Source organism: Pelophylax lessonae (genome assembly GCF_965119305.1).
Source record: "Pelophylax lessonae genome assembly, chromosome: 9".
Classification (NCBI taxonomy): Eukaryota; Metazoa; Chordata; class Amphibia; order Anura; family Ranidae; genus Pelophylax; species Pelophylax lessonae.
In genome coordinates, this window is record NC_138776.1 from 135950518 (window position 1) to 136022606 (window position 72089).

General features: G+C 44.1%; 1 protein-coding gene across 1 annotated transcript; it reads left to right on the top strand.

Annotated features, from left to right (window-relative positions):
- The first annotated feature begins 8296 nt into the window (after window positions 1–8296).
- On the top strand, window positions 8297–27798 carry KIFBP (kinesin family binding protein). Its single transcript, XM_082269313.1, has 7 exons — window positions 8297–8754; window positions 9906–10004; window positions 11640–11719; window positions 15878–16061; window positions 17245–17338; window positions 18136–18248; window positions 26890–27798. Exons 1-7 carry the CDS (start codon window positions 8383–8385, stop codon window positions 27766–27768), a joined length of 1821 nt encoding a protein of 606 aa, XP_082125439.1. The 5' UTR covers window positions 8297–8382; the 3' UTR covers window positions 27769–27798.
- The last annotated feature ends 44291 nt before the right edge of the window (window positions 27799–72089 follow it).

Sequence of the window (72089 nt, forward strand, 5' to 3'; positions counted from 1 at the left end):
GAAAATTGGGAGCCCCATCGGCACCACAAAAAGACTGGTTCAGTTGACACAGAGGTGAAAGCCAGCGTTAGCATACTGAGCAAGGAGAGGGCAGGGCTGTGTGCTCCAATGACACTCTGACCCATGCCATGCCTGTACATTGGGACCTGAGAGGACTCGGGTAGGAGCCGATGTCAGAGTGCTAGTGGCAGCTGGAAGCATTCGTGTGAGCTTGCGGATGGTGAACGGAGCTCGGCAGACCAGGATCGGGTAGGTCCTTCTCCTCCCTTGGCTCCCCATATATAGGGCTACTAGACTAGTTCCAAAACTCTGACCTGGCTGTGGCTGTAATTTAGAGAGCAGCATGGCCCACAAGACCAGTGGCACTGTGCTGACATTTTCCATACTGTGAAATGCAGCACTGCTTGATGGGCTTCTTTTAGACCTGGTTCACGTGTATGCGGGTTTGTGCAGGCACAACAGCTTATTCATTTGAATGGGCTGCCGCACCTGCATTTCCCAATAAAAAAGGTGCATGCAGAATTTTAAAAATGCTGTGGCTTTGAAATCGCATCATGCTTTTGCACCAACAAGAATTAAATAAGCAAATGAATAAGCTGTTGTGCCTGCACAAACCCACATACATGTGAACCAGGCCCAAAGCGGTAGTAAAGTAATTAAAAAAAATAAAAACACTGGTCCCCTTGCAAATTTAAGTCATAATGCACTAGTATGCACTGCACACTAGCACATTATGACAAGCGTATCTGCAAACTGAGCCCCTCATGGCTCGCCTTGGCCTTCAGCACATCCCTTTTCTCCCAGTCTTCTTTCTGGGCTCTCAACCTTTGAATGCTTGAATGGACAGGCTCCAGTGAGCATGCGCACAAGGGTCACATTGCTGCAGCACACAGAGTGGGCTCTAAATGTGATGTGATCTGCACATGCATGGCTCAGATCACATTATTGCTGACAGGCAGGGGGGACATTTATAACAGAGGATACCACTAGGGTCTCTTCTGTTATAACAACTTCAGTGCTGGACACTTTTACCCCCTTCCTGAACAGGCACATTTTCAGAGCTGTCAATGGCAATTTTTATCATTTTGGTCTAACAAATAGAACTTTCTTTTAGTTGTATTAAATCACTGCCTGTTTTTTTTTTAATGCTAAATTGACAAAAAAGACTGAATATTTAAAAAATAAATATGTGTTTCTATTTATTTCTGTTATAAAATTTTGCAAATAAATAATCTTTCTTCATAAGTTTATGCCAAAATATATTCTGCTACATTTTGTTGGAAAAAAATAACACAAATCAGTGTCTATAGGAAAGGTATAGAGTCCACAAACTTTGGGATATACATTCACCAGCCACTTTATTAGGTACACCTTGCTAGTAGCAGGTTGGACCCCCTTTTGCCTTCATTCTTCATGGCATAGATGCAATAAGGTGGTGGAAACATTCCTCAGAGATTTTGCTCCATAGTGACATAATAGAACACGCAGTTGCTGCAGATTTGTCGGCTGCACATCCATGATGTCAATCTCCCGTTCCACTACATTCCAAAGGTGCTCTTTTGGATGAGATTCGGTGAGTGTGGAGGCCGTTGGAGTACAGTGAACTCATTGTTATGGTGAAGAAACCAGTGGTGAGATGATTGGAGCTTTGTGACATGTTGCATTATCCTGCTGGAAGGGGCCATCACAAGATGGGGACACTGAGGGGATGGACAGGGTCAACAACAATACCAGCCCTCAAATCGCCTGCTCGCATTTTGCGAGTGGAAAATTATGTAGGGCGAGCTCCGGGAGCTGCTCAGGGGAAGAGAGGAGAGGAAAGTCGGTGGATAATGACAGAGCGCGGATCATCCAACTGTAACAGCTTTAATTGTAATTGCCGGGTGCTCGCCGACACACAGTCCCGCCTCCTAGCCCGGCTTCTTTGATAGACAGAACACCTGGCCAACCAGGACGTGTGACGTCTATCAAAGAAGCCGGGCTAGGAGGCGGGACTGTGTGTGTCGGCGAGCGCCCGGCAATTACAATTAAAGCTGTTACAGTGGGATGATCCACGCTCTGTCATCATCCGGCCAGCAGTGGCATACCAATGGGGGTTGTCAAGCCGGTACTCGCGCGATCATCTCCTCATGTTAAGGCAGCTGCTCCCTCGGTCTGTGCTGCGCTGCTCGCGGGGGCTGGAAGAAGGTGAGTGCCCAAGGATTGAGCAGCCTCTCCGTGTGACTGGATAGGAGGAGCGGTGGGGGGGCTGCATAAAGAGGAATTGATCTTTCCATATTCCTCCTGCAGCCGCTGGATGCCTGATTTTCCTCTCTGCAGGCATTCAGCTGTTGCAGGAGGAATATGGAAAGATCAATTCCTCTATATGCAGCCCCCCATCCCCCTCCTATACAACTTATTTTTTTCTTTTGATGGCCCCCCAGTGCTGTACAGCCCCCCCCAGTGCTCTTCAGCCCCCCCTCCAGCCCCTTAGTGCTCTTCTGCCCCCCCTCCAGCCGCCCCCAGTGCTCTTCAGCCCCCCAGTGCTCTTCAGCCCCCCCCCTCCAGCCCCTTAGTGCTCTTCAGCCCCCCCAGTGCTCTTCAGCCCCCCCCTCCAGCCCCTTAGTGCTCTTCAGCCCCCCCCTCCAGCCGCCCCCAGTGCTCTTCAGCCCCCCAGTGCTCTTCAGCCCCCCCCAGTGCTCTTCAGCCCCCCCTCCAGCCCCTTAGTGCTCTTCAGCCCCAACTCCAGCCACCCCCAGTGCTCTTCAGCCCCCCAGTGCTCTTCAGCCCCCCCCTCCAGCCCCTTAGTGCTCTTCAGCCCCTCCTCCAGCCCCTTAGTGCTCTTCAGCCCCCCCTCCAGCCTCCCCCCCAGTGCTCTTCAGCCCCCCGCCCTCATGACCCTTGATGGGCACTGATGAGGCTGCACTGATGGGCACTGAAAACATTGTTATTATTTTTGTAACTTCTGCATTAATGCAAAAACATTTAACAGTGTAATTTTATGAGATAATTTATGAGGGCGTGTTTAGGGGCGGAATTAGGGGCGGGGCAGGGTAGGAGTTGGGTGGGGCAACTGGTGGCGAGTAACCCTTAAGGCCTGGCTAGTAACTCAGGACTTTAAATTTTGAGCCCTGAACAATACTCAGGTAGGCTGTGGCGTTTAAACCATGCTTAACCACTTCAGCCCCGGAGGATTTTACCCCCTTGATGACCAGACCATTTTTTGAGATACGGCACTGCGTTAATTTAGTGCCGGTTCACACTTCTGCGAGTGCCGGGTTCGCATGTAATATCGGAGCGCACTGCTCCGACATTACATGCGATCGGCTGTGCGGTGCGAGTTTAGCCATACAGTTTGTATGGCTAAATTCGCATCGCACCCGCAGCAAACACGCACAGGAGGCATTTTTGCAGCCGCATCAGGATCGGATCGCACAGCGGTTCACACTTGTGCAATCCGATCCTGTGCGAACTGCACGATCGCACTGCGATATGCGATCAAACTGGGGGTGTCGTTAACATTACATTGACACCCCCAGCGTATCGCATATGGCAGTGTGAACTGCCGGGGGTGCGTGTGCGATGCGGGAACAGGCTGCGAATTCGCAGCCTTCCCGCATCGCATAAGTGTGAACCGGCACTTAACTGATGCGTGGTCATTCGACACTGTACCCAACAAACAGAGCTTTCTTTTGGTGGTATTTGATCACATGTGCGGTTTTTATTTTTTGTGCTATAAACAAAAATACCGACAATTTTGAAAAAACAAACAAAAAAAAACAATGTTTTCTACTTTCTGCTATAAAACATATCCAATAAAAATTTTTCTTAAAACCTAAATTCTTTATCAGTTTAGGCCAATTTGTATTCTACTACATATTTTTAGTAAAAAAAAATCCCAATAAGCTAACAGTTTTTGGGGACCAATGACACCAACGACGGTTAACATCAAGCCAGGGAGCGTTTTGCCCCGATTACCACAATACCCCTTGAGTGTGGCTCAGATGGATAGTCTCAAGATCCAAATAGACTGCTATCCACAGATAAAGGTCCTCACACCAACCAAATCGCCCTGTAACATGCCATTATTTCCAGTGGCTAAAAAGACAGCTGAAGGCCAGGAAACAACATACTGATTGGTACATGATTTAAGGGCTCTGAACAAGATCATTATTAGCGATGCTTCTCTGGTGCCTAACCCGCACACTTTGCTTGCCCCCATACCACCAAAAGCTACCTTTTTCAGAGTCATTGATCTAACTAATGCATTTTTCTCTGTACCACTGGATCCTCAGTGCCATTACCTTTTTGCTTTTGTATTTCACGGTCAACAACTAACTTGGACATGTCTCCCTCAGGGGTCAGTGACTAGTCCCTCGGAATACAGTTGCAAACTTAAGATCCTGTTAAATCCGTGGACCCCGATGGATCCAGGGGTGGTACTGCTGCAGTATTTGGATGATTTGCTGCTTTGTTGTCCCATGCGGGAGGCTTGTTATCAGCATACTGTATCATTGCTTAACCACCTGGAGTCTACGGGTTATAAGGCTAGCAAGGAAAAATGACAGTTCTGCAAGGGGAAGGTTATCTTTTTAGGACATTGCATATCTCAGGGTACCCGACGTCTAACCACCCAGAGAGTAGAGACCTTGAAAGACATCCAGAGACCTTGGAACACTCGGCAATTGAGAGCCATTCTTGGACTTGTCAATTACTGCACAGACAGGGTCCCTAATATATCATCCAAACTGGGACCCACTTTATGAATTAACATCACAAACACCTTTTCAATTGTTTGAAGACAACTGGTCAATCCTACAAGATTTGACCCAGGAACTCCCCAAAGCACTTGTTTTAGGTCTGCCTAACTATCACCTCCCCTTTTAGCTTTTTTGCCATGAAAGCAAGGGCCATGCAACTGGAGTATTGACTTATCTACACGGGTCCAGGTACCGACCCATCATGTACCTGTCAACTGTCCTAGATCCAGTCATCTGAGGCTCACCGGAATGTGTACAAGCTGTGGCCGCCAGCGCTTTATCGTTACAGAAAGTAGGTGACGTAGTTTTAGACTCCCCATTGACCCTCTATACTCCCCATTCAGTGCAGGAGATCCTAAATCAAGCCCAGACAATATGTATTACCATATATAGCTTAAGGTGCAATAAAGTGCATATGTAAATAAAAGTGAACAATAGAGTCCATATGAAGTGATAAGCTCAAATGGTGACAACTTGATCGGTTTCAAAGTGCTGCATGCATCATCAATGTGCTAAAAAAGAGTTGAATTGGCCAAGTGATTGCCATTGAGAAATATATACCACACTGGCGAGGGAGTAACATGAAGAGAAATGTCTCTTGGAGAGAAACACAATGGATTTTTAGTTTACAATGTTACCGTCCTTTTGGACTCAACGTAGAGTGGGACATTAATTTGTTTATTAATAATCAGTAAATTAGACCCTCAGTTCATACTTTTTAAATAAAATTTGTCTTTTCAGGAAATGGAGTGGAATGTAAATGATTTCCTCTCCCTCTTAGTCCCTTTTCAACTTTAAATATTTTTAAAATATGTGTATAACATATCATGTTAGGTTCTTTGTATATAAAAATGTACAATGTTATGACTATAGTACTTGCTGCAAGAGAATGTCTGTCCACAGAGGGGAATAGGCAGTTCACATAATTAATTTCAAAAAAAGTATTTTTAGCAATTCTTGTAAAAACCTTATTCATGTGACTCTACATGGTACCTGTATTATTATTTTTAAATAATATTTTTTAATTATTATTTTCAATAATTATTTCAAATATTAATTTTTTTGTATACATTTGGTAAACTTATTTTTATCTTTTATTTTTTTTCTATTTTATTATATTTTACAACTTTTTTACTTTGTTATTTTATTTACATTTTTAATTTATTTTTTGGTTATTTTTCGTTTATTTATTTTTTAATTCTTTTTTATATATTTTTACATATATGTAGACTTTTTAACCTTTGTTCTAAGTAAACCTATACTGTTAATGACAAATAGTTTTTGACAATAAAACTTCCTTTTGGATATAAACTCTTTTGAGGATAGATGAAATCTTTTGATACAATCTGTGTTCTTTGAATACTTATGCAATTCGAATATAAGTTGGCTTTATGTCATTTAAGATTGACAGGAAGTAGTTTTCTTCCTACTCTAGGGGCCACACTGTAGGTCACATAGAGTTCTGGTTTCCTGTTTTTCCGCTGTATTAATTATTGTGATGATGCTACGGCTTGAGCTCCAATCCCAGTTGACGCCTAATCAGGGGAAACGCGTTGGGTGGAGACAACCGTGACGTCAGCACGCACGGACTGGGGGGGGGGGGGGGCTCTTGACATCTGCTTATATATATTATGAGAATAATACAATTCTATGTCAGTTGAAAAGGAGGGTCGCACACCACCGGTATCATTCATAAGAAATTTTTTTGGAGACTGCATGGACAGAATACCATGGCAGAACCGGTTTCTTGTGGATGATACCAGCGGTGTGCAACCCTCTTTTTCAGACTTGCATCATCTGCTACAGGAGTGTGAGTGGGCATCATGCTGGTAAGCACCTGCCCTTCATAGCTTAAGCCTTGAGTTTTTAATAAAAATAGTAATAATTGAATAAAGAGGCAATTATTTAAAATTATATGGTCTAAATACATTTATATAGTCCTACAGATACAAACGGCCCTTTAAAGGGAAACCATAATGCTGATGTGGCCTGAGATTAAACTGAGTTTGACACCCCTTTATATATTATGAATAAATTATGTTTTTTAATAAATTGATATTGTAATAATTATTGTGAATATCTTTAACATATATATTTTCTGACTCTGCTTTAGTGACTATCCATGTTGCACATTGAGATCTAACGTCCTGATGAAGTGGGCTTTCCCACGAAATGCGTCAACCTATATGAGTGATCTCTTAGGACTCTACAGTTTAAGTTCTCTTGTTACACAAATAAGCAATAGTACTGCCATCTGTTTATATACAGTGGGGAAAATAATTATTTGATCCCCTGCAGATTTTGTAACTTTTCCCACTTACAAAGAAATGAAAGGTCTATCATTTCTATCATAGGTGTATTTTAAATGAGAAGAGGGAAGACAGCGCAGCGCCTTCTAAGTGCAGCAAGACATTTATTGAAGTATGTGCAGCAGTATTACACTCACATTTAGTCTGTGAATAAGATGCAGTTAGGAGCATCACTGGAGCGGGTCCTGGTGGTGGAGGCAGTGGATCCCGGTGAGAGCGGCAGGGGGGGTTCCTCCGTGTGTATCACCGCCAGGAGTGATGTAAGGATCCCAGGACCCACGAGTGCCAGCGTTCCACCAGCTGACGGGGAGCCCGCAGACACCAATGAGGCCGTCCCTGTACACACGGAGGAACCCCCCCTGCCGTTCTCACCGGGATCCATTGCCTCCACCACCAGGACCCGCTCCAGTGATGCTCCTGATGATCAACATTACTTGACTGACTGCATCTTATTCACAGACTAAATGTGAGTGTAATACTGCTGCACATACTTCAATAAATGTCTTGCTGCACTTAGAAGGCGTTGCGCTGTCTTCCCTCTTGTCTCCCCCCAGAGATCTCTTCTGTCTCTTACGCCGGCAGCCGCTACAGTGGACAGCTACCCCCTGAACTGTTTGGGGGTCCCCCTACCCCTGGTGTTTCCCTTCCCCCGGGTCCCCAGGACCAGACTTTTTTGAGACCTCTTCTTGTGCCAATTCACCACTAAACCATATTTTAAATGATAGAGACAAGATAGCAACCAAAAATGCAGAAAAAAAACCACATGATTCAAATGTTATAATTTGGGTTGCAGTTCAGTGAGTAAAATAAGTATTTGATCCCCAAGCAAAACAGGACTTAGTAGTTGGTGGGGAAACCCTTGTTGGCAAACACAGAGGTAAGACGTACTTGCTGCCTAATATATCCCATTGACATTCAGGTGCCATGGTATAATCAATGTTCTTCACTTTACCTGTCGGTGGTCATAATGTTATGGCTGATCGGTGTGTATATATATATATATATATACACAGAGGGCTCTTCTTCATTGACAAAACACAACCAATGACCTTTATCATCACGATCTAATACACACAGAAATTACAAAATTGATGATATTTATTGACAATAAAGGCCACGGGGAATGCAGGATACTACAGGTGGAGATGACAGGGTGAACCTCCACCCACATACAAAGTTGTCCGGCAGGTGCGGGGTTAATCCCCCTGCGCGCGCCGCTCTGATCCATCACAATCCCTAGGCGGGGCGGTGATAAAGCTGCGCATGCGCAGTGCCGGCAGGAGCTGTCTTTGCTGCTATACCGTGTTCTGCGGACGTCACTTCAATTCTGCAAGATGGCCGATCACTGGCGTCGAGTGTGTGATACGTACCAGAGGGCAATTACTGCCTCCGAGGTGGAGTCCAAAGATGATCCGGAGACTGAGCCTTACCGATCCAAGTACCGGGCCCGGGAGCTCCTGCGGGAGGTGCGAGCCCTGCTGGGGACGGAGGAGGAGAGCGGGGAGCAGCAGGAGGAAGGAGCACAGGACGAGGATACGCAGAGCATCCTGGCTGCACGCCGGGCCGTCATTGAATTCCGCCTGGGAGTGAATCACACCGAGACCGAGGAAATGTCTGCGGGGGAGGAGCACCTGGTGAAAGCGACCCGCCTCCTGGAGAGATACCGCCTGTCACATGACTGTGTCTCCACCTACGTCCAGGCTCAGGTGTGTGCACTGTGTCCCCGCCCACATCCAGGCTCAGGTGTGTGCGCTATGTCCCCGCCCACATCCAGGCTCAGGTGTGCGCGCTGTGTCCTCGCCCACATCCAGGCTCAGGTGTGTGTGCACTGTGTCCCCGCCCACATCTAGGCTCAGGTGTGCGCGCTGTGTCCCCGCCCGCATCCAGGCTCAGGTGTGTGCGCTGTGTCCCCGCCCGCATCCAGGCTCAGGTGTGTGCGCTGTGTCCCCGCCCGCATCCAGGCTCAGGTGTGTGCGCTGTGTCCCCGCCCGCATCCAGGCTCAGGTGTGCGCGCTGTGTCCCCGCCCGCATCCAGGCTCAGGTGTGCGCGCTGTGTCCCCGCCCGCATCCAGGCTCAGGTGTGCGCGCTGTGTCCCCGCCCACATCCAGGCTCAGGTGTGCGCGCTGTGTCCCCGCCCACATCCAGGCTCAGGTGTGCACGCTGTGTCCCCGCCCACATCCAGGCTCAGGTGTGCACGCTCTGTCCCCGCCCACATCCAGGCTCTAGGTGTGCGCATGCTGTGTCCTCGCCCGCATCCAGGCTCAGGTGTGCGCGCCGTGTCCCCGCCCGCATCCAGGCTCAGGTGTGCGCGCCGTGTCCCCGCCCGCATCCAGGCTCAGGTGTGCGCGCCGTGTCCCCGCCCGCATCCAGGCTCAGGTGTGCGCGCCGTGTCCCCGCCCGCATCCAGGCTCAGGTGTGCGCGCGCTGTGTCCCCGCCCGCATCCAGGCTCAGGTGTGCGCGCGCTGTGTCCCCGCCCGCATCCAGGCTCAGGTGTGCGCGCGCTGTGTCCCCGCCCACATCCAGGCTCAGATGTGTTTTTTGTTTGGGTACAGCGTCACAGTTAAAGTAGCACAGTGCTGAATAGCAAAAAAAAAAAAAATGGGCTGGTCATTAAGGGGGTAAAATATTCCGAAGGCGAAGTGGTAAACAATGTGCAAATTCTTCAGTGTCCATGGGCTTGGAAGAGGTGTACTTTGAATTAGACTGTTGAGCAATGTTTTCTTTTACTTGATTCAGCAGCTCTTTGTTGCATTCTATTCTATGCAGTAATGAAGACGAATCTATTGGATCATTTGTAGCCTTGTGTAATTCTATGGAAAGTGCTATTATTTTACAATATATTTTCTGTTTTCTAGAATAATCTTGGAATTCTCTGGGCTGAGAGAGGAGAGATCATCATTGGACAGAAATACCTGGAATCTGCTGAGTCTTTGTACTGTCAGTATATGAAAAAAGTAAGTCTCTCTCTTCTAAATTGTTTGTCTTTCTAGTGTTGTTACAGGATAAATTTACCTTTTGGGGGAAGTATTATTAAATGCACATATTGTTGCAGGAAAAAAAAAATGTGCACTTATGTTTTATAGAAGGAGCTTGCAAAGCTTTGCATGTGCAGTGGGTCAGGGGTGCAATGTCAGGCTCATGCAGACAAACTGACCGTCCATACAGAGGTATGGGCTGAAAGCCGCAGAGTTTGTGAATGAACTATGAGGGTGCTTCTCAACAGCTTCACAGTTCACTGAAAACTACAAGCGGTCTGCTGCTGTAGAAGATGGGACTTGTAGTTCTTCCATTCACAGATCGCTGCAAATGAATTTACTTGCCAGTGTGTGTGTGTGGGTGGGTGGGCTGTTGTTGACTGCTGGAGCATGTTAACACCTAGAGTTACACCGAATGGAAATTTTGATGCTGAAACTGAAAATGCAGGATGCACTTGACCGAAAATGACAGTTTAAAAAAAAAAAAATTTTATATAGAATTGCATTATGTTCAACTTTTTTAAATTATTATCATGAATTTTACTTAATATGAATTTGTCGGCACCTTTTTAGCACAAGAAAATCGCAAGAAAAAAATTATTTGTATGCAACTAACAGTGGTTAGTTGCGCATTTGTTGTGTTAAACTCCTGCTTGACGCATTTTTGCTCAGTTAAAAAACTGTACCTCCCTGTTGATAACGCATCAATAGCACACCTGTGTTAGTTTTTGATCCGGTTTTTGAGTTATATGACCTGTGAAAAATACACCATGAGGCTCTGCTCACAATATGGCATTCCGGATTACGGGAGTAATCGCCACAATTCTGATTTGCCGCAAATCGCGGGATGCCCTTGCGTTCGCTGTTATTTTTAATGGACCTCAAATCGTGGCACGATGTTGCTGTGATTGTCGCCTGACAATTCGTGCAAACACAATCGTGGGATGCCTGTGCCTCCTGCGATTCTGTTTGCACAAATTTAACGCCATTCATTGGGCAACAATCGCAGCAAGATTTGTGTGCCATTGAAAATATTTGGGATCGCAAGTGCATCCTGCGATTTACGTTGATTGTATTTTTGCCACGATCCGGAACGCCATAGTGTAAACTGAGCCTAAGCATAGTAAGATCGCGTAAAGTCGCGTGCACTTTCGGTGCCATTATTGACACCTTTTTTCTCTTATCAGCAAAATGCAGATAACGCCATTTTCAGGCCAATATGATTCTGCCCCCAACATTTCGGTGAATCTCTAGTTACACCCTAAATATAGGTGTAATGGGTAACATGATCCAAAAGGTGAAATTAGCCTTTAAGTTAACCCAAAATGTATGTACTTCTGTAACTATTCTTTGAGTTTTCTTGGTGGGGGGGGGGGGGGTTGTCAAATTTGTCCACATAAAGCATTTTCTAGCACCTGGTAAGTAAATTTTCTTATAATATTCTTTGTCCTGCTTATACTTGGTTTAAATGTTGTTTTTTTTTTTTTGTTTTTTTTTCTAAACTGCCCATTAATTGTTTTAATCATACTTTTTTTTTTTTCTTATTTTCTATGTAGAAAGACACATAGCATGAAAATGTTTGTTCATCTTTTGTTCCAACATTTTATATTTCAGATTGGCAAGCCCCCAATTGATCCTGATGAACACTTTAAACCTGAGGAGCAGAAGCTCACTGAGCAGGAAAGATCAAAGAGGTTAGTTTTTAAAGAGTTAACATTCTATGTAGTCACCTATTCCCGCTTGCCTTCATCACAGTGTAAACAAATTAGACGTCAGATACATTTTTTTTTCTTCTAATAATAATTTTTTTTTTTATTATTATTATTATTTGAACACATTTAAGCATACATGTTCCATAAACACTCACAAAAAGATGTACAAAAACTATTTTAATGCACAAAAACAAATGGTCAACTTGTAGCTTCCAACTCCATTGAGCTACCTATGTACAGAGGTCAGCTCACTGAAGAGAACCTACAACCCCACCTAGTGGCTGTACACAGAAATGATAGTACCAAATTTAGGGATGCACCGAATATTCGGCGGCCGAACATTATTCGGCCGAAAATAGAGAAAATAGCACTTTCGGCATTCGGCCGAATAAGTCAAAAGGCCGAATAATTTTGAGCCGAACAATGTCAGCTTCCGCCCTGACCGCTCACCTTCCTCATTGCGGCTCGCGGCTCCCTTCTCACACGCCGCCTGTGTCCTGTCCAGCCGCGAGTAGGGGGTGTGACGTCACGCGCGCGTCCCGCCCCCTGCTCCTGACTGCGGCTCCTTCACACTAGGTCCACGCCCCGCCCCCCTGTTCGCGGCTTTTGGCTCTGGCTGCAGTTCAGGTACAAGCATTAGTGTACAGACTGCCATATGTTGTTGCCACTTGCCATGCTCATTACATTAGAGTGCCCTATAAAGTGCCCCTTAAAAAAAAAAAAAGAAAAAAAATGTGCCCAACAGAGTGCTCCCTTGACATAAAATTTGGCCATCAGCGTGCCCCTTATTTTATGCTAAGGGACATGCTGATGAGCATATTTTATGTTAAGGGGCACTCTGATGGGCATATTTTATTTTAAGGGGCACGCTAATGGGCATATTTTATGTTAAGAGCAACGCTGATTTAAATGTTTTGTTTTGCCCATCAGCGTGCCCCCTAACATAAAATGTGCCCATCAGCGTGCCCCCTAAAAATTGGCAAAATAAATGGAAAAAATGCGAAACACCGCGTTCGGTATTCGGCCTTCGGCCAAGCATTTCATTATTATTTGGCTTCGGCCAAGAATTTCATTTCGGTGCATCCCTAGTACCAATAGAGTACCACTATATTACATTCCAAAGTCACAGATACAAGAATATTTTAGCTGCCATTTGTTTTTTTTTCTTTTGCAGTGCCCAGTCCTTGTCCAGCCTGCTACATGTTTCAGGCTTGGTCATTGGGTAATCAGTAGTTAACCCTTTCTATTTTTCTTATCCAACCACATAAGCAAATTCCAATACGACAATATACACATCAGCCATAACTTCATGACCACCAAAACAGTCCTGACCTGTTGAGGCATGGACTCCACTAGACCTCTGAAGGTATGCTGTGGTATCTGGCACCAAGCCATTAGTAGCAGGCCCTGTAAGATGTGAGGTAGGGCCTGCATTGGCTGGACTTGTTTTTCCAGCACATCCCATAGATGCTTGATTGGATTGAGATCTGGAGAATTTAGAGGCCAAGGCAACACCTCTAATTTGTGTTCCTCAAACCATTTCTGCAGTGTGGCAGGGCACTTTATCCTGCTAAATGAGGCCACTGCCATCAGGGAATACTGTGTCCATAAAGGGTTGTACTTGGTCAGCTACAATAGACAAAATAATATCCACATGAATGGCAGGACCAGTTTTTTAGCAGAACATTGCCCAAAATATCACATTGCCTTCTTCCAATACTGCATCCTGGTGCCATCTTGGTAAGCGGCACACATGCACTGGCCATCCAAATGATGTAAAAGAAAATGTGATTAATCAGACTAGGCCAACTTCTTTCATTTCTCTGAGGTCCAGTTCTGAGGCTCATGTGCACACTGTAGGCCCTATTTGGGTGTGGAGATTGGTCAGCATGGGCACCCTGATTGGCCTGCTGTTATACAGCCCCATACTTAACAAACTGCGATGCCCATTTTTTTTTTTTTTTTTTCTCACTTGCTGCCAGTGTTGATTTTTGCAGCAAATTTCAATTTAGTTTTAGTTCTAGTATTTTGACTAAAATACCATTTTACTTTTAATTGTATTTTAGTCCTCTGAATTGTTTTTGTCATATTTTAGTCGACTAAAATCTCATACATTTTAGTCAACTACAAATAAAATGGGTTTAGGTAAATTGTAATGCATTATTTAAACATTTCTCTAGGATTTCCAAATCTAATTTGGTATTATTTCTGGCATTAAGGTTTAAACATGCACTACAGACACAGATTTAGCCGTTGTGATATAACCTCTTTATGAATAAAACCAAGTTTCATAAACAAAAATATTGCTTTTTGCAAACAGAAGTGTAACTTTAAAATACAAAAAACTGTTAACTCTATTAGCTGTAATGTCATTGCACATGAATATATTACCAGCATTAAATATTAAGAAAAAAATATCAGAAAAGCTTTTTTCTTAATTTTTTCTCTTTCAGCAGTTTAGTAGATGCCCCCTACTTATTCTTATGTGGTAGTGCAATACATATTTAAACTTTATTGTGCTAGTATTAGACTCTGGATGGAATTGGGTTACTGATTTAGAAATGGCCAGCAGAGTAGTGTTTACTTTTGATGTCAATTTAGTTTTAGTCATAGTCTTTTGACTAAAATGTCATTTTATTTTTAGTCGTATTTTAGTCATCTGAATTTGGTTTTTGTCATATTTTCATAGACTAAAATAGTGTTAATTTAGTCTAGGAAAATATTTTAGTAGAGAAAATTAACACCGTTTGCTGCCTAGTAATATAACCCACCCACTTTCAGTTGTCACGTAAGAGGATAACAAAGGCCAAGACACACTTTGGTGCCTGAAATGATGGACCTGTTCCTGGGTATATTTGACTGGCTGATTCAAAAAATGGCACCATTTTTTCCCTGTCAGCTCTAGTTATTGAGATACAGCATAAATGCCATAAAACCACTCTTCACGCTGGTTGCCCATCAAAAATCAAGATATAAATATAGCAAAATACATCAGAATGATTCAGGCAGCAGCGGTTGTGAAGTAGTTATAACCGCTACAGTGCTCGATCTTCAAAAATGAAAGCCTAGGAGTGCCAGTGCCCACACCTCCTATAGGATTAGAACTATAATACAGTTAATAACTTGTATTGTAGAATCCAATGTTTCTGCTGTAAAATTACATTTGGAAGTCCAGGAACAAGTAAAAGAAGCTGCAGCGTCTATCTGATCTTTTACACAGAGCTTAGGGCATTTTACCTCCCAAAATATGGCTGTGGTTGGGCATTGTAATTGGCTGCTTAGTTACCCAGCATTGCATTGGGAGTAGAAGGGGAGAGAGTTGCATGATCCTCCTATTCAGAATGAGAGAGTCGCATGATCCTCCAATTCAGAGTGAGAGAGTCACATGATCCTCCAATTCAGAATGAGAGAGTCACATGATCCTCCTATTCAGAGTGAGAGAGTCGCATGATCCTCCTATTCAGAGTGAGAGAGTCGCATGATCCTCCTATTCAGAGTGAGAGAGTCGCATGATCCTCCTATTCAGAGTGAGAGAGTCGCATGATCCTCCAATTCAGAATGAGAGTGTCGCATGATCCTCCTATTCAGAATGAGAGAGTCGCATGATCCTCCTATTCAGAGTGAGAGAGTCGCATGATCCTCCTATTCAGAGTGAGAGAGTCGCATGATCCTCCTATTCAGAGTGAGAGAGTCGCATGATCCTCCTATTCAGAGTGAGAGAGTCGCATGATCCTCCTATTCAGAGTGAGAGAGTCGCATGATCCTCCTATTCAGAGTGAGAGAGTCGCATGATCCTCCTATTCAGAGTGAGAGAGTCGCATGATCCTCCTATTCAGAGTGAGAGAGTCGCATGATCCTCCTATTCAGAGTGAGAGAGTCGCATGATCCTCCTATTCAGAATGAGAGAGTCGCATGATCCTCCTATTCAGAATGAGAGAGTCACATGATCCTCCTATTCAGAATTAACGGTTATTTCTGTTCACTACAGGCAGCAGACTGAGATGCTGGGAGAGTGGAGGAGAAGATAATATGTGCATGTTTGGGGGCATTTAGGCGTATCTGTTGCTTTGACTTGCATTAACAAGGTCAAGTTTCACTTTAGCTGTGTCGTCCAATAACCTTTGGTGGATGTTTTTTCAGATTTGAGCGTGTATACACCCATACAATGTACTATCTAGCGCAAGTCTACAAACATTTGAAGCAGGATGAGAAGTCCGCTCAGTACTGTCATACAACCCTTCAGAGGCAGCTGGAATATGATGGCTACAACCCAGTGGAGTGGGCAATTAATGCAGCCACATTATCCCAGTACTATCTGGGAAAGGTAAGGTATTTTTTTGAGAAGTATTATTTATTTTAACTTTTTTTGCAAGTGGTTGCAATGTAGTGGTGTGGCATTTACAGGGTTAAAACAGACAAAAGGGAGGCAACATTTCACCTACTCACTGTCGAACATCTCTGAAAAATGATCCAAAGAGTTAGAAAAAGTTCTACATTAAAATTCAACAAAATAGTCAAAGTTTCTGCTGCCCACCTTTCATTCATTGATCGACTTTCCTGTATTGTGAAAGTAAGGGGAGGCTGTAAGATGTAAACAGTAATACTGTTGACATCCATTATTGGCCCTCACAAAGCACAGAGCTACTCTGATTGGCGCGGTCTACGAAATACCACGGCCTCCACTTTACCATTTTAAAATGTGTAGCAAGTGGTTAATGGGTCCAGTGTTTACTGTGCTCAGGGTTCTTTTACTGGGCTGGTTGCTAAAGGAAGAACTGTTTGCCAGCGAGCAGAGGTTCACGTAGGTAAAAGTGCTTTTCCCGTCCTAGCTAATTCTTTGAGGTCCAGTATTTTATAAAATTCAGCTGTAAAGCACTGTATTAGCTGTAAAAGAGAGGGCACTGGTTAATTGACTCCTCTCATCTGTCTACTAAAAGAGGATATATAATAGAGCAGGGAATCTCCAAACTTTCTAAACAATAGAACAACTTTCTAATACTGTTCTTCAAACTTTATGGGGGCTGGACTGTGGCCAGTGGGAGTAGAAAATGCCCCGGCATCAGTTGGAGTAAACCATGCCCCATCATTGGTTTTAGTGCTCCCTTTTTGGTATCAGTGGGAATAATAGTGCCACATTGTTTTCAGAGGGAGGAAAAGCACCCCATCATAGGTGAATGTAGGAGGAATAGTATCTCATGATTGGTGTCAGTGGGAGGAATGGTGCCCCATCATTGGTATCAGTTGTTTATGAAATAGTGCCCCAAGGGCCAGATAGAGGCAAGGAAAGAGAAACCATCTAACCCCAGGGCTGCATTTTGACGACCACTGTATTGGAGAGACAGATCTAGGGAGATGCATATCCTTTTTTTTTTTTTTCCCCTTATATGTGCTCTTGCTAGTTGCCTTCTAGTAGACGTTCTATATTAGCTGTCCCAACCTCTTTAAATACTGTAACCCATCTGACACAATTGTACCATTTCTGAACCAATATTCTATTCTAAACACAGCAATGTTACATGGAATCCAGGCACTGTCTTGCTGCGGCCAATGTCATCTTCAGCAAAGCCGGACAGACTCCTTCCCCTGAAGCTGCTCGAGAAGGTATGTTCTTAGTTTGGTAATGTACTCTTGTATAAACTGTGTATAACATCACCATTCAGCAACCATCTGGGAAGAGTTTAATGTTTGCATTGATGTTTCAGGTCACCCATCCGCTTCTTATTCTTCCAACCTGCCCCCCCTCTCCACTAGGGGAAGATGGCACATGTACCGGATTGTATGATGGATCCAGATTCAAACCTCTTTAGCGTGATTAATGTAACCGTATTCCCTGATTGCTTGCCGGAAACTAGATTTGAAGTGCTGACTGTTGAATTCTAATTTAACTGGTGTACCCTTTGTCTTATTATTCTTAAAGTGATATTAAACCATATTTATTTTTTTTAAATTAAAATAACAAACATGTTATATTTACCTCCTATGTGCAATGGCTTTGCTCAGAGCAGCCCCAATCCCCCTCTTTTTAGGGTCCCCTGCTGAGTGCCCCCATAGCAAGCTGCTTGCTATGGGGGCACTCATGCATGCTCGCTCTCGAGCCCTGCTCTGTGTGTCCATAAGACACACAGAATACGGCCTAGCCCCGTCCCCCCCTCTCTGGCTGTGACTGACAGCAGCTGTGTCTGAGCCAAGAGGAGGGAGAGCCAAGGGAGCAGCTGTTCTCATGCACATCACTAGATTGGGCTCAGGTAAGTATTTGGGGGGGCGAGCGCGCACACGGTTTTTTACCTTCATGAAGGTAAAAAACACCTTTTGCCTTTACAACCACTTTAATATATCTAGCTAAGGTTGAAAGCCATACTAACTTTCACAATATGTTGTTTCATTTTATTTCTATACAGATGAAGCTGAACAGGAGCGCCTTGATCAACTAAGACAAAAAAGAGCTGAAATAGCCAGATGCTGGGTGAAATATTGTATCAATTTATTGCATGATGCACGTAAGAAACTTGAGGTAACTGATTTATTTTTTGTATTCACAAATCATTTACTAAATACATTTTACACTAATGTATTTCATTTCCAAATGCTTGGGAGCTGTTCACACCAGTTGTGGTGCGGTAAACATGCGTTTTAATGCGAGTTTCCCACATCGCATGGGAATGCTTTGCAGTCTGCAAATGTATGCAGGTGTTATTAACTGCTTCAGTATAAGGCACTTTCTCCCCCTTCCTGCCCAGGCCAATTTTCAGCTCACTCCCAGTTTGTATCACATTTGCACGGTCATGCAACACTGTACCCATATGACGTTTTTATCATTTTTTGAGAGGAGTAGAGCTTTGGTGGCATTCAATCAACACTGGGTTTTTATTTTTTGCTAAAATTGTGGGGGGAACTTCTTCACTGATGTGCGCTGATGAGACTGCACTGTTCACAGGACGTGCTGGATGCGCACCCCCAGGGGGCATGGTTCTGGGAGGACGTCCATTGATGCCCTCCGAGAATTGGGCGAATGCTGTAGCTGTCTTTTGGCTATAGCGTGGTTGGGAAGTAATTAATTGTTAATGGCACCACAATACGTCTAGCAAACATGCGCCCATTTGCAGCTGCCAAAATGCAGTACCCTGTGGTTTGGTGTGGAGCGATTTTTTAAAAGATGTACCTGCCCTACTTTTTGTGCCTATTTGGCAGCCCATTGAAATAACTGGGGCTGTCAAAAATGCACGTTGTGGTGTGAACCAGCCCTAAGGCTCCGTTCACATGTCGGGGTATGGATCGCGGGCAGAACCGTCGCGTTTCCGCCCGCGATCCGGAGATTATTGCAAATCGCGGGACGCCTGTGCGTTGCCCGTTGATTTGCAATAGCCCCCCAAACGCTGAGCGATGTTGCCGCGATTTCCGCCTGCCGAATCGCGGTAACATCGCCACTAAAAAAAATCGCGGGTCGCATTCCGCCCAAAAAAGTACAAGAGCTTCTTTGGAGCGTATTGCGTCCCGCGATTTTTTTTGCGCGATGCTACCGCGATTCGGCAGGCGGAAATCGCGGCAACATCGCTCAGCGTTTGGGGGGCTATTGCAAATCAACGGGCAACGCACAGGCGTCCCGCGATTTGCAATAATCTCCGGATCGCGGGCGGAACCGCGGCGGTTCTGCCCGCGATCCATACGCTGACATGTGAACGGAGCCTAAAGGCTGCCTAGAAAAACATTTTTTATATGAAGGCTTCTTTTTTATTCCTCTAAAGAAATTAATTTATTCCTTTTGGGATGCAGGAGTCATGAAGTAGAATAAAATGAGGACATAAATCAGGTCTCTGAGAAAGTTAAAATTAAATGATATAGGTAATATGTTTTATATGTACAAAAGGCAAATAGCTGCAGTAGTTTGGACACAGCGCCTTGCTAAAAACAGACAAGCATCTAGATTTGAGTGGAGGATAATATGTTAAATCTGCTTCTTTTTATGTCTTTGGGAGTCATTTGGATGATCTGATTCCAACACTGATTGTTGGCTGTTCCTGTTAATGACAAATGGTTTTCCATTGCCCTGGAAGGCTAACGTAACAAGAAGAGTGAGGAGAGAGTATTGTGGGGCATGCTCATTAGTGGTACAGCTATAGGTACAAGGTTCCCAAAACTCTCTTAAAAAAACAAACAAAAAAAAAAGCACTGCTCAAAAAAATTAATGGAACACTTTTTAATCAGAGTATAGCATCAAGTTAACTCCTGGGATATTTATCTGGTCAGTTAAGTAGCAGAGGGGGTTGTTAATCAGTTTCAGCTGCTTTGGTGTTAATGAAATTAACAGGTGCACTAGAAGGGCATCAATGAGACAACCTCCAAAACAGGAACGGTTTTACAGTTGAGATCACTGACATTTTTTCCCCCTACGCCTCTTTTCTGACTGTTTTTTCACTAGTTTTGCATTTGGCTGGGGTCAGTGTCACTACTGGTAGCATGAGGCGACACCTGGACCCTATAGAGGTTGCACAGGCAGTCCAACCCCTCCAGGATGGCACATCAATACTTGCCATTGCCAGAAGGTTTGCTGTGTCTCCCAGCACAGTCTCAAGAGCATGGAGGAGACAGACCGTTACTCTAGAAGAGCTGGACAAGGTCGTAGAAGGTCCTTAACCCATCAGCAGGACCGGTATCTGCTCCTTTGTGCAAGGAGGAACAGGATGAGCACTGCCAGGGCCCTACAAAATAATCTCCAGCAGGCCACTGGTTTGAATGTCTCTGACCAAATAATCAAAAACAGACTTCATGAGGGTGGCCTGAGGGCCCGACATCCACTAGTGGGCCCTGTGCTCACTGCCTGGCACCGTGCAGCACGATTGGCATTTGCCATTGAACACCAGAATAGGCAAGTCTGCCACTGGCACCCTGTGCTTTTTTTACAGATGAGAGCAGGTTCACCCTGAGCACAAGTGACCAACGTGAAAGGGTCTGGAGAAGCCATGGAGAACCTTATGCTGCCTGTAACATCATTCAGCATGATCGGTTTGTTGGTGGGTCAAGTAATGGTCTGGGGAAGATCCATGGAGGGACACACATACCTCTACAGGCTAGACAGTGGCACCCTGACTGCCATTAAGTATCGGGATGAAATCCTTTGACTCATTGTCAGACCCTACGCTGGTGCAGTGGGTCCTGGGTTCCCCCTGGTGCACGACGATGCCTGGCCTCATGTGGCGAGCGTATGCAGCCAGTTCCTGGAGGATGAAGGGATTGATATCATTGAATGGCCCCCACGCTCGCTTGACCTAAATCCAATAGAACACCTCTGGGACATAATGTTTTGGTCCATCCGATGCCGCCAGGTTGCACCTCAGTCTGTTCTGAAGCTCAGTGATGCCCTGGTCCAGATCTGGGAGGTAATACCCCAGGACACCATCCTTTGTCTCATTAGGAGAATGCACTGATGTTGTCAGGCATGCATACAAGCACGTGGGGGGCCATACAAACTACTGAGTACCATTTTGAGTTGCTGCAATTAAATTTCTCAAGTCGTCTTCCAGGACAGCCCATGAGACCTATGGCTCCTCCTACCAAGACAGGAAACACGTTAACCCCACCAAATAAAAGGCGGTCCTCTAAGCCTCCCCCTTCAGTATTAGTATTTTTCTGGACAGGGGGTTAACATGTTCCTGGAACCTGGTTCTTTGGGTCTCATGGTCTGTCCTATGGAGACTTGGTAGAGAATCCTATGCAGCCTTCTTCTGCCCAGTGCAATAATTCATACCTGCAGTGTTTGTGATGGCTGCTTATCTCCTGTCCTCAGTGCCCGGGGAGGGCCAAGACCACTGGTGATGTCAAGGGAGCAGGATGGATGGCCTCTGTCAGGCTTACATGGGTGGGCACATCCCTGAATGGCAGCGTCCTTGCCGGCAGTGTGACTGGCCGAGGAGGGGGGAGGAGAGTGGATTTGCCGATTCCCTGCGTGTATGACAGAAGGGGCGGAGCGCCTGCATTCCAAGCTGGCTCAGAGGAAGTGGCATAATGTCACTTCCAGTCGCGATGACGTCATCAGCGGGCGCCGGTGACACTGGTTCCAGTCTCCTTAAAGGCGCGAACAGGGGATTGCTGTGCGGTTGGTGTAGATTGTGACACCCAGCAGAGGCTGTGGAACACAAAGAAGAGCAGGATGGACTCCTTTGCAGCTACTGCTCAGGCAGCGGAGGAAGGTTCTGGCACTATCACCTCTCAGGTATGCATGGGGACTCTTCCCTCTTGCATATCCTGTGGGGCTTGTTCTCCATCATAAGCTTTGTGGGGCTTGGTGGAGGGGCACGTTTCCTCTCTCCTGCACTGGGGTGTGTTTGGAGAACTGGGTGGCCTGATTCTCAAACTGGGTCTTTTTTTGTGTTTTTTGATTGCAGGCCAAGGCTCAGGATAAGGTCCAGGCGCAACCACCCAAGAGGAAATGTGCAGTTTGCTGGGCAAAGCTAAGCTCATGGAGTAAAGTGGTTGCCGCATGTGCATAGACAGCTTAATGAAAGATGACCCAGCTGTATCCTTTCAAAAGATGCTCACTTCGGTTAGAGATGAGCTTTCCTTTACCTTTTAGTTCTTTCAAGACCCTGATTGACAAGATGCAGACTCCCACTCAGTCAGGCCTGAGATAGGACTGCCGTTTTGGCTGGAGGATGCGGAAAGTGAGGATCCAGAAGAGGAGACTAGGTCTCCCTATTCCTCAAAGAAGAATCGGGATCGGGGGAAAAGCCAAAGGACAGGGAATCAGTCAGGGGCTCTAGGTACAAGGTCTCACTAGAAGATGTTGGTGATTTGGTAAAAGCTATCTATGTCAAGCTTGAAATTGAGGAGAAGGTGCAATTGTCAAAACACGATCTTATGTATGAAAGAAAGCATAAGAAGAAGGCCAAGGTTTTTCCTGTACACAGCTCCTTCTAGATACATTTAAATTAGAATGGAAGAATCCTGAGAAGAAACCGTTTTTTTCCAGCAACCTGAAAAGGAGGATAAGAGGGGGGATATCCTTTTGCGCAGGGTCTGGGAGGCATCCGTTTTCGGTCTTAAACCCATCTTCGCATCTACTGGTGTAGCCAGAAACCTTGAGATATGGCTTTTACAGATACAGACTCGCCTGTCTGCCGGGACAGCAAGGGATCAGATCATTAAATCTTTTCCACTTCTTTTCCGGGCGGTAGGTTTTCTGGCCGATTCCTCTGTGGTTAGGATAGCAGCTAGGACCTTGGCTTTGATCAATTCTGCCAGAAGAAGCCTCTGGCTTAAGACATGGTCAGGAGGCACCCCTTTTAAGTTGCGCCTGTGTGGTCTTCCCCTAACAGGCGACCCATCTCTTTGGCCCCGGGTTACAAGAAGCTTTGGAGCGTACATATGAAAGAAAGAAAGAAGTCGTTCCCAGGAAAGAAAGAATCCGACTTCGCGAAAAAAGATTTAGAGGGCAGGGGGGCAGACAGCAGAGTCCGCAGGAGGAGGCGGCCAGACCCAAGAACCATTGGACAGGCCACAAAGGCAGAGGTGGGGGGGGGGGGTAGTCTTGTTTAAACTCCCTCAATAGCCTGCCAAACAACAATGACTCCTGTCACAGAGTGGGAGGAAGATCAAGGGCCTTCCTCCCACAGTGGACAGGGATCACTTTAAGCCATTTTGGATCCAGTGATCAGGGGGCACAGACTGGAATTCAATTCCCAGCTGTCAGAGAGATTGTTAGTCACCAGCCTGCTCAGAGATGGAGTAAAAGCGATGCTTTGGGTCTCCAGATAGGAGACTTGGTAGATCAGAATGTTCTTGTCCCACTTCCGAGGGCAGAGCAGGGCAGGGGTTTTTACTCCTATATCTTTGTGATAAAAAGCCCTCGGGGAAATACCGCCTAATATTGAACCTTCGTTCTCTAGATCACTCGATCAAATACAAACACTTTCACATGGAGTCAATATTTTCCATAAGGAATCTGCTTTACCTGGGGTGCTTTATGGTAACGCTGGACAGAGCATGCTTACTTGCACATTCCTATTCACCCAGCATACCAAAGGTTTTTACGACTAGCCGTAAAATTGGGATCGGTGATTCGTCATTTTCAGTTTAAAGCGCTGCCCTTCGGGTTTTCATCGGCCCCACACATCTTTACAAAGTCCTGGGGGAATGGTTGGCCCCGTTAATACAAAAATGTATTATGATCATCCCCTACCTAGACAACCACCTAGTAGTGGCAGAGTCGTGTCAGAAACTAGAGAGGGATCTCTAATCGGTTCAGGAGTTTCTCCAGTGGTTAGGCTGGATAATTAAGAGGAGTCTTTTCCGAATCCTTCTCAAAGAGTGACATATCTCTGGTATGAGATTTCCTCACTGGATCAAAATGTCCAGGGAAAAGGTTTCAAAAACCACTCAAAAACTAACCAGTGGGTCTCACTCAGATGTCTCAAGAGCCGTGGGCCTTATGACCTCTTGCTTTGGGCGAGATTCCGCCAACTTCCTCTTCAGTTGTTCCTTCTAAGGAACTGGGACGGGTCTACAAGTTCTTTAGACTTAAAAGTACGAATACCCTCCACGGTAAAGAGAACCATGTGATAGTGGTGTAGGTCGCCACTTCACCTGACCAGAGGGCTGGAATGGGTTATTCCAATATCTCAGAGAATAACGACGGATGCAAGCGCTTATCTACACAAGGAGATAGCGCAGGGAAAATGGTCCCCGGTGGAGGCTGGTCCCCGGTGGAAGCAAGCGCATCCTCCAAAAAAAAAAGGGGAGCTTCTGGCAGTGCAGAGAGCCTTAGAGGTTTTTCATGCAGAGGTCTGCAGATTCGATTCGACAACATTGTAACAGTGGCATACCTTAACAAACAGGAGGAAGTCGGACTTTCACAGCCCAAAAGATTCTATCTTGGGCCGAGGTGAATCTAGCCTCCATTTCAGCACTTCACCTGAAAGGGACTCAGAATTGTTTGGCAGTTTACCTTAGCAGCTACCAGGTGTGTCGGGACCATTGGTCCCTCAACCCGGAAATTTTTCCGGAGATTGCCAGCAGATGGGGTTTGTTTGGGTTGCAAAAAGAGGCAGACCTTTTTGCAAAACAGAGATTCTTTTCCCTGAATCCAAGGGACCAGTCTCTGGGGATCTACGTTTTTGCGAATCCCTGGTCATTCAGCCTCTGCTATGCCTTCCCTCCTATCAGACTAACCCTGCAAGTCCTCCGGACGTTTCTTCTGGAAAGAACCAATTTGATCCTGATATCCCCCTTTTGGTCCAAAAGGCCATGTTTTTTACTCCTGCAGGCCCTAGCCTCGAAACCTTCAATGACTCTCCCTATGAGACAGGACCTTTTGTCTCAGGGTCCGGTATCTCATCCTCAGGTGGCATCAATAAACTTAACAGCTTGGTATCTGAAGAGCAGATACTAGGCTCCAAGAGGTTCTCAGACAAGGTTGTCAAGATCCTAGTTAATTCCCGGAAAGCCTGTCACAAGACCTAATATACTTCAAGATTTGTAAGAAATGTAACTCTTGGTTGTCTGAAAACCAAAGATTTTCTCCCGATGTTCTATCTATTCTGGAATTTTTTCAAGAATGTGCGGACAAGGTCTATCCCATAGTACTTTAAAGGTTCAGGCTGCGGCCATTAGTGTTTTCCTCCTGTACTCCCTTTTGGCCTGTTATAGCGAGGGTTTTCAAGGCAGTCGCCAGGTCAAAACCACTGGTGGTCAGAGCATGTCCTACTTGGGACCGGTCTCTAGTCCTTCAAGCTTTAGTGACTGTTCCCTTTGAGCCCCTGAGGGATTTGTCAGTGAAATTGCTTACACTAAAAACAACATTCCTGGTTGCAGTTACGTCAGCTTGCATGGTCAGCGAATTGCAGGCTCTCTGTTAGGAAGCCTTTCCTCACAATTTTTCACAATAGAGTGATGTTAAAAATCGACCCATGGTTTTTGCCAAAGGTAACCACTTCCTTTCATAGATCACAGGACATTGTGCTACCAACCTTTTGTAATTTTCCTAAAAAATGAGAATGAGAGGGATTTTAGTTTTTTTGGATGTCAGAAGGGTTCTTCTCTCATACCTAGAGGTTACCAAAACCTTTAGGAAATCTGAGGCCTTATTTGTACTTTTTTTCAGGGACACACAAGGGTAATAAGGCCTCTAAGGCCACTATAGCCAGGTGGATAAAGCAGACAATTGCTGAAGCCTATAGTTATGAATGATTCTCCGCCATTTGTCAATGTGCATTCAACAAGAGCCTTGTCCGCATCCTGGGCTGAAAGGGCTGGAGTCTCAACAGAACAAATATGTAAGGTGGCCACCTGGTCTAATTTTTCAACCTTTGTTAAATGTTATCGCCTGGCCCTCCTCTCTTCCCAGGAGCAGGCATTTGGTCGAAAAGGTCCTCTAGGCAGTGGTCCCTCCCCAGGCTGGTAAATTCTGGCTCATTGTCTCATCGGCTGTCCTGGAAGATGACTTGAGAAAAGCTGAGTTGGACATACCAGTAACTTTTCTGAGAGTCTTCCAGGACAGCCAGATTCCCACCGGGTGATGTCTTGTATTTATGTGTTATGCAAATGTTTTTCAGGGATTCCTGCGGTTCTCGGGCAATACTGAATGGGCAGGCCTAGAGGACCGCCATTTTAATTAGTGGGGTTAACGCGTTTCCTGTCCTGGTAATGGGAGCCCTAGGTCTCATGGGCTATCCTGAAAGACTCTCTGAAAAGGAGTTACCGGTAGGTCTAACTCAGCTTTTCAGCTAAATGGATTAGCCTGCTGCATCGTTTTTTTTACTTTGATTTTTGGGGTGTCTTTGAATTCAGCCCTTTGTAGGTTGATCATTTTCACTTCCATCAAACAATGTGGCATCCTTTCATGCCTAACACATTACCAAGTCCATATGAGTATAGATATCCAGCTTGATATTTTTCCCCATTGAGATCTGATGTGTTTTCAAAGTGTTTCTTTAATTTTTGAGCAGTGTTAATTGATTACTATTAGATATTTGTTATGATTTGAGTGTCTATGTAGCATTTGAGAAATGTAAAAAAACTCATATTGAAATGCTAGGTAACAACTTTTAGATGAGTTGATATTTTTCCACTGGTATATCTGTTTAAAGCTGGTGTTTTTTACTGTAGATTTCTTTACATTCTAAAATTCATGATACACCTTTTTTTTTTCTTCTTCTAAATAGGACAACATAGGTGAACTTGATGTTGAGCTTCAAGAAGAACTTAAGGCTAAACGTAGAAAAGAAGAAGATGAAAAGGAGAAGGGAAGGAAAAAGGCTGTGCTCTTTGGTTCAAGTGACATATATGACTCAATTTTAGCTGTTGAAGAAAAAGTTGAATGCTCACCTCCTCTAGACTTTAAAGAAGCCAGGGAGGTTTTTCTAGTAGGGCAAAATTATATAAATGAAGCCAAAGAGCACTTTCAGCTGGATGGACATGTTACAGACCACATTGAAGTTATCCAGGACCACAGTGCTCTGTTTAAGGTTCTGGCTTTCTTTGAGGAAGACTATGAACGGCGCTGTAAGATGCATAAACGTAGGATAGATATGATGGAACCGCTATGTAAGGAGCTAAATCCACAGTTCTATCTTCTAGTTTGTAGACAGCTTCAGTTTGAGTTGGCTGACACATATTACGAGATGATGGATTTAAAGGTAGCCATTGGCAATAAGCTAGATGAGATGGACTCTCACACAATCAAAAAAATCAACAGCCTGGCACAATCTGCAATTAAATTTTACGAGATGTTTTTGGATTCCCTAAGAAGCCCAGATAAGAAGTTCCCTGAGAAGCTGCAAGAGGATGTTGTCCGTCCTGCTTTGGTAGCCAAGTTCCACATTGCACGCCTCTATGGAAAGCTAATTTCTGGTGATCCTAAGAAACAACTGGATAACATGCAGACATCTCTAAATTACTATGCATTTGTAGCAGATTACTGTGAAAATAATGAGGAAGCTGTGAAATCGGTGGAAACCGAGTTGGAACTTACCAAGGAAATGGTGGCTCTTCTTCCTGCAAGGATGGAAAAGTTAAGAGCACAGTTGACCTCCTTCACTTAAGACATACCATGGGATGTCCATATTTAAAAATATATTTATTTATTATATAGTGCATCTAAAGTTTAATCCTCTCCTACTCTATTCCAAATTAAAGAAGTTTTAAGCCCCACTTCAGGATAAAATCATCCCCTGCTCACCAGCTTTCAACTAATTGCTGTACTAAAAAAAATTAACAAATTAAAAGCTCTTTTTACTTGCTTATAGCAGCAGTCACATGATCCTCTGGCCTGAATCTTCTCCCCTTCTGCTTTTATTTATGTATGGGCCCCTTTTGTGGGTGCCCATGTCATTGCCTGCATGATGTGGACAGTTCTATTGGATGGCCAGCGACTAAGTTCTCACAGGATCAAGAAGGCTGACAACAGTAGGGGGAAATAGGAAGAGGGGGGCACTGGGTGACAGTCTCAGGGGGCCATTGCAGTGCTGGATTAGCAGTCTGCCTGCCCAGAAACTGCGGAAGCCTGGACTGGCTTCAGTTTGAGCAACCCACTAATCCTGGCAGGATGGGTTAGAGGAGGATGAGAAGGAAGGATGGTGGGAGTACATTTTGTCGAGAGTAGGACTTTCAAACCCCTGTCAGATTTTTATTTTCCTGCATGCCACTGTGCTGCTTCCAGTCCAGATACACAAGAGAAAAATGAGGTGAATTCTCCAAAATGTGTGGGATAAATTACCTCTTAGTTAGTAGTTGTCCCCTGTCCTCCATATGACTAGAAGTTAAAGAAAAACTTTCCAGTGGGAGCAAAGATTTCCCGTAGGACATCAGTCTAAGTAGCTATACATTTGCTGCACGAATGTCAGAAGCATTTGTGCAAGTTGAATGAAATTGTTCCATATTTTTGTTCTTAGAGATCAGTTCTTGTATCGCCAGCTCCATCTATGCCAAGATTAGGTATTGTTTTCTTTATTGAGGTATTTCAGAAATCTATACTGCATTTTGCCCACTAGATGAAGCTAACAATACAGGCTTTAAACTCTTCGAAAAAAATGTGGGACATTTTTGTTCAATTTGCACAAATGCTTCTGACATTCATGCAACAGATGTTTTCGAAACAGTTTTGACAAGTGTCCTCCTAAGATTTCCCCTATATTAGAACAAATAGTGGATCTTCCGAAAGAGGGCACAGACCGCAAGAAAGCCTGAAGTTTTCTTACTGATTCCTACAACATCCAAAAAAAAAAAAAAAAATTTGGGTATAGACACAATTTAAGTGTGTAAAAGTCTGACACGTATTGTATCGTCCTACTCCGGAGGAGTAACAGAATGTGTTTTGGGATGTAAGATTTGCTATGTACATGTTGTGTGTTTAGAAATATCTTATAAATGAACAACTTTGTATACAAAAATGCGTTTTCATTTTCTTTAATAATGCTCCAAAAACTTGTGGAAAGAAATGACATGTTCAAAGGACTCCTTATGCCTCATAGAATATACGTAGGGGTATTTGCTTTCAAAAATGGGATTATTTTCTGGGCGTTTACATTGTCCTGGTGCTCCAGGGCCTTCAAAAGTGTAGTAGGTAGTCAAGAAATTAGATGTCATTGTTGTCCCTAGAACACCTGACGGTGCTACTTGGATGTTGGGCCTCTTTATGTGGCCATGCTGTGAAAAAGTCTCACACGTGTGGTATTGCCATACTCAGGAGTAGCAGAATGTATTTTGGGGTGTAGTTGCAAGTATGCCAAGTGAGAGAAAAAACCTGTTCATATAAGAATTTTGTAAAAAAAAAAAAATAAATAAATAAATAATTTTGCAAAGAATTGTGGGAAAAAAATTACAACTTCAAAAAACTCACCATGCCTCTTACTACATACCTTGGACTGTCTACTTTCCAAAAAGGGGTCATTTGTGAAGGGGGGGTATTTGTACTTTCCTGGCTTGTAAGGGTCCTTTCACACGAACGATCCAATCAGATCCGCCTGTCAGTTTTTTAGGCAGATCTGATCGGATGCTCCATGCATCCCTATGGGGCAGCGGATGTCAGCGGAGATATTCCCACTGACACCCGCTGCTATCTGATTCCGATCCTGTCAGTGAAATCCGGACGGATGGAAACCCTATTTTCCATTCGTCCAGTGGATGGGATCGAATGAGAACGGACAGACGGTCATTCGCTATTGTCACACAACTCGGTGGGCTCACTGCGCCCGAGCCCACCCTTTTTTTTTTTTTTTTTTTTTTTAGCCTATTGGAGCCTCTGGCTCTAATCACTTGGCTAAAAAAAAAAAAAAAAAAATGCCCCATTGAACGCCATGTGTCCAGCGCCCCTGCATGCAGATTAGGGGGCCGGACGCATGGATAGGGGGGCGGTGCCCCTGCGCCCCCAATGTTCCAGCCTTTACAAGATTCCTCTATTGGGTCTATACTATATCAAGCATATGTATCCAAGTCTTACGTAAAGGTAGTAAGAACTGGCAGACAATTAAACTCAGGATGTATCAATCACTTTAGCCAATGACACAGACAGGAGTCGTACTTACCATACCTCCCAATCATCTAAATTTTGTGAAGGCTTACCTTAACATTAAAAGGACTCTTGACTGTAACCTAACAGTGGTTAGTCACATCTGCACTACAATTGGAAAATATATATTTGCATTTATTAGACTACTTTTCTAATTACTACAATTACAAATCTAGCTCATTACAAGGAGCTATGGAGTATTTGGCATAAAATGACCTTGTATACATCCTAAATGAAAGCCTTAAACTATTTGAACTAAAATAAATTTTTTTTTTTTTTTTTGTTTTTTTTTTTACTAGGTAGAAAATTGATTTATAGTTTGTTTGTACTTTCACTTCTTCATACAATTTTTAAACTGTCCTTATTTTCACTGGTACTCCTAGCAAATCCAGTGCTATGTCTCTTTCTACACTTTCAGGATTTGCTTTACACCTAAATCAAGCTAAACTGTAACAAATAACCTATGTGAAGAAAAAAAAAAAAAAAATATATATATATATATATATATATACAGTATATCACAAAAGTGCATACACCCCTCACATTTTGTAAATATTTTATTATATCCTTTCATGTGCCAACACTGGAGAAATGACACTTTGCTACAATGTAAAATAGTGTGTGTACAGCTTGTATAACAGTGTAAATTTGCTGTCCCCTCAAAATAACTCAACACAGCCATTAATGTCTAAACCGCTGGCAACAAAAGTGAGTACACCCCTAAGTGACAATGTCCAAATTGGACCCAATTAGCCATTTTCCCTCCCCAGTGTCATGTGATTCGTTAGTGTTACAAGGTATAAATAGGGGGCAGGTGTGTTAAATTTGGTGTTATCGCTCTCACTCTCTTATACTGGTCACTGGAAGTTCAACATGGCACCTCATGGCAAAGAACTCTGAGAATCTGAACAAAATAATTGTTGATCTACATAAAGATGGCCTATGATATAAGATTTCCAAGACCCTGAAACTGAGCTGCAGCACAGTGGCCAAGACAGCAGTTTAACAGGATAGGTTCCACTTAGAACAGGCCTCGCCATGGTCGACCCAAAGAAGTTATGTGCACGTTCTCAGCGTCAAATCCAGAGGTTGTCTTTGGGAAATAGACGTATGAGTGCTGCCAGCATTGCTGCAGAAGTTGAAGGGGTGGGGGGTCAGCCTGTCAGTGCTCAGACCATCTGCCGCACACTGCATCAAATTGGTCTGCATGGCTGTCGTCCCAGAAGGAAGCCTCTTCTAAAGATGATGCACAAGAAATCCCACAAACAGAATGTCCTGTGGTCTGATGAGACCAAGATAAACGTATTTGGTTCAGATGGTGTCAAGCGTGAGTGGCGGCAACCAGGTGAAGAGTACAAAGACAAGTGTGTCTTGCCTACAGTCAAGCATAGTGGTGGGAGTGTCATGGTCTGGGGCTGCATGAGTGCTGCCGGCACTGGGGAGCTACAGTTTATTGAGGGAACTATGAATGCCAACATGTACTGTCACATACTGAAACAGAGCATGATCACCTCCTTTCGGAGACTGGGCCGCAGGGCAGTATTCCAACATAACGACCCCAAACACACTTCCAAGATGACCACTGCCTTGCTAAAGAAGCTGAGGATAAAGGTAATGGACTGGCCAGGCATGTCTTCAGACCTAAACCCTATTGAGCATCTGTGGGGCATCCTCAAACGGAAGGTGGAGGAGTGCAAGGTCTCTAACATCCACCAATTCTGTTATGTCGTCAGTGGCCATTCCAGTGGCAACCTGTAAAGCGCTGGTAAACTGCATGTCCAAGAGGATTAAGGCAGTGCTGGAAAATAATGGTGGTCACACAAAATATTGACACTTTTTGGGCCCAATTTGGACATTTCACTTAGGGATGTACTCACCTTTGTTGTCAATGGTTTAGATATTTATGACTGTGTGTTGAGTTATTTTGAGGGGACAGCAAATTTACACTGTTATACAAGCTGTACACTCACTACATTTTAGCAAAGTGTCATTTCTTCAGTGTTGTCACATGAAAAGATAAATAAAATATTTACAAAAATGTGAGTGGTGTATTCACTTTTGTGAGATGGGAGAGTCGGACCACTGCGCAAAGCCTTCTCCAGCACATCCCAAAGATTATCAGTGGGGTTAAGTTCTGGACTCTGTGGTGGCCAATCCATGTGTGAAAATGTCTCATGCTCCCTGAACCACTCTTTTCACAATTTGAACCCGATGAATCCTGGCATTGTTATCTTGGAATATGCCCGTGCCATCAGGGAAGAAGAAGCCCATTGATGGAATAACCTGGTCATCCAGTATATTCAGGGAGTCAGCTGACCTCATTCTTTGGGCACATGCAGTAACTATCCAATACGATTCTTAATGCATGCTTAGTTTAGTTAGTTGCTTAGTTAATTTCGGTTGGTGACTTTTTTTTTGGGCCAGGCAGTGTGTGTGTATATTTTTATATATAATATATAGAAGGCAACATTAAATGATTAAAGTGTAATTTTTGAGGAAAAATAACATTCCCCTCTGGGTGATTAATGTACATTACAAGGATTTTGGCAAACTTTGTTGCAGATTCCTACCTTTTGAAGTTCTGAAGAAATCCCTGTGTGTTTTTCTGTGCCCATGTGCAAAAGTGAGTCTAATTGGAGCAGTTTCCTTATTATCAACCAGCTGCTGTACCTGCAAAATTGCTGGGCCTGCATCCCTTAACCGCTTGCCGACTGCTCACAGTATATTTACTGCGGCAGTCAGCCCCTCACAGGCAGAGTGACGTAGGTCTACGTCGCTTGCCTGTGAGGCTCTGGGGAGCGAGCGCGCGCCCGCGGAGGCGCGCTCCCGCGGAGGCGCGCTCCCGCTCCCGCGCGGTCACGGACCCCCCCCGCGCGTGTGACCAGCGGACCCGATGTCCGCCGGTCACTCGGCGATCTGCGGGGGAGAGGGAGAATGTCAGGCAGCTTGTGTAAACAAGCCACCTGTCATTCTCCTCGCTGTAAAAACACTGATCACATGGATCTACTATGTAGATCCGTTGATCAGTGTCCTTACAGCTCAAGCCACAGCCAATCACAGTAGAAAGCATGCCCCTAGGGACACACACAGCCCCTCCCTCCCAAATAAAGTTAACCCCTTCACTACCAGTGTATTTTTACAGTAACAGTGCATATATATAGCACTGATTACTGTAGAAATGTCACTGGTAACCCCAAAAGTGTCAAAAATGTCAGTCAAGGGTCCGATCTGTCCGCCCCAATGTCGCAGTACCGCAAAAAAAATCGCAGATCGCCGCCATTACACGTTAAAAAATAAAACACCAAAAATGACAGAAATCTTTCCCTTTGTTAGTAAACGCGATAACTTTTGCGCAAACCAATCAAAATACGCTTTTTGCGATTTTTTTTTACCAAACATAGGTAGCATAAAACAAATTGGCCGAAAATTTTAAAAAATTTTGATTTTTACATTTTTTTTTGGGGGAATTTCATATAAAAAAATGTGAAAAATATTGTTATTTTTGCAAAATGTACGCTCTTTTTTTGTTTATAGCGCAAAAAGTAAAAATCGCACGGGTGATCAAATACCACCAAAAGAAAGCTCTGTTTGTGGGAAAAAAAGGATGCCAAATTCGTTTAGATACAGCGTCGCACGACCGCGCAATTGTCTGTTAAAGTCACGCAGTGCCAAATCGCAAAATACCCCCTGGTCGTTTAGCAGGAAAATCCTCCGGGGCTTAAGTGGTTAAGATATGATTTCTTATTGGGAGAATCTTACCAAAAATGACATTTTTGTTGCAAGGGATGCCTGAAATCTGACTTGTATCTTAGTGCAGACTTCTGGGAAAATCAGTGAGCCAATCACATAAGCAGGAAATGACATATCTGGGGGGGCATTCTGTACACATTCTGTGTACAGAACACCTTCAAGTAGCCATATTGCATTGCAGTTCACAGAAATGTAAAGAGCTGCAGATTAAAAAGAAAAGGTAATTTTTAATAACAGTCAATTACAATATGACTTGTGTCGCTATTGTATATGCTATATTTTTTTTATTTGCTTTTCTTTTTTCCATGAAAGTGGAGTTACTCTTTAACTACTTAATGCCCGCCCACCGTCAAATGACGGCGGAGTGGTGCGGCTCTCGTTCTGGGACGACTTCATATGATGGCGCAACAGAACAGCCTCTCTGTGCGGCGATGGTGGCGGCGATGGTCCTAGCAACACGGCGCAACCCCGATCTTGGTAAAGAGCCAATGACTTGGCTCTTTACCCATGTGATCGGCTTGGTCACATGTAAATGAGGAAGTGCGGTTTATCAGCTCTCCTCGCCTCATAGTGTCAGAGTGTGTGGCGAGGAGAGCTGATCAGCAGCTCCTCCTCAAAGGTGCTCTAGGACAGGTATCAGGGCACTGATCATCAGTGCCCTGATTACAGAATGTTAGGCCGCTTTCACACGGGCAGACCGTTCAGATCTGCCTGTCCGTTTTTTTGGCAGATCTGAACAGATGCTCTATGTATCTCTATGGGGCATCGATGTCAGCAGGGACATGTCCGCTGACATCACGTGACATCACTGGCTGCTAGACGCCAAGTGGCATACTAGCAACCAGTGTGGCCGCAGCGGGCCCCCGGGCAGGCTAGGCAGTAGAGCCAGGCTGAGGCCCGGCCGGGCCAGCACACGTTAGATACTAATTATCTATTACCAGCAGGAGACCCGGGGCTTTCTGGGGGACTACTCGGGGCTATAGCCCGGGTCAGCCCCCCCCCCTCCTGACGCCACTGTCCAGTGCCCGTCAGTGCCGCCTTTCAGTGCCCATCAGTGCGGCATATTAGTACCTCCCCATCAGTGCCACATCATCAGTGCCGCCTCATCAGCACACGTCAGTGAAGGAGAAAAAAAAAACTACTGACAGAAAATAAGAAAAACCTTTTTTTTTCTGTCTTTTTTCTTTTTATTAGAAAGAAATAAAAAAACCAGCGGTGATTAAATACCTCCAAAAGAAAACTCTATTTGTGTGAAAAAAGTTATAAAAATGTCATATGGGTACAGTGTAGCATGACCGCGCAATTGTCATTCAAACTGTGACAGCACTGAAAGCTGAAAATTGGCCTGGGCAGGAAGGGGATGAAAGTGCACTTGAAGTGGCTAAATAATGTGTATTGTGTCAAATTCCACAATATTATGCTCATCAGTACAGAAATGTGTGAAGGTATATGTGTTCAGGTGTGTGTAAACATATTGAAAACCAATTATTGAAAGAACTGTTAAACTAAACACGTTTATTGAACAGCAGGAAATTTAGCATTTGCTGTGGTATGTACCTGATTTAAAATACAGATGTGATGCTACAAGTTCGTGTAAATTTGGTTTGTTATTTGAAAACCCCTCTCTGAAACAATACAGTATACATACAAAGCAATGTCAGTATAGTAATATATTATATATTACTGTGCAAACATTTTAGGCAAGTGTGAAACAATGCTGAAAGAATGCTTTTAAAAATATATATATTTAATTATTTTAAAATCAGAACTTTTATCAAAATGTATTATTTTACAAAATGCAAAGTAGGTTAACAGAAGAAAAATCTAAATCAAATAAATATTTAGTGTGACTACCCTTTGGCTTCAACCCAGCATACATTCTTACATCTGCACACTTTGTACATTTGCATAAAGTCAGGGATTTAGTAGGATTAGAGTCAGGTGTATGATTAACCAATTATACCAAGCAGGTGCTAATGATCATCAATGTCTTATGTAGTTTAAAACAGTCAATAACAGAAACAGCTGTGTAGGAGGCTTAAAACTGGATGAGGAATGGCCAAACTCTGCTACTAAGATGAGGTTGTGGAAGACCGGTTCATGTCACGGGTCATGCACCGTGGCAAGACTGAACACAGCAACAAGTCGCAAGGTAGTGATACTGCATCGGTCTATATCCCAGTCAAAGATTTCAAAGCAGGCTGGGGTTTCAAGATGGACTGTTAAAACTCTTTTGAAGAAGCAAAAAAAAGAAACAGGCAATGTTGAGGGCTCAAGATGCAGCGGTTGGTCAAGGAAACCAAATGCATCAGATAAAAGACACATCATGCTTACTTCCCTTTGACACTGGAAGATGTCCAGCTGTGCCATCAGCACAGAACAGGCAGAGACCAGTAAGACCAGTGGCCAGAAGTGGGCCTCATGGAAGAATTGTGGCCAAAAAGCCATACCTCCAACATAGAAACAAGATTATGCAACTCAGCTATGCAAGAAAACATAGGAATTGGAGTGCAGAAAAAATGGCAACAGGTGCTCTGAACTGATGAGTCCAAATTTTAAATATTTGGCTGTAGCAGAATTCAGTTTGTTCACCAAAGAGGCAGGAGAGCGGTACAATAATGAATCTCTGCAGGCAAACAGTGAAGCATGATGGAGGTTCCTTGCAAGTTTAGGGCTGCATTTCTGCTAATGGGGCTGGAGATTTGGTCAGGATCAGTGATGTCTTCAATGCTGACAAATACAAGCAGATATTTTTTCATCATACCATACCATCAGAGAAGCATGTGATTGGCCCCAAATGTATTCTGCAGCAGGACAGTGACCCCAAACATACAGCAAATGCCGTAAGGAATATCTTCAACGTAAAGAAGAACAAGGAGTCCTGGAAGTGATGGTCTTGCCCCCACAGAGCCCTGATCTCAACATCATCAAGACTGTCTGGGATTACATGAAAGACAGCCTACATCCACAGAAGATTTGTGGTAAGTTCTCCAAGACGTTTAAAACAACCTACCTGCTGAATTCCTTCAAAAGCTGTGTATAAAAACACTTAGAAGTATTGATGCTGTTATAAAGGCAAAGGATGGCGATATCAAATATTGATTTGATTTGGATTTCTATGCTCGTTATTTTTTCACACCTGCTAAAACGTTTGCACATTAAGGCCCCTTTCACACAGGCGGACCGTTCAGATCCATCTGTCCCTTTTTTTGGCAGATCTGAACGGTCCCCCCATGCATGTCTATGGGGCATCGGATGTCAGTGGAGACATGTCCGCTGACATCCGGTCTGCCAAATCTGGACAGATGGAAACCCTATTTTCCATCCGTCCAGCGGATTAGATTGGATGGGAACGGACCCATAGTGATGTATGGGGACCTGACAGCTGTGTCTCCGCACACAGCGCGGAGAACAGCTGTCATCCTCCTGCTCAGCGGGCGATCGGCGGATCGATCCCCCGCTGAGATAAACGACATTTGACGGATGGACTGTGTGAAAGAGCCCTTAGTGTGTGTGTGTGTGTTTCAAAATTAGATTATAGTTGCAGATGACATTTATAAAGTTTTGATACTGAAAGTAGTCATTTTCTACATACAACTTCCTGTAGGTAGGTGCTTCACTGCATGAATAAACAAATTAACTATTAAAACAAGAGTAATGGAATGTATAACTCTATGATGGTCCAGTAACTACTGCACAGGTTCTCTAATAAAATAACCTAAAAATGGAGCAGGAGGATCCATTGTAAAGATGAGAGGGTGTCTCTATCCCAAACTAAAACTTTCACAAGTTTGCAAAGAATGACCTGGTCATTAAGTCCCGTTTTAAACATCAGTGCGATGACAGACATCGCATGTTTCGGAGTGCACTGCTCTGAATATCACATGTGAGATCTGTGGAATGCAAATTCAGCCATACAGATTATATGGCTGAATTCACTTTGCATTCGGACACAACTCGCACAGGACCCTTTTTTGGGTCCGCAGCAGAATCGGATTGTACGGTGGTTCACACCTATGCGATCCGGTTCATTTCTGAACTGACAGTCCACACTGTGATATGCAAACTGATCTGGGGTTGTCGTTACCTTTGTATTGACACCCCCAGCGATTTGCATATAGCAGTGTGAACTGACTGCAATTTGAATCCGATGTGGGAACCCGCAGTGGATTCGCAGGGTTCCCACATCGCATATGTGTGAACTGAGACGCGTAGGGGATAAAACCTTCCTATGGGAAAATGGCCCCCTGTGAAATCATCCGGCTATACAAACATGGCCGCCAACCGGAGACCAGCCAGACTAAGGAAAAATGGCCCACCATCAGCTACAAACACTGAAGCATGCTGCCAGGATCTTTCCTGCACCCTCTGCAACGCTGCTTCCTCTGCAAGGGGACCCCCTTTAAGTTAGGACACATGTTTAGGGGAGACTCTGCTGTGCACTCTGCACCGGTCTCTGCACTGGGACCCCCCTGCACTATACCCACACTGCAAACAGCAGGACATGCACCTAGGGGTCTCCTACAGTGGGCCCCCTCCAGACTACCAGGGCGGAACACACACTATCCCAGGAGGCAATGTCGCGGCCGACCTACCGCGTAGCTGTGATCTGCACGCGCTCGCTGGCTTGGCTGGGGGGGGGGGGGCACTGGATCTAGATTATTCAGCCTGTCACCCAGCCCGGCAGTTGGTTGTAGATCTTCTGAGAGAAAACCAAAAAAATATAAGGAAGGAGAAAATTGCTAGGACCAGAGATTCCAGCTGGGAGCCTAGGTCCTTACTCCTGACTAGATAGAATTAAACTGATTACCTAGAGCAGAGAGGGGGTTATATACCAGCTGAGGACAGCCCATGGGCATAGCCAGGTGTTTTTTGTTCTGCCGAGTCCTACTCCTGGGGGAGGCAATATAACCCACTAGTCATGATCTATGGAGTGCTGTGTCCATCGATGAACAAAAGAGAAAAGTAATTATCAATAGATGTGTAATAGACAAATTACTTAAGGCACTGTAAACTTAAGCAGAGCACTGAACTTTACTCCAGTATTTAGACATAACAGGTTAATGCATAACAATCATTACACACATAGCAGCCCTTAACATATAGCAGCTTCAATGTTTAGCAGCCAAAAGCAGGCATTAAACGCATAGCAGTCATTAATACTGAAGTATTACTATATCACAGGGCTTTTTTTTCTCAGAAAATAGGTACAGGAACTCAACCACCACCCCCCCCCCCCCCAAAACTCCCCTCTTCCCCCCTCCCCCACTCACACTTCAAATGCAGTCAAATAGTGGGCGTGGTCATTTTTCACTACCAGTGGTAGGGTTAAAGAGGCATGAAATACCAGGAGTACATTACATACAGAGTGCAGCATACATCCCGGACTGGCTCTAAGGTGATGGGAGAGGCTCTATTCCTAAACAGGTGGCCACCAATACACCCCCAGGTAGCCGCCTGGGGCTCCCGGTTGCTACTACCATGAGCCGGAAGTTATTGCAACGCCATCTTGCTGCTCCCCGTTGACCGCAAGTCTGCAGGGCACCATCCCCATCGACACATCCATCTGAAAAGGGCAGCCTGCAGTACAGCCACAAGAAGTAGACAAGGAGCCATCTTGGAAGGGGGCAGCCGCCCTAACAACAATGTCAGCGTTTTGCAAGGGAAACAAAACATACACAGAGTGCCAGACTAACCAAATAGTGTGTGGGGCCATAACTCACCAGGGAGGAGAGACTGGATCAGTCCCAACAAACAACAAGGCAGAACTGTTTTACCTGCATCCAGAGACCAGTATCCTTCACCCCAGTACCTGGACCTGGGGGAGGCTTACCTCGTATAGGTGGTTTATGCCCGAACGAAGGGAGCTTTGTCACAGGAGAGGCTGAACCTGTGCAGTTGGCCAGATGAATCCGGCAAGCTGAGGGCAAAAATAAAAATCTTCTTTCCATAGTTATAACCGGTTAAACATTTGAGAAACAAAAAGAGAATGCCGACTTGGGGGAGGCAACTCATTTATGTAGTATAACCTGTCCTGATTGGGTGAAGGGCGGAGCCTATACCCATACGTGTATGCTGTCATGCTTATGTCATGAAAAGAACGTTTTGACCGCCAGCCACGGGAAAACACAAAAAGCAGCAAAAATGCGGTTTGCGTTTTTGCCACATTTTGCATTTTCCCATGGACGCGATCAGGGTAGGCTAGTGTAAATGCCTTAGACCGTTTGCTGAGTTTTTTTGCTGCTTACTAACTGCCTGGTCTCTGATGGGGAGATTCACCCTCTCCATTGACCAAGACAGAAGACCTACATTTTACAGTTGTCATATGTGCAGGAGGTGATGGGAAATCTTCCAATAGAGACAAATGTTCCAGTAAAAACTAAGATTTGTGTCCAGGATAGGAAGAAAAAGGAATATCTCCTCATCAGGACACCAAACCAAAAAATAAATAAATAAATAAATACCTGAAAAGTGTTTTAACCCTCCTCTGTTCTATCCAAAAAAAAAAAAGGTTTGGCTATACATGAACTTTAATTTTTGAATCTGTGTTCATGCACGTATCCCTGCGTACCTGTCAATTCAGCTGTGCAGGCTGTCCATGCAGCTGATGCGCTACCGTTCATTTTATATGGACTGCCTGCATACAGTTCAGTGCTAATCCAAAAAGTTAATTGGCTCTTCCCACTGTATAAGGCTGAGCACCTGTGTGCCCATTTCATATTATTAATAATGCTACCAAAATTAGTGTGTACTGTAAAATGCCTCCAGTATTGCTCATGTTTCTTCTCGGTGGAGGCTGCCATTTTGCTAAAGCCCAAAGCCCCCGAGCAGCAGTAAATCATAAAGAACAACTACACCCATCAATTTAACAGTTTCAAAAAAGTAAAATTCCTGGAATGCCAGGATTGCTAACTGTCACATTGCGTGTTTTCTCAACCAAACTGTCAAAGCATCAAATGGCTTTAGTCATGGCTGATCACATGTTCAGCACCATGGCAGTTGCAGATCAAACAGAAGCAGCTTCATTGGCTGTTAAGGATAGGAGGGTTTAATTCCTCTGTAAGGGTTTCAGCAGATCGACCTCTACAATTTTGTCAATGCCTAAAATGGAGAGCAACTGAGCATGCGCAGAGCAGGGTGAGACAGTGTTTTACTGGATCTTAAACAGTATAGGTACTTATTTTTTATATTATACATAGCTATACCTGCAAAAGGAGCCATGAAGTGATCTAGCAGGACTTCATTTTCTTACTAAAGTTCTTTAGCACTGCCCATTTGAAAAGACTACACTTTGGCCTGATGGAACTTTTTGTACAAATTGACAAATCACTTCTGCTAAATATTTCCCAGCTATGTGGGAACATAAGAGTCACACTCACACAAACTGTTTGTGGAAGGAACATTTTAGTGACTTTTTTTTTTTTAAAGGGCAATATATTATTTTCCTTCTGTTACAAACCTTGCATTTACTGTAGGTGGCAGTGTCATCAGTGTTTTGATGAACATTACTAACAAGCACTGGTATTTAGATCTCTTTGAGTACAATGATATCATAAATGCAGCAGTCTAACTTTAAAAAGTTACTGCATCTTAATTTTACCTATGAAATAATTGTGTTTTTGCTATAGGATTACTCCCTTGTGTGTTTCCATTTCAGCCTTCCATTATCTCCCCTTTCTATATTTTTAAAACACATCTAAGAGACTGTAGCTTATTATGTTATATCTCTATGTTATAATAAGAGACAAGTAAACCTCTGAAACTGGATTCAAACTTTATCAATTTATTATTTTATTTATGCTGATAATGTGCACCATCCCATTTTAATGAGTGCGCTGCAATTGATGAGAAAATGTAACCCCTTTCAAACAATGCAGTACAGCACAATGCACAGTATGGTGTTGATTTACTAAAAATGGAGAGCACAAAATCTGATGCAACTCTGCAAAGAAACCAATCAGCTTCCAGGATTTTTTGTCAAAGTTTAATTGAACAAGCTCAATCTAGAAGCTGATTGGCTACCATGCACAACTGCGCCAGATTTAGCACTCTCCAGTTTTATTAAATCAGCCTTTATGTGTGTTGTGGTGTGCTGCTGTAGTGCCTTGTTTGTTGTGCTTTACTGTCATACTGCCATTCACAATGAACACATGGCTCACTTAAATGGTGCATTCCGGTAACTAAGTTGTTATATGACAATGTACAAATGTAAGTGGGCCTTGAAAGTTTGTCCAATCAGCTCCTTTAGGCCTGGTTCACACCTATTCATTTTTTAGTGCATTTTGCAGAAAACGCACTACAGTTCATTTAACATGGTTTCCTATAGGACACATTCACATCCAGGGCTTTTTTTTAGCTGGAACTTGGTGGAACTCAGTTCTACCACCTTTGGCTCAGGCCCTCACCTCCCTGTTTACCACTATCACTTGTAAACACAAAAGTCTAGCTTCTGTGTTTACAAATTACATCTTATCTCTCAACGGCTCCCATCATTCGATCTCCCCATAGAGAGCAGCGGGGCTCTGACACCTCCCTCTCCGCACACAGAGCGGAGAGGGAGCTGTCACCTTCCTGCTCAACACAGAGTCCGCCTACGGAGGTGCAAGAAAGGAGAGAGCGGCGCCAGCTTAGTATAGTACAAGTTTATTTAACACTGTTAAAATTGGTGACTCACTGTCCGAGTTTGGGTGAGACCGGTACACAAAGACTGTTAGGGTCATCCATCTTCCTCTTCCAGGATAGTGGTCATAGGAGAAGGTGGTGAGGTTCCAGAGGTATAGCCGAGCCGCTGTGGGGCGTTGACGAAGGAGGCAATGGGCGTCTGACGAAGGAGCACGGATGCTCCGAACGCGTGCAACCCCTTTTTTTCTCCTGCCAGGAAGTGATGTCATCAGGGATCAGAAGTCGGCAGCCGGAGCCCTGTTGTGCATGCTCCGCTGCGGCCAGTGACAACTAGCAGCCCCACAGCGGCTCGGCTATACCTCTGGAACCACCTTCTCCTATGACCACTATCCTGGAAGAGGAAGATGGATGACCCTAACAGTCTTTGTGTACCGGTCTCACCCAACCTCGGACAGTGAGTCACCAATTTTAACAGTGTTAAATAAACTTGTACTATACTAAGCTGGCGCCGCTCTCTCCTTTCTTGCATCTCTCAGGGCTTCTCCACGCTTCAGCCGGCTGCCGCGGACTATAGCTTCCCTACAGTACCAAACTTTGTTCCCCCCCCACGCAGCCCCATAACCCCCCCCCCCTCTCCCATCCACCCACATTCCTTGTACCATCTTGGGATATTAGAAGAGCGCCATGACACCCCCCACTTTCACGCCTACGGAGGTGGACCATGTGAAAGGAGCCTTATTTTCACAAAGACCAAAAAATATTTTATATTCTTATTTGGGTTATTTTTACTAAAGATATGTAGCAGTATAGATTTTGGCCAAAATTTATCAAGAAAAATTACTAAATTTGCAAAATGTTAAAACTGAAACTAAGAAAAATGCATTTTTTTTACAAAGGTTATGGTCTTTTTTCATTTAAAGCGCAAAAAAAAAAAAAAAAACAATTATGATTAAATACCACCAAAAGAAAGCTCTGTTTGTGTGAAAAAAAAGACGAAAATTTCACATGGGTACAGTGTTGTATGACTGAGTAACTGTCATTCAAAATGTGAGAGAACTGAAAGCTGAAAATTGGTCTGGTTAGGAAGGGGGTTTAAGTGCCCTGTGGGTAAGTGGTTAATGCCTCTATAACCCTCCCACTGTTAGTGAAATATGACCATGCCCACTATTTGATTGCATTTGAAATGTGTGGGGGAAAGAGGGGGGTTTTGGGGGGTGGTGGTTGAGTTCCTGTACCTATTTTCTGAGAAAAAAAGCCCTGTTCACATCTATATGTTTTTCAGCCGTTGTGTTTTTGGAAAGGATCAGGGACCTTTTTTTAATGCAACACAATGTGTTATTTGTTCAATAGACTTAAATGGACATGCTGCAGAAATGCATTTAGTGTGTTTTTTATGCATTTTGCAGTTTTTAATCTGCCTAGCAACAAAAACATCTCCTTTAAAGAAAAAAAATAAAAATAGAAAAACGCATCAAAAACGTGTGTGTGCCAACACGCAAAAAGCACTGCAGATAGGGATCAAAAGGAAACTGCACAGGAGTGAACCAGGCCTAAGACTAGGTTCACACCTATGTGTGTGGCTGCAAGTGCGATAATCACAGCGATTCCCACACCCGCAACCTTCTGCCGTGAAAACATGCTGCTGTGAGAAAACAAACGAGGGTGCCATTCATTCTGAATGGCACCCCTACGCATGTAAAAACAGCATGGGTGTGGGAACCCGCAGGGAAAATGCATGTCAAAATGACCATGTGATTTCCCTGTGGTCAACGTTTTGAAAAAGGCGCAAGTGAATGGACCGTTGTGCCCGCGCAAACACGGGCAACAAAAACGCAGACTTTGGACCTAGGGTTAATCTTGCGCACAAGTTTAGATCTAGTGTTATTTATTTTTTTTCCACTAAAAAGTATATTTTCATCCACCTCTCAAAATAGAATAGAGGTGTTTTAGGGACTTGGTCTAGTCTACATGTCTGGCATCCTGGGAGGAAGCGCAGAAATGTGTGTTTGTGGGGGAGGGGGTTTTGCTTTGTAAAACGTATCTGCCCTCTGTCAGGGCAAATTTAAATGGGGGAGTAGGCCAAAGGCCAAGAGGACACTGGTCTTAAAGGGAAGGGGGGGTTCTGCCAGCATCCCGGTAAATATTGTAAAGGAAAATGGTACCCCAAATGGGACTTTAGAGGCAGACTAAAAGAGTGATAGCGTAGCAAAACAAAATGTAGTAAAAGGTACAAACATACTTTATTATTGAATAATCATAAAACATGACCATATGGTCAGGTGGTAACCGAAGAGATAAAACAAAACATGTGATGACACACGATACTTTACACAAGGCACCCTATAGCTCAAAGATGCTGGAGCACAACATTGGCCAAATTCTTGGAGTGTTCACAAGGCCACCCAATGCGCTTCTTCAGGGGGAGAAAGGGGTGCAGAAATTCTACAATATAATAATCTACTGGTAAGAAACATATGCTCATAACATCAATCGGGTGAAACATATTAGGGCACATAAGTAATACATACTTGCATACAGTCATCATAACAAAATGCATATGGCAGATGTATACTCCAATGCAATACATAGATACAGAATGTCCACCAGACTAGCCCACAGGAAAAGGGAAAACCCAAATAAAGAAAGATGTAGCCACTCCGCAGCCATCTGCACATGCAGAGACCATATTTAAATTTTACCCAACCATGGAAAATCTGGAAATGCATAAAGAAGTAGTGATACTATGTGGTAGGAGAGGAAGCAGGAAATATATATATATATATATATATGTATATGTTACATAGAAGTAATGCTACTTTAAAATGTATTAAGCACTTCCTGACTCAGTGGATCCGCAATCATGTATGTACTGGTCGATAGAGGTCCGCCATATGTCTGCACTACACTGTTTAGCCCTCTTAAATGTGAGCTCACTCCTACCCGCTCTTTTGAAGATACTATTGGGAGGGTGACAAAAATGCAAATAGCAAGTATTTTCTGCTCTAGGGTGATGGCCCAGTAATCGGCCATAGTGGGAACATGGAGGGTTACCCCGGCTTGTTGCCTCAGTGGTGCAGCCACACCAAGCATAGCGCTCTGACATCATCACCAGGGTAACAAAGCCACCCACACAACAATGATGACCGCGTCAGCCAACGTATGGGGGCAGGATCAACAGCTCACCCGACCTCAGAGGAGTCAGGGCAAATAAGCTAGGGTGCCCCATGCCTGGATGAATAGGTACACCAGTTAAAAAATGGGGGAAGGGAAATATTGGGACTTTGCAAGTCCTTTCTTTTTTTTATATATTATTCATATCTTTTTATCCACTACTAGGGATCACCACACATTTCTATTGTCCACCCAGTGTAGCCAGTATCGAGTAGCTCCCACGGACTCTAATGCCACAGCTCCCGGAAAGACGATCCCCACATCGTCTATTTTTCCATGTCTTTACATATTATACATATGACAGCCTTGGTAGCTCTGTAAGTATTATTAGGGGAATTCCTCTGTTTTCTTTTTCTTTCCTTCCCCCTTTTCTCTGGCCCACTGGTATACTAACCCAGTCTATTTGTATCTTATTGTAGATATGTACATTTTCACATTTCGCATCTGCTCCTGATGAGTGAACATATTCACGAAACGCGTAGAGCTATTTTAGATGCCATGCTTTACCATCATATGTCTATTACCGGCCTGATGAAATTAAATATAATTTTAAGCATTATTTATTTATGATGTTGCTTGTTTAGAGCAGTGTTTCTCAACTCCGGTCCTCAGGGCCCACTAACAGGCCAGATTTTAAGTATTACCTTGGGGAGATGCAGACTAGAGTACTGCAATCACTGAGCAGCAAATTATATCACCTGTGATGTATTTCAGTTTCCTTGCAAACCTGGCCTGTTAGTGTGCCCTGAGGACCGGAGTTGAGAAACACTGGTTTAGAGAGACAATTAAGTCCTTATTGACATTAATATGTGCAATCATGTTATGCTATGTACCAATATGCTGATCATTATGTATTATATGTAATATTTTGCTACTTTATTATTGCTATTACTATACTGTATGTCATGTTTTTTACATTAATTAAATGCAATATTTTTTATACATATGTTTATTGTGCTATGACTCTACATATAGACATATCAATAATACATACGATATTACCCATTTATTCAACTCCCTTGGATTGCACCCGCGGTTTAATTTAAAGTCCCAACTTTCCCTTGCTTTTATTCGAAGAGGTACACCAGTTACTTAACATGACATGCAAATGTCTTTATTTTTCTTTATCAAAGTCTCCACTAATAGAAATAAGAAGACTGAAGAGAATCTAACCTCAGTTAGATGTGGGATTCTAGGAGATTCTCAAGCACTGTTTCCTTGGTTTATTAATTTATTAAAGTCATTTAGAAAACCATCTTTAATTACTGGCTCCTAAAATGAAGATAAATATCTTTTACCAATGTAAAACAATTTTAGTGCTGCTACTTACAACTTAAAATCTTCTGATTTCTGTTATACTGACAAGGATCTGAACAACTGATTTTTCCATTGCACAGTTCTCCCTCATTAAAGGCATAGTCCACCTTATGAAAAAATGTAATAAATGCACTAATGGTGATAAAAATTTGCATTTATTACATTCTGAACTCAGGCCTGCAGATTAATGCACAGGTTCTGTCTTTGTTTACCCCTGGCCCCAGGTTCATATGAAGGTATGAACCTTCTGTTATGGGGCCGGAGGAAGTTGTGAATGGAGATTGTGGTGATGTCACTGCCCTGCTGCGGCACACTCTGCTGAGTCCATCTGCTGTGGTGGAAGATGGGACTTGTAGTATGTTCATTAGTCCCCATAAATGGATGAAGCAGCTGTGCAGGCAGGACCAAATGCAGCCGTGCTGAAATTAAACCAGTACCAAAAAGAAGAAAGCTGCGATTCAGGTAAGGAGGAGAATGATTTGAAGGTGAGGGGTTGGGGAATGCGATCATAGTTTATGTTGCATTTATGTTACAATGGTGTAAACATGAAACATGGGCTAAAGTGGACTATGCCTTTAAAGTGTATCTAAACATAAGACCAAAAACGAATATATTACAGCTTTCTAGTCCATTGATGTAGTGGCTGCTTTTGTTTTTTTTTTTTCCAACTTTATTTCCACCTGGTAATCTGGACCCTTGGACAGCAGCATTGTCAATCTTTGGACAGGGTTAGATAGATTGATAGATTTAAATTTACATAAGTGACTAAGAAATTAAAGCCTAACTCCACCTAGCACTTTTAAGCAGTTACTGGATTTTTTTTCCTTTTGGGATAAGGGTTTTACATCCAAAATTGCAATTACCACTTTTTTTTGCCAGGGTTTATGCTTTCAGAAATTATATATTTATTTGGGTGGGGGGTTAAAGTAATTGCTCGAAAAAAATGCAGATTTTACAATGTGTAAAAATAAATAAATAATTGCCCTGGTAGATGAGTGGTGAGTTTAGGCTGCCTGTCCCAATAGTAGCTCCAGAAGAAGTCCCAATAGCCTGTTCTTGCCTCCAACTCCATCTTCATCTTCATCTCTAAATCCTTCTTTGGCCAGCAGCTTGTCTCTCCCAGCTGACCTTGTCCTTGGCCAGAAATCTTTTCCACATCACTGAAACCCTCCTCAGCTAGCAGTCATTGCCCATTCCATGATCAAGGTCGACTCCTCAGGCCAATAGGCTGTCTGTCAACACTGACCGTCCTAGGCAAGCAGTTGACACTGTTGCCACTGTTGATCCCTTCCTCACCAACAGGGTTGCCAACAGTTTGTAAATTCACAGGCAGTTTGTAAAAATCTGTGATTTTTACAGCTATCCGTGAATGTCCATAATAATACTGCACACATTGTGGGAAACCAATAGTGCTGCCTAGCTGAGGAGAGAAGAACTAATCTATCAAATACACTGCACTGCTGCAGCTACAGTTGCTCCACCTCCCACCGCTTACTTAGCCAATCAGCACAGCACTAATCTGCCCCTTCCCCAGTCCACCACATCTGGCTAAAATCAGAAGATGCCGGCAGTTGGAGTGGGGCGGGACTCAAGAGCAGACACAAATTACCTGAGGTACAGACTCGTACCTACTAGAAAAAAAGTAAGAAAATGTTTACTTTTTTAATAGGAAGTGCTGCTGCTGCTGCCTTTCATCTTCCCACCCTGCTGAGCTCCTCCTCACATCCCCACACTGCACACAATGTGGGCACAGGGCATTCAGCAGAACTCCTCCTCCCCACACAGCACATAGCTAAGATCAGATTCTCTTACAGACAGCCTCTATCTGCACATTGTGTACCTCCCTGCTATGTTGCAGTTGTGGCCTTAGAGATTCCCCAGGTCAGAACAGCATTGCAGCTGCAGTAGCCAGCTACACACTGTGCAGATGAAGGCTGTCAGTCTCAGTTATATGCTGTGTGGGGCGAAGGAGCTTTGCAGTGACCGTGTCCACTGCCCTGTTGCCCCCTGTCAACTGCACTGCTGCCCCCTGTCCACTGCACTGCTGCCCTACACTCTCCATTGACTGCCCTGCTGACCCCTTTTCACTGCACTGCTGACCCCCTGTCCTTTGCCCTTCTGCCCCCTGTCCTCTGCTCTGCTGCCCCTTGTACATTGCCCTACAAACTGCTGAACGTATCCTCTTTCCTGTTGACCCCCTGTACACTGCCCTCCTGACCACCTGTCCTCTGCCCTCCTGATATTTTTTACTGAACCTCCATATCAGATCAAGCCCTGTAAATGTACCACACTTTTACACTTGGTTCAGTCTTAACCTGCAGGCCAAAGGCTACATGCGACGTTTTCATAATTATTGTGCAGTCTTTGGGCATCAACAGCTAGTGGGCTATGTTTTGCCTGCCTTTCTCAGACCAGTGAAGGAAAGCCTTTAAGAGATTAGTCAAACTGTTTAGTTCTTTATCTTTAACACATTATTTTTTGTCTTGCTGTCCTTTCTCAAAGGTCTTTTCATGTATTTTTTCTCTGATCGCTTATATTTGATCTTGCTGCTGGGAATACTGTCGCAGTATGACAAAAAGTGTGGGGTATCCTGCACTACCTTATAGGTAATATAATATGGCTTGTCTTGTGATGGGTGGCTGCATAAAACCTAGTTGTGTTCCTGCAATGTGAATCAAATAATAGAAGTGTTTGTTTTTGCACCTGGTGCCTTTATCAGTACCAGTAAGCCCCCGTTCACATGCAAGCGACGCTACCTCGGAGGTCGCGGTGCGAGCAGCGCGCCGCGACCTCGGAGCGGCCGCCACGGACTTCATAACATTGAAGTCTATGGCGGTCACCTCCTGGTCGCCCCAAAGAAGCTCCGGACCCTTTTTCTAAGTCGGAGCGACTTGTGTCGCTCCTATTAGAACGGGTCCGCAGCTTCCCTATGGGAGGCGACCTACGGCGACCTGTGAGGCGACCAGGTCGCCTCACAGGTCGCCTTAGTGTGAACGGGGGCTAAAAGAATTGTGTTTAATTATAAAGTGCAAACAAAGTCTAAAATCTTCTCCCTTAGTGTCCTTGGTAAATAGTATTGGTGAATAAACAAATATAAGTGGATCATGTATAAAAAAATCGATTGAATAAGGAAATTAGTTGCGCGAACCTAGTGGCAAGATGAAAAAGGTGAAAGCAGCACTGCAAAAGGAATTAAATGTGAAAGGGTAGTAATATATGAAACATAGATTACAAAAGTGCGCTAAACAAAATAATGAGAACAAAAATGTTCATAAATGGTGTCTGCTATGTCAGCAGTAAATGCAAAACCTTTGTATCCAAAGAATGTAAGACTGTAAAAAAGTCGTTCAGTCCAAAAATAGTGAAGGTTAGGGAGTGATGGGAGGTGGGTGTGGCCTCTTCCCAGACTGTGATCCAAAGTGAATGAAAGTAAACTTGAATACACTGTGAACACCCAGTGATAGGAGTGGACTCTTACCACAATATGGAGAGATGTGAGCATATACTGTATTATATCCAGAGGTCCAAACTGATCGACTAGATGATATAATTCTCAGGTGGAATGGATCAACCAGCTGCTTCCAAATTGAGGGGATCTGTAGGCTTCCAAACAGAGGGATATCGCCAAAAGATCGTGCCCAAAGAAGAAGAAGGGACTACAGTGCATTACCTTTAGTTAATTTAAGAAATATGTGAAATGACACTTACAAATTCCAGATGAATAGACAGCATGTACAGGGTGGTCCCGGACGTCTGCAGTACGACCCGAGACTTGTGACAACACGGCTAGCTCCCCCCGATGCGTTTCCACTGAAGAGTCGGCTTCAGTCCCAGCTCTCCCATCATCAATACAAGATCTTGGTGAAAAATTAATGCAGCACTGGACAGAAATAAATCTTGTGACATTGCAGAAGATTATCAAAACAATGGCACAGCGAATGCATGCCGTAATCAAAGCCAGCGAAATAGTGTGTGGCTTTTTTTTTTTTTTTTTGTTGCAACTTTTTTTTTGGCCAGACAGTGTATATTGATATCATAAATTCAAACACTGGTTCTGGACTCTGTGGTGGCAAATCCATGTGTGAAAATTATGTCTCATGCTCCCTGAACCACTCTTTTACACTTGAGCCCGATGAATCATGGCATTGTCATCTTGGAATATTCCCATGCTATCAGGGGAAAAAAAATCCATTGATGGAATAACCTGGTCATTGAGTATATTCAGGTAGTCAGCTGACCTCATTCTTTGGGCACTTGCAGTAACTATCCAATTGGATAGTTACTGTATGCTTAGTTAAATTAAAGTTAACTAAGTTAAACTAGTTGCTTAGTTAATTCCAGGTGGTGACTTTTTTTTGGCCGAGCAGTGTGTTTTTTTCCCCAGCCATATGGGAATTTTGCATTGAAGTACCATACTTGGTCCCAATTGTTTGGCTTGTTGCTGCCCGTGGTGCAGTCCTATTGCCTTTAATGGTCAAGTTTGACATGTGTTGTCAAATTAAAATTGCTGCACCACGAAACTAAGCATCAAGGTCAGGGATATGTGTACTCCCCAGGCAACTGCCATGTTCATTTTGAGGGCAGTGGTCACGGGGCGGTTCTATTGAATCATCCTCTTTTAATCCACTCCAACTGTTAGAAGAAATCTGGGGATGGGCATTGCTGTCCGTAACATTCATAGCAGATCTTGTGCTTCAACTGTATCCTAGTGTTTACATAAGGTGTTTATACTGTTTAAAGATCAATTGTCTTTCTAAAAGGAGTGCTGTTATTTTTCAGGTTGTCAGTAAATGGTTTATGTTTTGTCAGTAAAAAAAAAATTGTGGGGGGTTCAACCCTACTTAACAGGCATCCTATCAGGGCCGGCCTTAGGTGTTCAGGCGCCCTGTGCGAGCTAATCCTGTGGCGCCCCCACCGCGCACGTGACCCCCACCCCCCCCCGCACATTTTCTTGCACTTTTTTGCACTTTATTTGACTTTTCTTTTTTATGATCACTAATAGCTTAGTCCCCCTTACATTAGAGATCCCCACAGAGCCCCCCTTACATCAAAGACCCCCTTACATTAGAGACCCCCACAGAGCCCCCCCTTACATCAGAGACTCCCCACACAGAGCTCCCCTTACATCAGAGACCACCCAACGCAGAGCCCCCCACACTGAACCTCCAGGCCGCGGTCGCCGCTTACCTCCCGCTGTGCGGCCTGATCATCTGCGAGCTGTGATGGCCGCACGGCGCCCCTGTTGCCCATGGCGCCCTGTGCGGCCGCACAGCTCGCACACCCCAAAGGCCGGCCCTGCATCCTATCCTTTCCCTCTCTGCCAACTCTGTCCTCAGGCAGTATCCCATCTCTAAATGCAGACTCCTTAGCCAAAATTCTATCCTTTGCCTCCTACTCTTTCCTTGGCCATCAGATTTTTAATTGCTGGCACCTTCTTCCTTGGCCAACAGCTTGTCCCTCACCTCTGGCTCCTTAAGTGACTAGCAGGCTTTCCCTCGTAACAACTCAGAAGAAGTTCTGTTTGGCCTCCAACCTCTGCCAGCATGTCTACAAGTACCTGTGTTAATCCCCATGTCCTGATGGGGCCCCGTACTACTTAACAGAGGATCTTGACTTCTCTTCAAGGTGCCTTCAGGTACCACAAGATGCCCGAGCTCCAGCACTGTTGTTACCCTAGGCCAGTGATGACAGACCTTGGCATCCCTGAACTACATTTCCCATGATGCTTAACTACACTGCAGAGTGCATGAGCATCATGGAAAAAATGGATTTTTGTAAAATCTTACCGTAAAATCCTTTTCTCTTAGCTCATTGACAGACGTAGTCCTCGGTGATACAGCACCTTCGGGTTATGTTGCCTCCACAGGAGCAGGACTAGACAGGAAATTAAAATGCTCTGGCCACACCCTAGGGGCAGTCCCAGAGGGTATATCCTCTCTCTCTCTGCCTCAGTAAATCAGTTATGTCAAAAAGCAGTCTTTAGAGATTTTAACCCAACCCAACTCCAAAACAGAGGGGCGGGGACTACGTCTGTCAATGAGCTAAGAGAAAAGGATTTTACGGTAAGATTTTACAAAAATCCATTTTTCTCTATCGCTCATTGACAGACGTAGTCCTCGGTGATACAGCACCTTCGGGACGTCCCAGAGCAGTATCACAAATGAGGGGTGGGAAAATGGAAATCAAATCCCAATCTAGAAGGCCCAACCGGTGCCAACTAGAAGTTTACAATGCTCATCCTTAATGATGAGACTCAACAAAAAAGAAATTTTTCAAACAGAAAAAAACTCTCGAGGTAGACCACCGGTCTCCTCAAATTGCGGCCTGCAAAACCTTGCGGCCAAATGAGGCATCCGCCGATGCCGTCACATCAATTTTATAGAATTTTGTAAAGGTATGTACCGACGACCAGGTGGCCGCCTTACATACCTGGACCACTGACGCCTGATGGCGAAAGGCCCAGGAAGTACTGAGCGCTCGAGTGGAGTGCGCCCTAACAGGGAACGGAGGACTCTGACCCTTAATAGAATAAGCCTGTACCACCGTCTGTCTAATCCATTTGGCAATGGTCGCGGCAGATGCAGGCAAACCCTTTCTGGGGCCATCCGTGATCACAAAAAGTGAATCCGTCTTACGGAATGATTCCGTAGCTTTCAGGTATACTCTGATTGCCCGAACCACATCCAAGGAATGCAACGCATGTTCCCGATGATGCTTGGGCTGAGGACACAAGGAAGGTAGTACAATATCTTCATTCAGATGAAAATCTGAAACCACCTTAGGAAGAAAGGATGGCTTAGGATGAAGTACTACCTTATCCCTATGAATCACTAGGTATGGGGACTGGCATGATAATGCAGCCAGTTCTGACACCCTGCGAGCAGAAGTGATAGCCACCAAGAAGGCCACCTTCTGGGATAAAGTAAACAAGGGAATCTCCCTGATGTTTTCAAAGGGAGGTTTCTGTAGAACCGACAAAACTAAATTAAGATCCCAGGGCGGTAAGGGCGCGCGGACTGGTGGAGCCAGGTGCCGCACCCCCTGGATGAAATTCCGCACCAAGGACTTGGTAGCTAAAGGTTTCTGAAAGAAGATTGCTAATGCTGAAACTTGACCCTTGATGGTGCTCAAGGCTAGCTTCTGCTCAACCCCTTGTTGCAAAAAAGCCAATATTCGAGTCACCGAATAGGTACGTGGAGGAAATCCTAAAGATTCGCACCACGCAATATAAGTCTTCCATGTGTGATAATAGACCTTGCTGGAAGTCGCTTTCCTTGCTTTAATAAGGGTAGGAATGACTGAAGCTGACAAACCTCTGTCCTTCAGTACTTGGGTCTCAATGGCCAGGCCATTAAAACCAGCGACTGTAAAGCACGATGGTAAATTGGTCCTTGAGACCACAGACACTCCCTGAGACAAAGTTCCTACGGAACGTCTGCGACTAGCCTGTCCAAGTCGGCCAGGCCGGCTTGACGAGGCCAGCCTAGAATTTCTAGGACCACTGGTGCTGACTGGATCTGAACCAGGCGTCCCTAGAGCTATCTGGCCCCGACCATCCGAGAAAGTCTGGTCGTTTTCTGTTCCCACACATTTATCAGATACCTGATTGCTATCAGGAAGGGTGATCTTTTCTGGTTGAACCTCAGGGACCGAAGTCACCCGGCTAGAGGCTTCTTGGCCTGTCTGGTCAACCAGATCCGATTCCTGTGGGGAATAGAGACTAATCTTAGGAAAAGGTAAAGGAAAAGATCTATTCAGGGAACGGTGACTACCGCTCCTGAATACCGGTGAAAACGTCCCCCCACCCTCAAACCGGGTGGGGGCGCACCTTCAGGCTGTGTACTCCTTTGCTTCGGGTTTGGCTGAGTTGGTCCTCTGTTTGTCCGACCAGCCTTTCTTGAACCCTCCTGGAGGAGTCTTGCCTTTCCCGCTTGTTCCAGCCGGGCGTGCGAACCCTTTATGGGCGGTAAAGAAAGGTCCTCGCTTGTTGCGAGGTCCCTTAGCTTTAGCAGCCTGTGGCAAAAAAGTGCTCTTGCCCCCAGTGGCATCCTTAATGATTTCATCTAGGGTGGCCCCAAATAGACGATTCCCCTGAAAGGGGAGATTCGTCAAGGTCTTTTTGGAACCTAGGTCAGCTGACCAGCATTTTAACCACAGCACACGTCTGAGGATTACCGCTGACATAGATGCATGCCCTAATAGGGGAGTAGTGTCCAAGGCTGCGTCACAGATAAACTGTAGCCCCTGTATAATCTGTTCCATCAAATCAGATGTTTCCTGGGGAATATCTTTTCCCCTAAGGTCTTGGCGTACCAATCTCGCCCATTCCGTAAGTGTCTGGGAAACTAGACCAATAACAATTACTGGTCTAAATGCTGACCCTATCAGAGAGAAGATGGTGCGGGACTCTGCTTCCATCTTTCGATCCACCGGATCCTTAAAGGACGAAGTGTCCTCCACTGGAATAACCGTGGCTTTATTCAGCCTGGAAATAGGTGGATCCACCACTGGTGGTACCGTCCATTTCTTAATGATGGATTCCTCAAACGGATAGCGTCTAGCAATATGCTTGGAAATAGTAAAGGTACGTTTAGAATGCTCCCATTCTCCTTTAATCTTATTACCAAAACACTTGGGTACAGAAAAACCTTCACCGTTTTGATGGGCTTGTTAGTACCAAAAGGAATCTCTGTATCAGTTGCTTATGCTGGTAAAACCTCAAGTTTTAAGGTTTCCTGCACTGCCACAACTAGTGCGTCCACCAATGCTTCTTCCTGAATTATAGCGGGAGAAGAAACGTCCTCCTCACTGTCTGAGGGAGCTTTACCTGAGGTAACAGCCCTTGCAGAGGGACCTGCAACTGCAGTGACCATCTCTGAATCTGAGTCAGAGGTGTCAGATAATATAGGGGTAGGCGGGGGTCGCTTCCTTGACCCTCGTCCCTGACAGGCCGCCTCCACCCGAGCCACCATAGACTCCAAAATTGCTGTAAATGCCTCTACACTCCGCGGGTCCCGTGGCCCCCTCGAGGGAAACAGGTGGGGGAATTTGTGTGGCAGGGTCCATGATTATTCCAGTAACTCCCCGGATAATATAATTCAAAAATAAAAAACTTTTTTTTTTTTTTCACAGACCCCCAGCGCCACAAAAGCCCCTTAGTGTTACCTGCTAGGGATCCCTATCGATCGAGAGAGAGAGAGAGAGATAGACCCCCAGGCTCACCACTTGATGCTCAGAGTTTAACTGCAACAGGTTACAGCGCTGTCTTGACAAACAGGAAGTCTTTTGGCTGGCTGCCCAGGAAGAAAGGAGGCGGCTCCGCCCCTCTGCACGCCTTCCGGCGCCTCCCCTAGCTCCACGAGGTGTTTGGATCACCTCAAACATGGCTGCCCCCATGCTGGAGACACGAGGCTACGCCAAAATGGCGGCTCGTGCAATCCAGCAAAAAAAAATGGCGGCGGCCTGTACCGAATAGCGGTGTGCTGCAGGGCACACAACACTATCTCTGCATGGGGATTTTTGGCGTGGTTGGCGGTACCGGCCCTGGCGGACCTCATGGCCGTTCGGAAGGCCTGCTATAGCTGGAGATTTGACTAGGAAGGCAGTCTACATGTCCGTGGCTTCTGACTGGTAGGTACCTTATTCTTATCACAGTAAGATTCCCAGACTGCCACTGATTACAATCTTTTAAACATGTATACAATTAGATTGTTAGCTCCCAAACCAAGCCTCCTGGCTTTTTGCACATAAAATCACACTCAAAGTAGGGGGATCTGTGCCATGTTATAGGATAGAGGGGGACTCTATCTTACCATACAGAGAGGGGCCCGCGTTCACCACAAGACCCGTCAGGGGGAAAAGGGGGAACATACTACTCACCATACCGGAACCAGGCGGGCACCAACTCCTGACAGTACCCCTCTCCACCGGGGCGGGAGGGCTGTCGACCAATACGGACGCCGTGACTCATGGTCTTTGGCGTTTCAGCGAGACGTTTAACTCGCGGGGTCAGTCCCTTAATGGGACTTTGTCGCGGCCGACCCAGCGCGGAGCTATGGCCTGCACACGCTCGTAGGCTGAACTGGGGTGACCACCGGATCTCAACATCCAGCCCGTCGCCCAGTTCAGCTTTCTTGCTTGAAGATCTCACAGGAACACTGGAGAAAAAAGCTGTCTAAAAAATCTTTTTAAGAAAAAAATCTTGCCAGGACTGAAGATCCCAGCAAGGTATCTAGGTCCTTACTCCTAACTAGACAGAAAATAACTGATTTACTGAGGCAGAGAGAGATATATCTGGGATTGCCCCTAGGGTGTGGCCAGAGCATTTTAATTTCCTGTCTAGTCCTGCTCCTGTGGAGGCAACATAACCCGAAGGTGCTGTATCACCGAGGACTACGTCTGTCAATGAGCGATAGAGAAATGTAGTTTCAAAACATTTGGGGTGCCAAGGTTCGCCATCACTGCCCTAGGCCATGACCAGTGGAATTCTAGTAATAGGGCAAGATCAGGTACAGATCGTATCTACTAATTACGATAGCATTATACCAGGTGGTCTATTTTTCAGCCAATCATTTTTCACTAAATGCACTTCTTTAAAATGAAATAAATACATATTTTATTTTTTGTTGGGGCTTTTCAAATGTTTTATATTTTAGAGCCAGGTTTGAAATAGATGTTAAATATTTTTGCAGAAGTATTGTTGGCATATTTTTTAAAAGTTATGTAAAGCAACCCTCATTTTAAACAAAACCGGCAATGTTACAACATCACATAGCATGTTTTTAATTAGGTAACAAACCATAATACATCTTCCTTTTTTTTGTTTCTTTCTCACCATTAGTGTGGTTACCTCTTACAAAAACAAATTTAAAGGGCCAGTAGAACAGAGGAATACCGGTCTGCTGTCGCCATGTATGTGGTATTCCCAGAGAAATAAATAGATATGTGACGTGCATGTGCAGTACAAAGAAGGCATTTTTTTTAAAGAAGGATGAAGATCACTGAAACGAGGCTGAGGGCAAATATAAGACCAGGTCAGCAACGATCGGGGGGAAGGCAACTAAGTAAAAAAACGTGCAATTGTACTTTAAGTTCTGTGTGATCCCTTGCAGGCAGTCAGAAAAAAAAAGCATCTCAGAAGATTACTAAAAGTGTACAGCTGCACATAGATAGATCGAATTTTGATCTATCCATGAAAGTTCCCACTCAACAGAAGTCAACAAAAGTCAACAGAAGTCAATCTAAGGATCGACTCCTGTCTGGGACTGTTGAAAAATGTTTGCAATGTAGCAGAGGAGTCCGGCTGTCAGAATACAATGACCAAGTGGGAAGGATTCCTCCATCCACCTTTCTTGTGTGGATGGGGGAATCTGTCCATTTTCTTCGATCAGCCTGTAAAAAAAAAATCTCCAGTCTAAAGCCATTGTGAGTACCAACAACTCAGTTACTGAACAGGTAGTTGTGCTTCCTGTATGCATCCTAAAGTTTTCCGCTCATATTCTGTCCTAGTGACAACCGGTATGTCGGGTGAGATTGGGTGTTACAAGGCAGGAAATGAACTCCCCAGTGTGAATACAAACCACATTAAAAAAAAAAAAGTGTGTATGGAGGCATGGAGGATATTAAAGCAGCATTACATCATTATTCATAATATTGGCAGGCAAAATTTCTTGGGACGATTGTACATTGGTGATCTGATAGACATGTGCAATTTGTTTCGGTCTGAATGTAAATGCTGACAAATTTTTGGTTATACATCTAAATCTCCGAATGAAATAGTAACGAATTTAGTAGAAATTAGTTTAATTTTGTTTTGTTTATTCCTTTTCTAACTAATTCCAAATTTTCGGATTGATTCGAACTTGGATTGGTCAAAAAAGGATCGACCGATTAGTTGGTTGTTAAGGAGCGGGCCGGGAAACCGGCTGCCGCATCTTAATGACCGATGACTTATCAGATGTCAGTGAGCTTCCCCCCTGAGAATTGAAATGTAAATTAAAAAATACCGCCAATAGAAAATTCTGATAGAAAACAGCGTGCCCCCCCCAATGCATACCAGGCCCTTCGGGTTTGGGATGGATTTTAAGGGTAACTCCATGTCAAATTTTTTTAAAATGGCGTGGTTTTCCCCCCAAAATCCATACCAGACCCTTATTTGAGCATGCAGCCTGGCAGGCCAGGACAGTGTAAATAGTGAAGAAAGACAAGTGAATAAAGATACACCATGAGTTTTTGACAATTTCTTCGTTAAAAAAGAATGACATTAACAGGTGACACTGCCCCTTGTGACGTCATCAACCCAGCATACGTCACAAGGGGTGGGGTCACCTGCTAATGTCATTGGGGGACTCTGCCCTTAGTTATTTAGGAAATGTCAGATGGAGAAGCTGGTAGTCGGCAGGGAGCCTTCTTTTTATGCGTCCACCGGTGTGGCAGGCGGCGTGATTGACAATGGTCTACATCAAGGGATATTGTTTTTTATTTTTTAATAAAGGAATTGACAAAAACTCATGTAGTGCCTTTATTCACTTTTTACACTTTTTTGGTGAATGGGTAAGGGTACTCTGTACCCCATACTGAGTCACATGGGGGGGCAGGATCTGGGGGCCCCCTTGTTAAAGGGGGCTTCCAGATTCTAATAAGCACTCTGCCCGCAGACTTCCACAACCACAGTCCAGGGTTGTGGGAAGGTTGCCCTTGTCTCATCAACATGGGCACAAGGTGCTTTGGGGTGGGGGTGCAGAGCCCCCCTTGCACCAAAGCACCCCCATGTTAAGTTCACGTGGCCTGGTATGGTTCACGAGGGGGCGCTCGCTCCTCCTCCCACTTTTCTGGGCTGCAGGGCTGCATGCTCTGATAAGGATCTGGATTTTGGCGGGGACCCCATGCCATTTTTTTTTCAAAATTTTGGTTTGGGGTTCCCCTTAAAATCTATACCCCCATGTTAAGTTCACGTGGCCTGGTATGGTTCAAGAGGGGGCGCTCGCTCCTCCTCCCACTTTTCTGGGCTGCAGGGCTGCATGCTCTGATTAGGGTCTGGATTTTGGCAGGGGCCCCATGCCATTTTTTTTCAAAATTTTGGTTTGGGGTTCCCCTTAAAATCTATACCAGACCCAAAGGGCCTGGTATGCATTGGGGGGAGCACATTGTTTTCTTTCTGAATTTTCTATTGCCGCCATTCTTTTGTTAACATTTCAGCTTGCACTCTTTTCTTTGAAGCAGGTTGCATGTTCAGGCACGCTTTTCTTTGGAGCAGGTTTCATGTTCAGTGCACTCTTTTCCTTGGAGCAGATTCCATGTTCAAGCACTATTTTCATTTAAGCAGGTTCCAAGTTCAGGCACTCTTCTTTGGAGCAAGTTCCATTTCAAACACTCTTTTCTTTGGAGCAGGTTCCATGTTCAGACTTTCTTTTCCTTGGAACAGGTTCCATGTTCAGGCACTCTTTTCTTTGGAGCAGGTACCATGTTCGGGTCCTCTTTTCTTTGGAGCAGGTTCCATGTTAAAACATTCTTTTCTTTGGAGCAGGTTCCATGTTAAAACATTATTTTCTTTGGAGCAGGTTCCATGTTAAAACATTATTTGCTTTGGAGCAGGTTCCATGTTAAATCACTCTTTTCTTTGGAGCAGGTTCCATGTTAAAACACTCTTTTCTTTGGAGCAGGTTCCATGTTCAGGCACTCTTTTCTTTGGAGCAGGTTCTATGTACAGGCACTCTTTTCTTTGGAGTAGGTTGCATGTCCAGGCACTTTTATTTTTGAAGCAGGTTCAGGTTTAGGCACTGATTTCTTTGGAGCGGGTTCCATGTTCAGACACTCTTTTCTTTGGAGCAGGTTCCATGTTAAAACACTCTTTTCTTTGGAGCAGGTTCGCAGTGCTGTATCTTGGCCTAGGCCATCAAGGCCCAGGCCTAGGGCAGCAAAAAAGCTGCACCTGGAAAGAAAATAAAAACAGCCTTCTCTCGACTCCTGCACGAAAAAGGACCCCACTGGCTTGCGCTACACTATTAGTATACTGCCAGTCTTATAGGGCGAATTGGGCTGGAGGGCAGGGTCCAAGAGGCAAAATCAGTCTGGCAGGACCATAAAGCAGTCACACTGCTACCTGTGGATATGATAATACCGACCGGTGAGGACATTCGTACAGACCGCAGGCCCCCGACCACACTTAATACAACTGGCCCGAAAGCCGCCAATGCTGATGAGTGTGGTACTACAGCCTAATGCTCCGCCTACCCTCCTCCGCCCCCAGGTATGGCAGGAATCATGTTAATAATATAATTTCATTACTTTAAACATCCTTGTCACTGAGTGAGCATATTGAATTGCATCATATACAATTAAGACTTTTAATTGTAAATGATGGCAAAAATATTTTGGACCTGCTCACCTCATATGTGCTATCGCAATATGTCACTGGGCTAGTAAGATTACTCCAATCTTATAAGATATTTGGACTTGTGTTTGCTGCCACTGATTATTTCACCTATTTCTTTAATGAATATGGACTTCCTAGTCATTATACAAATAAGTGAAATAATCCTATGATTACAATCAGTGGCAGCAAACATACGTCTAAATATCTTAAAAGAAAGGAGTAATCTTACTATCCAGTGACATAAGGCTGTACTAATGGGCACTGATAAGGCTGCACTGATGGCCACTGATGAGGTGGCACTGATAAGCTGCACTGATGGGGCTGCACTGATAAGGCAACACTGATATGCTGCACTGATGGGCACTGATATGCTGCACTGATGGGCACTGATATACTGCACTGATGAGGGCTAATATGCTGCACTGATGGGCACTAGTATGTTTCTCTGATGGCCACTGATAAGGCAACAGTTGTGGGTATTGATAAATGGCACTGATGGGCACTAATGATGCTGCACTGATATGCTGCACTTATGAGGCTGCACTGGTGGGCACGAGGTGGCACTGATTAGCTTCACTCATGGGGTAGCACTGATTTGCTGCCCTGATGGGCACTGATATTTTGCACTGATGGGAACTAATAGGCTGCACTGATGGCCACTAATGAGGCTGCGCTGATGGCCACGGATGAGGCGGCCCTAATAAGCTGCACTGATGGGGCTGCACTGATGGGCACAGATATGATGCACTGATAGGCTGCACTAATGGGCACTGATAGGCTGCACCATGTTGCACTTATGAGGCTGCACTGATGGGCAGTAATGAGGCTGCACTGATGGGCACTGATAAGGTTGAACTTATGGGAACTGATGAGGCTGCACTGATAGTCTGTGGTTGTGGTTTACAGATGACAGGGCGGGTCATAAACAGGAAGGGGTGTGGCCTTTACAAGAAGGGGTGGGTCATATTTAAATTAGGGGTGCCCAAGTTTAGTCAGGCCAGGTCAGCACAAAACCTAAATACACCACTGGTTCCATGTTAAACACTCTTTTCTTTGGAGCAGGTTCCATGTTCAGGCACTCTTTTCTTTGGAGAAGGTTCCAGGTTTAGGTACTCATTTCTTTGGGGCAGGTTACATGTTCATGCTCTCTTTTCTTTGGAGCAGGTTCCAAAAGCAAAATATACAATAAATTGTAACTTGCATTGCCAGATTATAGATTACCCAATTAAATAAATAAAAAGAAAATATGCACCAAACCATGATATCTTTAGGGTTCCATTCATACTATGTGCTGCAGTAAAACACACATTTTGCTATTACAACACACTGCTTAAAGTACTGTACATTAATGTGCAGTGTAGTAATGCACTGTAAAAACATTTTGTAGAGCACCCCAGTGCACAAGTAGAGTTGCTGGCAATGCAATTATGCTGCAGCACACCATGGAGCAACTGGTGTGCATTGTGGTGCATTGTGCTTTGTGCAAATGGTGCTGGTATTTTTTTTCCATCTGTTGCCTTGTATTGGCAACACATTCTAAATTAATTAAGTCAGGGTCATATGATGGGTAAATTGATATACACATATAGTCAAAAGCAGATCTACCAACTCAGTAAAAGGACTAACATATTCAATACAATATATACTGTATACCATGGCTAAATTACATCACTGAAAGCTGTGGCTACAGTCTTGGGACGAAAACAGAAGAGATGAAGAAGAGACTGAGAAAGAACTGAGAATGAGGAAGATGAGGGGAGGAAGGGCATATAGGTGGTAAAGGGTGGGGGAAGGGGCGCTCAGAAGGAAGCACCTAACTGCTGCTAATTAGGTTACTGAGTTCTGCAATTGAGTTCATCAGGTTAACATCTTTCAGAACTGAGTTGTGGTACAATAATATATATATTTATTTAAGGTACTTATATTTGCACCATCAATTTACACAGCACTTTACATATGATTTATACATTCACATCTGTCCCTGCCCTCCAGGAGCTTATAATCTAAGGTCCCTAACTCATATTTATACACACACATACTAGACCAAATTATATATAACAATCTGTCATAGTTTTGCCATTGTTTCCTTGGCATGCTTCAGATATTGCATCTTGTGCACACCTTCCCATATGGAGAGAGGAGTAGTAGTAGATTTTCAGGAGCTGGGAATGACTGCCCTGGCTGTCAGAAAAAGAGGCTTATCCTGACGGATGCTAAGTAGAGAGAAGTGTTATTGTAGTAGTGGTCAAGCAGTAATAAATATCAAATATGGCAGAGCAGAATGAAGGTGTGGACATGTCCATCAGATATGCAACATTGTTCTTGAATGGGTATTGCATCTCCAACATGTATTAGAAACTCGTGGGAAAATTGAGTGAGGGCAATGAAACTACTTGTTAGGATTTTAAAATTATTTTCTTGTATATAGCATGGGGGAGCTCATATCCATAATGGGGATGGTATTGACACAGCCCCCAATGACCGACTATGACTCAAAAGTGATATGGTCCAGAAATATTTAGACAGAATGAAGGGAAATAAAGCATCTGGACCAGATGGCATCCACCTACAGATCCTAAAATAATTGAGCTCTGTCATTTCAAAGCTATTGTTTCTAATGTGTAGGGAATCTAATGACTGGAATAGTACTACTGGATTGGCATAAGGCCAATGTGGTGCCTATGTTTAAAAAGGGAATAAAGTCTTTACCAAGTAACTATAGACCTGTTGGTTTAACTTCTATAGTTTGTAAGATACTGGAGAGTCTAATAAAATACCACATAGATGAGTTCTTTCTGGAAAAAAATATATTAAGTAACAGACAGCATAGATTCATGAAAGACAGAAGTTGCCAGACAAATCGGATTTGGTTTTTTGAACAAGTAAGTAAAATCTTAGACAGAGGGGTGGCTGTGGACGGGGTATACTTGGATTTTGCAAAAGCTTTTGACACAGTTCCCCACACACGGCTAATGTGTAAGGTAAAATCTTGTCAGGATTATTGGGGAGATTAAATAAAAGAAAAATGGAATTATATAAGGCCATATATATTCAGTTCTATATAGAGATTCTGAACAGTACAGCATCCATCTTGTAGGAGGTCACTGAAAGTTCATGTTCTTTTGCAAGATGTCTTTAGAAAGTCTTGAAATTTCAACAGAAGATTTTTCTTAAAAATAAAAAATGCCAATACACAGCACAAAAAGGTATGTGATATAACAATACAATACTGACAAATAATCACACCAAGTACTCCCCGCAGTTACCACTATTTGTGGAAGAGAGTTCCACAATCTTACCGCCCCTTGCGTAGCCTGAGGTTAAATTGCTTTCCCTTTAAACGCATTGTGTGGCTACGTGTCCTCTTTCCTTCCTTGCAACTGAATATTTTTTTTTCTATGCTGAGATCACCATTGAGGTATTTGTAAATCTCTATCATGTCCGCTCTCAGGCCATATAATAATGGCAAATTGGGAGGATTCTTGAAAAAAGGACCAGGAATGCGATTCTTGGATTGGATTTGTATCACAGAGTGAAAATTATGTTATTATATGGGCCATACTTGAACTACTGATCGACCAGGAAGACCCCTTAGATAAATAAGTGATTGCATATCACTATAATAAATGGGCTGTCTTAGCAGAATGTACCCAGGGCAATGGAGCAGAAAGGGGCCCCAAATTAGATTTTGCATTGCTTTTTCTTTCTTTCCCTATGAAAACATCCTTTTACCTTGGCATTAAAAAGAAGTTAAATCTCCCCAAATTGGGAACAGAGAATATTAATGCAGCTGAACGGGGTTTCTAACCCTTCATTCTCTATCCAAAACAAAAGAAAACATTATAGATAAGGTTAATATTTTAGAATTCACATTTAACCACTTCCCGCCCGCCCTATTACAAATTGACGGCGGGAATGTGGTTGAGTTATCCTGACTGGACGTCATATGACGGCGGCCAGGATAACAAGCTGCTGCGCGCTCCTGAGAGCGCGCACCGCAGCGATCGGGCATGTAATGTGTCCCTCGGACACAGCGCATACCCGATCAGGGTAAACAGCCAATAAAATTGGCTGTTTACCACGTGATCGGCTGTGTCCAATCACAGCCGGTCACAACAATAACAATGGAAAGCTGATACTACTGACCTAAGCTGTTCTCCTCACACACACCGATCGTGTGAGGAGAATAGCAGAGATCAGTGATCAGTGAGTACATTTACTGTCTAATTGTAGTAAAAAGTGCACTACACAGCCCCCCCCCCCAATAAAGAGGACCTGTCACCAGTGTCACTCACAGCCCATCTGGATCTGTCAGAACATCTGGATCTGTGGATCTGTCATCACATCTGGAACATCTAACAACCCGCCAGTACCCATCAGTACCACCAGTACCCACCAGTACCCACCAGTACCGCCAATACCGCCAATACCCACCAGTACCCACCAGTACCGCCAATACCGCCAATACCCACCAGTACCGCCAATACCCACCAGTACCGCCAATACCCACCAATACTGTCAGTACCGCCAGGACCCATCAGTACCAATCAGTACCGCCAGTACCAATCAGTACCGCCAGTATGGCCAAAAGGTTTTTCACAGCACAGGAGGCATTTGAAATGATAGCCAAGTCAGGTGATGAGAGCGCCGGGGAGCTCGCATCATCCGATACTGGTTCGGAATATGAGCCAGTGGAGGATAGTGGATCGGACCTTGAATCCGAGGAGGAAACAGTCCATCCTCCTAAAAGGATAAGGAGAGTAAGCCCAGAACACTTTCCGTCAACTAGCAGCACCAACACCGCCGCAGCTAGACCCCAAGAAGAGGAGCCCAGTACCAGCACTGGAATAACTAGTGCAACCCGAAGAAGCCGGGCCCAAACCCACCTTCCCGATGCCCTGGCAAACCCCGTATGGTTGCCTGCCAGCTCAGGAACAGCGATAATCCCCCCTTTCACCGCACAGCCAGGTGTGCAGCCCAACACTTCAAATTTTTCGCTATTGGATTATTTTTATTTGTTTTTTCCCCAAGACTTGCTGGAGTACATTGTGGACCAAACCAACCTTTACGCAGGTCAATTTATTGCCTCCAACCCCGATTCTTCCTATTCCCGCCCGTTCAATTGGCGCCGTCTTACAGTGGACGAATTCAAAATATTTTTGGGACTTACACTCAACATGGGGCTTTCTACGAAAAATTAAGTCCATGCCTACTGGTCCAGCCACCCCATCCACCACATGCCTCTTTTTTCCGCTGTCATGTCCAGATCAAGGTATGACATGATCATGCGCTTCCTCCATTTTAGTGACAATTCACAGTGCCCTCCCCGAGATCATCCCAACCACGACAAATTATATAAATTGCGCCCCCTAATAAATTATTTTTTACAAAAAATTGCTGAAGTGTATGTCCCAGACAAAAACATCTGTGTGGATGAATCCCTGATCCATTATACTGGCCGGCTGCACTTCAAGCAATATATCCCAAATAAGAGAGCCAGGTATGGGGTGAAAACGAACAAATTATGCGAGAGAGCCACTGGGTATGTCTATGCCTTTCGTGTCTATGAAGGCAAAGACTCCCAGCTCCAGCCCCCCGAATGCCCAACATACATCGGAACCAGTGGGAAAATTGTCTGGGACCTGGCATACCCCCTGTTCAAAAAAGGATACAATCTTTATGTGGATAATTATTATACCAGTCTTCCCCTTTTTCGTCACCTATACCCGGAAAAAAACCCTGGCCTGTGGTACCAGCAGAAAAAATAGGAAGGGATTCCCACAACCTTTGGTCCAAAAAAACCTTCAACCGGGGGAAACCGCATTTATGAGGAATGAGGAAGTGTTGGCCATGAAGTGGAGGGACAAGAAAGATGTCTACATCTTGTCCACCATCCACAATGACACCGTGGTGGAGATTCCCCGAAGACGTGGCCCCATTACAAAGCCTGAATGTGTCCACGAATACAATTTGTTCATGGGGGGGGGGGGGGGGTGGATTTAAATGACCAGATGCTGCAGCCCTATTTATCAACCAGAAGGTCCCGTTACTGGTACAAAAAAGTTGCATTTTACCTATTTCATATGGCCATGTACAATTCCTTTGTCTGCCATCAAAAAACACCCGGAAACCCACATCTCCACTACCTCAAGTACATTGAAGAAATCATCACTGCCCTAATATACCAACAAGGACCGGCCCCAGCAAGCATTCGCTCGGATAGTGTGAGTAGACTTCACAAGCTACATTTTCCCTATAGTGTTCCCCCCACAGAATCAGGAAGAAGGCGCCAAAAGAGATGTCGTGTGTGCAGCAGTAATGGAATTAGAAGAGACACAAGTTATCATTGTCCCGATTGTCCCTCCCAACCTAGCCTATGCATTGGAGATTGCTTCAAAATCTACCATACAGCCATAAGATTTTAGATCCCCTTAATTAGATTCCCTTTTTGAAATACCCGTCCAGATCACCATGCTACCATGTTTCTACGTTACCAGACCCTGGCCTGTTTACCGACGATGCATTTGCCTGCCGCTTTGAAAACCAAGTTTCTGAAATGCATGTGTACCGACCTCAGCCTGTTTACCGACGATGCCTTTGCCTGCCGATTTAAACCAAGTTTCTGACTTCCAAGTGTACCGACCCGGCCTGCTAATCAACCACGCTTTTTGCCTGCCACTTGGACTGATCTTTTGCCCTTCTACTTCAGTAGACAGGGGTCTCACATATATGTGAGGGGCTTCAGAAGAGAGTTAGGAGTATGGAAAAACCGTTTTTGGTTTTCTGTGTTCCCATAACAGGGTCTGGAGTCCGGAGGCTTCAAAGCGATTTGGGTGGGAGAAGCCTCTACCCCTGTCCCCATTCTTTCCTGACAGAGGCCTAAGCGTGATGGTCCTTCCTGCTGCCTGGATCAATATTTTGTGGGGTTGAACATATCGCTGCATATAATGACCCAGGACTTTATAGACCACATCTCTGCCTGCTACCTAGACCAATGCTTGGCTGTGCTGACACTATCCCTGCTTGCTGCCTGTAATGACTATGGACAGTATCCCTACTTGCTGCCTGTAATGACTATGCACAGTACTCCTGCCTGCTGCCTGTAATGACTATGGACAGTATTTCTGCCTGCTGCCTGTCCGATTGCTTTTGCTGTCAAGGACCACATTCCTGCCTTCTACCTGGATGCTCTCCTCTGTGGACCACTACTAAAACCACAGGTAATCTTTTATTTACCCTTTGCTCAGCAGAATATATTTTGAGGTGTAATTGGTATGTACATGCTATGTGTTAGAAATATGAAGGGCCTTCAAAAATGTAATAGGTTGTCAGGAAATTAGATGTAAAATGCATGCTCCTAGAACGTCTGAAGGTGTCTACTTGGATGTTGGGTCTAGGTTTATGGCCAGGCGGTGTAAAAGTCCCACACATATGGTATCGCCATACTCAGGAAGAGTGGCAGAATGAATTTTGGGGTGTCATTTTTGCTATGTACATGCTATGTGTTAGAAATATCCTATAAATTGACAACTTTGTGTAAAAAAAATAGGTTTTCATTTTTTTCCCACATTTTCCAAAAACTTGTGGAAAAAAATGACATGTTCAAAAGACTCACAATGCCTCATAGAATATACGTTGGAGTGTTTTCTTTCCAAAATGGGGTCATTTTGTGGGCAATTTCATTGTCTTTGTGCTCCAGGGCCTTCAAAAGTGTGATAGGTAGTCAGAACATTATGTGTGTAATTTATGCTCCTAGAATGCCTGGCGGTGCTACTTGGATGTTGAGTTTCGTTATGTGGCCAGGCTGTGTAAAAGTCTCACATATGTGGTATCGCCATACTCAGGAGGAGTGGCAGAATGTATTTTGAGGTGTCATTTTTGCTATGTACATGCTATGTGTTGGAAATATCTTATAAATGGACAACTTTGTGTAAAAAAAATGCGTTTTCATTTTTTTTCCACATTTTCCGAAAGATTCTGGAAAAAAATGACATGTTCAAAAGACTCATTATGCCTCATAGATTATACGTTGGGGTGTTTGCTTTCCAAAATGGGGTCATTTAGTGGGCTTTTTCAATGTGCTGGTGCTCCAGGGCCTTCAAAAGTGTAATAGGTGGTTGAGAAATGAAAAGTGTATTTTATGCTCCGAGAACGCCTGGAGGTGCTACTTCAATGTTGGACCTCTGTATGTGGCCTGGCTGTAAAAAAGTCTCACACATGTGGTATCGCCATACTCAGGAGGAGTGTCAGAATGTATTTTGAGGTGTCATTTTTGCTATGTACATGCTATGTGTTGGAAATATCTTATAAATGGACAACTTTGTGTAAAAAAAAATGCGTTTTCATTTTTTTCCCACATTTTCCGAAAGATTCTGGAAAAAAATGACATGTTCAAAAGACTCATTATGCCTCATAGATTATACGTTGGGGTGTTTGCTTTCCAAAATGGGGTCATTTAGTGGGCTTTTTCAATGTGCTGGTGCTCCAGGGCCTTCAAAAGTGTAATAGGTGGTTGAGAAATGAAAAGTGTATTTTATGCTCCGAGAACGCCTGGAGGTGCTACTTCAATGTTGGACTTCTGTATGTGGCCTGGCTGTAAAAAAGTCTCACATGTGGTATCGCCATACTCAGGAGGAGTGGCAGAATGTATTTTGAGGTGTCATTTTTGCTATGTACATGCTATGTGTTAAAAAATATCCTATAAATTGACAACTTTGTGTAAAAAAAATAGGTTTTCATTTTTTCCCCACATTTTCCAAAAACTGGTGGAAAAAAATGACATGTTCAAAAGACTCACAATGCCTCATAGAATATACGTTGGAGTGTTTTCTTTCCAAAATGGGGTCATTTTGTGGGCAATTCCATTGTCCTGGCCAGTCAGGGCCTTCAAAAGTGTGATATGTAGTCAGAAAGTTATAAGTGTATTTATGCTCCTAGAACGCTTGAAGGAGCTCCCTGGACGTTGGGTCTCTGTATATGGCCAGGCTGTGTAAAAGTCTCACACATGTGGTATTGCCATACTCAGGAGGAGTGGCAGAATGTATTTTGGGGTGTCATTTTTGCTGTGTACACATGCTAGGTATTAGAAATAGTTTATAAATTGACAACTTTGTGGGAAAAAAAAGAAAAAACAATTTTTTTCTTCATTTTCCCAAGAATTGTGAGAAAAAATTAAAACTTCAAAAAACTCACCATGCCTCTTACTAAATACCTTGGACTGTCTACTTTCCAAAAAGGGGTCATTTGGGGGGTATTTGTACTGTTCTGACATTTTAGGGCCTCAAGAAAGGAGATAGGCCGTTAGTACATCAGGTGTGATCAATTTTCAGGAATTGGTACCATAGCTTCTAGACTCAATAACTTTCACACAGACTAAATAATATACACTAATATGGGTTATTTTTACTAGAGATAAGTAGCAGTATACATTTTGGCCAAAATGTATGAAGAAAAATTAATTTTTTGCAAAATGTTTTAATAGAAACTAAAAAAAAGTGTTTTTTTTTTTCAAAATTTTTGCTCTTTTTTTGCATAATCACAAAAAATAAAAAACCCAGTTGTGATCAAATACCACCAAAAGAAAGCTCTATTTGTGTGAAAAAAATGATAAAAATTTTGTTTGGTTACAGTGTAGCATGACTGAGCAATTGTCATTCAAAGTGTGAGAGCGCTGAAAGCTGAAAATTGGTCTGGGCGGGAAGGTGTTTAACTGCCCTGTATTAAAGTGGTTAATTTATTTTTTCTTTACATTTTCCTTTTTCAATTACACTGACAGACATAAATACTGTGTGTGTGTGTGTGTGTGTGTATACAGTATCTCACAAAAGTGAGTACATTCCTCACATTTTGTAAATATTTTATTATATCTTTTCATGTAACAACACTGAAGAAATGACACTTTGTACAATGTAAAGTAATGAGTGTACAGCTTGTATAACAGTGTAAATTTGGTGTCCCCTCAAAATAACTCAACACACAGCCATTAATGTCTAAACCGCTGGCAACAAAAGTGAGTATACGCCTAAGTGGAAACGTCCTAATTGGGCCCAAAGTGTCAATATTTTGTGTGGCCACTATTATTTTCCAGCACTGCCTTAACCCTCTTGGGCATGGAGTTCACCAGAGCTTCAAAGGTTGCCACTGGAAACCTCTTCCACTCCTCCATGATGACATCACGGAGCTGGTGGATGTTAAAGACCCTGCGCTCCTCCACCTTCCATTTGAGGATGCCCCACAGTTGCTTAAAGAGGTAAACCCTCCTCAGGAAGTTGTACCTATAGGTAAGCCTATATTAAGGCTTACCTATAGGTACTGTAAATATCTCCTAAACATGTACCGTTTAGGAGATATTTACCTTTAATGCAGCCAGTGACGTCACTGGCGCATGCGCTCTGAAGGAACGGCAGATCGTGCCGTTCCTTCAGAGCCCCGTGCCGTGACCGTCGGCTCCCGCGCGCGTGCGCGGGAGTGACGTCACCGCGGCTCCGGCCAATCAGATGGCCGGATGCCGCGATCCCGGAAGACGGGCGACTATACATGTCGCCCGTCATACAGGTAAGCGGACGGCACGGCGGGGGCTCATTCTAAGGTAAGTATTTCATAATGAGCTAGTATGCGATGCA

Coding starts and splice junctions, on each gene's coding strand:
- KIFBP (XM_082269313.1), top strand. CDS start 8,383: ATGGCCGATCACTGGCGTCGAGTGTGTGATACGTACCAGAGGGCAATT. Junction 8,755..9,905: donor CCACCTACGTCCAGGCTCAG/GTGTGTGCACTG, acceptor TCTGTTTTCTAG/AATAATCTTGGAATTCTCTG. Junction 18,249..26,889: donor ATGCACGTAAGAAACTTGAG/GTAACTGATTTA, acceptor TCTTCTAAATAG/GACAACATAGGTGAACTTGA.